The sequence below is a fragment of the Strongylocentrotus purpuratus genome, unplaced genomic scaffold, assembly GCF_000002235.5.
Source record: "Strongylocentrotus purpuratus isolate Spur 01 unplaced genomic scaffold, Spur_5.0 spur5_scaffold_16, whole genome shotgun sequence".
Classification (NCBI taxonomy): domain Eukaryota; kingdom Metazoa; phylum Echinodermata; class Echinoidea; order Camarodonta; family Strongylocentrotidae; genus Strongylocentrotus; species Strongylocentrotus purpuratus.
The window spans coordinates 15,611,076-15,683,164 of record NW_022145601.1 but is presented as its reverse complement, the minus strand read 5'-3'; the positions used below and the strand labels follow the sequence as shown (position 1 = coordinate 15,683,164).

General features: G+C 38.4%; 6 protein-coding genes across 6 annotated transcripts in view; 2 read left to right on the top strand and 4 right to left on the bottom strand.

Annotated features, from left to right (window-relative positions):
- Window positions 1-47, bottom strand: part of LOC764372 (cholecystokinin receptor type A-like) — a 1,257-nt gene extending 1,210 nt beyond the window's left edge. Inside the window, exon 1 of the mRNA XM_030987422.1 lies at window positions 1-47. This exon is cut by the window's left edge and continues 1,210 nt beyond it. Within this exon, the coding sequence (XP_030843282.1) occupies window positions 1-47 (47 nt within the window).
- A 4,832-nt stretch (window positions 48-4,879) lies between these two features.
- On the bottom strand, window positions 4,880-7,893 carry LOC105438827. Its single transcript, XM_030987421.1, has 4 exons — window positions 7,716-7,893; window positions 7,201-7,264; window positions 6,343-6,632; window positions 4,880-5,855 (listed from the first exon to the last, which is right to left on the bottom strand). Exons 1-4 carry the CDS (start codon window positions 7,891-7,893, stop codon window positions 5,254-5,256), a joined length of 1,134 nt encoding a protein of 377 aa, XP_030843281.1. The 3' UTR covers window positions 4,880-5,253.
- Window positions 7,894-14,870: 6,977 nt separating this feature from the next.
- Window positions 14,871-21,878, bottom strand: LOC100888791 (G-protein coupled receptor 1-like). Its single transcript, XM_003725317.2, has 2 exons — window positions 21,575-21,878; window positions 14,871-15,052 (listed from the first exon to the last, which is right to left on the bottom strand). The coding sequence occupies exons 1-2, from the start codon at window positions 21,876-21,878 to the stop codon at window positions 14,871-14,873; spliced, it is 486 nt and encodes a 161-aa protein (XP_003725365.2).
- Window positions 21,879-24,862: 2,984 nt separating this feature from the next.
- LOC589758 (S-methylmethionine--homocysteine S-methyltransferase BHMT2) lies at window positions 24,863-41,661 on the top strand. The gene is made up of 8 exons (XM_030986891.1): window positions 24,863-25,299; window positions 30,399-30,526; window positions 30,970-31,176; window positions 33,194-33,341; window positions 33,811-33,999; window positions 38,281-38,414; window positions 39,440-39,534; window positions 41,320-41,661. Exons 1-8 carry the CDS (start codon window positions 25,137-25,139, stop codon window positions 41,399-41,401), a joined length of 1,146 nt encoding a protein of 381 aa, XP_030842751.1. The 5' UTR covers window positions 24,863-25,136; the 3' UTR covers window positions 41,402-41,661.
- A 3,670-nt stretch (window positions 41,662-45,331) lies between these two features.
- Window positions 45,332-59,819, top strand: LOC578904 (splicing factor 3B subunit 4). The gene is made up of 9 exons (XM_011670077.2): window positions 45,332-45,469; window positions 49,456-49,539; window positions 49,953-50,098; window positions 51,812-51,940; window positions 53,158-53,338; window positions 54,487-54,621; window positions 56,098-56,514; window positions 57,835-57,918; window positions 58,621-59,819. The coding sequence occupies exons 1-9, from the start codon at window positions 45,436-45,438 to the stop codon at window positions 58,686-58,688; spliced, it is 1,278 nt and encodes a 425-aa protein (XP_011668379.1). The 5' UTR covers window positions 45,332-45,435; the 3' UTR covers window positions 58,689-59,819.
- An 8,798-nt stretch (window positions 59,820-68,617) lies between these two features.
- LOC592889 (ski oncogene) overlaps window positions 68,618-72,089 on the bottom strand; it is a 6,176-nt gene continuing 2,704 nt past the window's right edge. Inside the window, exons 3-5 of the mRNA XM_030986890.1 lie at window positions 71,741-71,853; window positions 70,844-71,034; window positions 68,618-70,186 (exon numbers count right to left, since the gene is read on the bottom strand). Coding sequence (XP_030842750.1) covers window positions 69,623-70,186; window positions 70,844-71,034; window positions 71,741-71,853 — 868 coding nt within the window. The 3' untranslated portion in view covers window positions 68,618-69,622. The remainder of the gene's footprint in view (window positions 70,187-70,843; window positions 71,035-71,740; window positions 71,854-72,089) is intronic.

The following is a 72,089-nucleotide window of genomic DNA, read 5'->3' as shown; positions in this document are numbered from 1 at the left end:
GCTTTGATGATGACAGCATTCCCCGGTAGTCCTAAGACCAACACCATCGTATAATAGGTTAAGTTAACAACAGTAACAACATTTTGGTCCGTCATCTCATAGATATTTTTTTTAGATGTAATCAAATCATTAGCTGAGTCGTTCATTGTTGTGAACAAAGTGTTCATTTCCGAAGACGAATTCATGTAGTATGCCATGTTTTATTTCTATCTTACGTTATTCTTTCTTGAACTCTGTCTGGATTTGAATAACGTCCTACAAAGGACCTAACTTTGGCAAATAAATGTTGCTGTTAAAGCAAACTTCTTGACATCTTGAATCTATAAAATCAACGCTTAGCACTCTGTCAGCTTGTCCATCGCCGTCAGCAGATCAACCGATGATCTCAGCCGAAATAGGGCCGTGTTGCCTAAGTAATTATCTTGGCACAAATGATCTTGTCCATGGATATTTTGCTACGTGCGTCAAAAGTTGGGAGAGCTTGCCATGGCAGCAGTGATGAAGTGAAAAAGCAAACATTATTACGGAGAAAGTGAGTGAAATGAGGAAAAGAGATGAGAAGGATTTAGAGAGAAAGGGAGAGAGCGTGACAAAGAGTTAGAAGATATTTGATGGATACCATTATGTGATCAACGTCAATTTAATGTGTCCTTAAAACCATTTAAGCCGTCACTCTATTTGCAATTATGTAATTTATCAGACGGCATGCATGTCTGTTTTTAGAGGTTCTTCATGAGCATATATGCGTTTAAAATCGAAAGCTAAGGTTAAAAATACTCGAAATTTATTCCATTAAAACATTAAGCAACAAAATTTAATGAGCTTAAGGGAGAGTGAGTGACATTCGTGATAGACACGATTTCATATCTTTTTACATTTCTTTTCAAATCATGATGTAATTGCACTTTGATCCTTTAAAGAGGCAATATTAAGAGCTCTTTTCATCACAGTTCCATTCAGCGATGTTATTTTCATACTCTCTCAATAGCATGAAGGTTATTGCTTACACTGCATTCACACTGCCGAGACCGAGACAAGAAAAGTACTTTATTAACTTGATCTAGCGGTTGTGGGTGCGAATCCCAGCCCGGAACTTTTTTTCAGGGCATTAATCCACATTTGCCAGTCTTCACCCGGATGTTAATGGGTACCTTGCGATTGCTAGGGTAATAAAATGTGTACGGCCATCAGGGAGAACAGCATTGGTGCTGATTAGCTTTCCTAGGTACAAGTAATCATTAATTTAAAAAAATATATATATAGAAATTATTTTAATGATAATATAATTAGTATTACTTTCGTTTTAATTATTATATTTATTATTTTTATAACAAGAGACCAAACACAATATACATTTCGCCGAATGGCCGAACATTCGTTGATTTTGAATCGGTGTGACTGAGGTATTATGGATCGTGTGGCAAATTAGCACCAATGTAAAAAGTGAGAAGTGACTGAAAGTGACATCTTGTACAAGGCAGGAGAGTGCTTTATATCATCATCGTATAATGTCTTTCGATCAAATTAAAAGGGTTATTTGATATGAAGTTCATAATGATCAAGAGAGAGCGTAAAGCGGAGGCGTAGGGTTTTCTTGACACGCTATTTATCGAGATACGGGATTAGGGGGATACACAAGACGGTGTATACATGCGGCCATTGTTGGTGACTCTGCCAGATGTAATTTTACTCTGAAACCATCTAAGTTTCACCTTCCTTTAAAAATGTAGGATATTTAATTCAAGTTCACCTAGCCATGTGCTCTTAGTATAAAATGTATTGCAACTCTTAACTAGGCGTTGTACGTGGCGTGCGCCTGTAATCCAGCTAACAGTGGAAGTTACAAACTGATTCAGCCGAAAACGCAGGTTCGAAACTGAGTCACGGATGGTGACGTTTAAAGGTCGGTCCCCAGACTTTAATAATCATATCTGGTTGATGCACGTCTGTAAAACCACAATACACACACACACACACCCACACACTCTTATAAGTAAAATATGGAAAGCTTTAGTAGCATTTTGTTCGAAGCTATATGTATGAATGTAATGCAGATGGGTTTGTTGCTTAGTTGGTTTGACATGAATTAAGGGGGTGGTTGTGATACCAACCGAGCAATCATTTCTAGGACCTTGTTTGATCCTGGTCGAACATTTGGTGCTCTTACGTAAGCCCCTGCGACTGTTAAGTCAAAGATGGAGGGTAAGAGTTAGGATTATAATTGGGTTTTATGTAATTAAGTTCAGGGTTAGGATTAGCATAGTTAGGATTAGGTTTGGTGTTTGCTCTACGGTTGAAGAATTCGGTTAATGTAGGATATTACAGCATGTGGATTCAACATGACTTTCATTTGTATTGTCAAGTAAGCTGGTAGGGATTTAATTAAATTGCTGAACAAAATATGATGCGATTTTCTTAACATTTAGATCCATCACTTGTTTGCATTATTCCAAGCTTGGACCAGTTTCAGTTCTTTAGTCATGTGCTGTACTACCAAAAATCTTTGCGGCACATCACACTAGATTCATAGTATATCTGAGTTTTCATTATGAAAGATTTTAAATTGTAAAAACAATGTCCAATCTAAGTTTTCTTTTAAAGTTTTCATATATTCATGTATAACAAAATTATTTTGATATACATATTTTAGGTACTGAACGATTGTTCATTTGAAATGTGTATAAGGTAGGACTATCAATTACAGTACTACAGAAAACGAAATAAGATTAAATACAAATAATACGACGAGATAAGATAGATATAATCAGATGTATTAGCTTTTACTCAAAATGTATCATAGAACACGTAACGTATACAAATATAAACTGTCTTGAGAAGTTCTGGTTAAAACTATGCAAGAGGTGACTCCAACAACAGAACATGTCAGAAAACTCAAGATCTAAAGCTTTGAAAATCTGAAGTTGACGACCTAAAAAAATGCTATCGACTTGATGACATCATCCTAATATGGAGTACGCATATTCACAATGACTTTGTATTAATTAAGCACAGCTCATTGCCTCAGCTATATAGGTGAACCAGTCGGGTCCACATGTTATGTCGTCACTGGACCTTCGGCAAATTTGACCCCCGTTGAAAATGGGTGCGAAAATGAGGTTGTAATTTGCTTTTGTGCAAGATTGCAAGGGTAAATACTTTGTGTCCTTTATATTTGTATTCTACATTAATTCAGTTTTCCATTTATACCAAGTTGTTTTATCATCGGATAGAGTTTTTAAATATACATTTTTTTCTTTTGTGATATGCTTCTAAATTTTTCGCTCTATACCATCTGGTCTTCGCATCGCATCACGTTGTCAGGATAACGAAGTTTCGGAAAAGATAACGAATGATCCGAATGATAACTGACCAGCCTTGATATGCATAGGCGCCGGAAGTGGGGGGGCAGGGGGGGCAGTTGCCCCCCCAGTCAAAAAAGTGGGGGGGCAAAACGCATTTTTGCCCCCCCAAAACGCCCCCCCCCCCCTCCAAAAAAAAAAAAAAAAAAAAGCAGTAAAGGAATAAACATGGTTTGTATTTTTAACCCAAAAGAACATAACAATAATAAAAACCTGAATTAAAGCACATATACCATTCCATTCAAAGAAAAGGAAAGTTCACAGGAATTAAATTTTTATAAACATTGCGCATGCTACCTATACGGTTTATAATAGCGATACGCGCATATCGTGGACATATTGTGCGAGAATGGGAAAACGTGTCTGTTTTTTTGGTTTTGTTATAGGGGTGAGAAGACATGAGCCCCTGAACGCTGGCGTACTGATGGGGGGGGTATATCTATACGATACCAGTGATTTACACATGTTGCTGTTATGACATGATTTTCCGGTATTTTTTCTCCATTTTTTTTTAAGTCATACCTTTTTATGCGTTTGTTGGAAAATAAGAAATTCCCAAATTACAGTCGGGCGAAAAATACGCTTATTTAGAAGCCTTTATGACATGGTCTGCAAAGTGGCTGGGCTCGAGCCCCTCCCCCCCTCACTTTTTGAAAAAGTATGTTAAAGAGAAAAAGAAAGAAAGACGGAGAGAAAAAATAAGTGACCTGCCAATGTCACAAATAAGGCATAAAAAATGCTCATCTGACCGTAATTAAATGCCTAAAACCCCAGAGCTTACGGGTGCTCCGCCCCCGGACCCCACCAAGGGCCCTAAGGCGGGCCCCTGGATGCTCATCTGACCGTAATTAAATACCTAAAACCCCTGAGCTTCCGGGGGCTCTGCCCCCTGGACCCCACCAAGGGCCCTATAAGGCGGGCCCCTGGATGCTCATCTGACCATTATTAAATACCTAAAACCCCTGAGCTTCCGGGGGCTCTGCCCCCTGGACCCCACCAAGGGCCCTATAAGGCGGGCCCCTGGATGCTCATCTGACCATTATTCAATACCTAAAACCCCTGAGCTTCCGGGGGCCCTGCCCCCTGGACCCCACCAAGTGCCCTAGGGCGGCCCCTGGTTGCTCATCTGACCGTAGTTAAATATTAAAACCTCTGAGCTTCTGGGGGCTCCCCCCCCCCCCCTCTGGAACACGTCAATGGCCTTAAAGAGGCCCCTGGATGCTCATCTAACCGTAATTAAATACCTAAAATCCCTGAGCTTCCGGGGGCTCAGCCCCTTGACACCCTGCCGAGGCTGGACCCCACGCCAATTTACGCTCTACCTGATCGTTAATACTTCACTTTGAAAAACGTTCCGCGGGACCTGCATGTAACGTGTAAGACTGGTGGTGATGCAGATTTTTCGTCTGCCCCCCCCCCTTCCGAACGTTTTTTCTCATTACGTCACTGCCCTCGGAAGGTGAGCCCCCTGGAATGTTTGCCCCCCCAATCCCAAACTGCTTCCGGCGCGCCTGTTGATATGCATTATACGCCCAGTACGTCAAGATATACGAGTACGTGGAAACATATATGAAAACAGGGACAAACGAAATATTAAAGAAGCTTTGATATAAGTATACTCGTGTACAGTTTGTTGGGTATTAAAAAATTAATCGCATAGGACGTCACACGTCCACTGCGAGAAGCGTCATCAAGCCGATTTTACTAAGGGCTCTTTGAAGGTTAACAGAGAAGGGCAGTTCGTTTCCCGACGTTCCTTGACCACAACACCACGTTTACGGGTCAACAATCATTTGGTGTCAAAGATCAGTCGGCGTCCCGGAGTAGACCTGAAACGTCGAAAGCTAAACGAATGTAAATAAACTTAGGTTGATGAAGGTTTTCTGGTGATTTCTTATAAATTGAGCGCCTTCTGGGGAACATCCATTATTATTTTTACGAGGAAAAGGAGCAATATTTTCTCCGGGGATGTATCAATAAGAAGGAACTGTGAAATCAGATCTTCTTCGTTACTTATGATTCCACCTACATGACTTTCATCCAAGATGGTGGAGCGCTCGTTGGGTTTCTCACCAGAGGATACCAGAGGGGCTATATCAGACATATCTTCAGGTAGGACTTGCATTTCATAAATGGACGACGGTTCAGAAGGTTGAATGCTCCTTAAGTTGGTCATATCATCCCCCGCATGAGCTACTTCAGAGGGCACGTCTTCAGAAGTCACTTCAGGTGCATTAAAGCTCTCTGTATTGCACTTCGGTGACTTGTCAGGATGTTGACTCCTACTTCCATCCGTCAAGTCCTCCTGGATTTTGGAAGCCGTATCTCCTCTATGCCCATCTCGAGGAGTGTGGTCATTGCTTACTGTAGCCCCCCGGCGTACCTGTATGTCATCGTGTCCTTTGGTTTGGTACTGTTCTAAAGAGGTCTCATCTCCAGTAGAGAGCTGCTGATCGTTGGCGTCTTCGTTGACATATTCAGTATCCAACTGTGTATCTGTTGTATATGGCAGATAGTAGGGGAAATGGTTTCTAAAAACGTATCGAATTGCGGTTATCATGATTATGTAGAATTTATCACAGTGAATTTCCATTTTCTAACACGGTTAATTTAAGTTCACGATACAGTAATGAAGACCGGATTGTTCTCTGCAGAGAACGTTTTAATTTACCAATATGCAAATTTTGGGTTTTTCGTGTACACAACTATTATAGAGAAATAAGCTAACGGAAAAGTGTACATAACCCATTTTCTCCTCATTACGTCAACTTATCATCAGTAAAAAAAGAATGTCAACAGATTAATAGCACATTTGGGTAATTTTCTCAGCATTATATCAAAAGCAAGTATCGGTAGTTTGAATGTATGAAATAGATTTAAAATGGAACTAAACCCATGGGGTGTATCGCCGAGCAAACATGCCAGTAAATCACGTGTTGCCAAAGTGTATTGTGACCTTTCTTCTGAGAATATCATACATTACCTTCCCTGAGATACAGGTCTGCAATATTGACCAACTTAGCAGCTTGGAGTGCCCTCTTGAGCTCCATCCGTTCTTCTTCCCTGGACACACCTTTTCTCCATTGTTTCAGCAATTCCCGAGTTCCATCACTGGTCACACGGTTGAACCTCATATTGGTCATGAGCGCTCTCTGTATATCACCATGTAAGATTCCTAGTTGACCACCAAGGCTGTCAATCTTGGCTTCATCGTAAAGATCGTCAGCTATCTGCTTTAAGATGTCTGCAAACTCATCATCTGGGGGCTCCTCTCTAGAAGGGTACATGGTAATAACGAATACAGATACAAACAAGGGGGCGGTTAGAGAACGTAAGTATAAAAATGTATCAGGTTAAATATTAATCAAAGACCTAATCTTTTAAACGATGCAAAAAAGGTCTTCCGATGATGAGACCATGGACCTAAAAGATCATACTCAACATGCTCAAATTAGTAATGGAAATTCATTAAAGGAATCCACGTTTAACTTAAATCACCATAGAGATTGCAGCTACGATCTTCTTCTCTTTTTTTTCTTTTTTTTTGTTGCTGTTATTGAGTTTTAATCTTTTCTTCATTTCCACCTTTACATAAATCATTATGAATAAATAAACAAATAAATTATTGAATAAAAATGAAATATTAAAATATGATTTTGAATTTGAGGAACATAAGTTCCTGCCATATATTTAGAACCGTTATTGAAAACCTAGCATCACTTATTTTACACACCCCGAAAGGTGAAAGCAGCAGTATATTTCGTAGTAATTTTTGTCACTACAAGAGAAAAGAGAGTGCTTTCATTTTAATGTTTAGAGTATTAAAGTTATGCCATCTCACCCTGCTCGTAATATATTCTTTCCCAGTCCTCCGGTTGAATTATGCTCAGATGATGGTGATGTGCCTGTTATGAGGGAATGAAGTCAGGTTAATGGGGGGAAATGTAATATTAGAGAAAAATAATTTAAAGGATCTTTATTGTTCACTGTATATCTATGTTTGTTTTAAAACATTCTCAAGTTTAGATAATGCACAAGTATTACATTATCCGGGTTGCCATGGATTATGCAATCGAATGGCGTTGTATTTGGTTAAAATCACCTCCTCAGTTGAAACAACAAGAAAAAACTGACACATCAATTCCGTTTTCACACTATTTTTGGCTGTGATAAGCTTAATATTCTAAGTATTTCCAAAGTAGCGGGGAAATGGGATAGGGAGCTACGACGATGGTATTTGAATTGATAAGCTTCACATTTTATGTACTTCAAAAAATAGCTAAAAATGGGATAGAAATAATGTGAAAAGAAAAAAGGGTTTGAAAAAGAATATGATATTAGAAAATATAGTCTTACCACCCTGAGCGTGTTTTCCAGAATTCACCCAAGGAATGAAATTCCATTGATGTTTCTCTGCTTTCTTCTTCTGCTCTGCTGATCGTATCTCACTTTCTAGTTGAATTTTGGTTCTCAGCTTCCAGGTCTCACGCTCAAGCTGCTCCATAAGCTGTTCCTTGTAATCAATCTCCTTCATCCAGCTTAATTCCATTGACTGTTTTTCCTTCTCAAATCGTGAACTGTCTCTCTCTCTTCCTTTCTTCGACTCTTCAAATTGCTGTTTTAGAGTCGTCTCATTTCGTTCTTTCTCCACTACGATTTCCTCCAACTCTAGCACTCTTTGTTTATACATCCCCATAGCGTGCTTTGCTACTTTCTCATTATCACTCATAGTAATTTCAACCTGCTCTCGTTGTTCTTGTTCATGTATAATCTTGCTTTTAAGTATCACGTTTTTATTGACGAGGTCTCTACGACGTACTAAGGATTCTTCACATCTCCGTTCAATCTCCTTAATTTCATGTTTTCGCTGTTCGACCTCTTCAGACATCTTCTGATTTACTTCTTTCGCCTCTTTCTTGGTTTTCTCATTGAGCAGCTTACATCGTGGATTCGTGCATATCTTCTTGAGATCATCAAGTGCTAACGCTCTGTCACCTTCTTGGATGCATCCATGTAGAAGGCGAAGCCACTGGTACTGCAAGTATTCGTCATCTGCTAACATATAATCATTAGGCCAATCTACTTCGTAGATATCAGTGATCCCGACTTGCTCTAATTGATATCTCGCTTTGGGGACGTCTCCGCGAAGAATCAAAGCACACAAAGGGACGCGTCCTATCAAATCGAAACATATTCAATGAGTTTACTCGAAATCACGTCCAATGTCATTATAATTTTATGATATCTTCATACCATACATACGACAAATTTTTCCGGGTGGGGTGGGGGGGGGGGTTCACACAAAAGCATGGATAAATTCCGAAATCCTTTGTCGTCTATGTATTTTAATCAGTATTCTCAGTGGCATAGAATATGATGCCATATTTAAGTGGAAAATAGAATGGGCAAAATCGAGTGAGAAAGGAAGGGAGGTAGAGAGAGAAGGAAAGAGATAGGAGAAAAGGGTGATAAAGGAAGGAGACTGAAGAGGAGTCGGAATAAATGTTATGAATAATGAAATAGTTATACATTTACAACTATGAAAATGGAAATGAAAAGTTACAGACATGGTAGAAAAGTTAGTCGGGACAATCATGATAAAATAGACTGATTGATATTGTTTATGTTATTGTTTAACCACAACAACTTCGACGGAAAAATGAAACAGGGTTGCGAAATCTAAAGATCGGTATATAGTTAGTGTAAAGCTCAGTGAAAATTATTTAATCAATAAATGAATGAGATCAAGACCACGTTGGGTTCGAATGATATAATACCCAATTACCATAATTATATTTAACTTTAATCAACCCCATACCTCGGCTCTAAATCAGAAAGCTGTATCCCGTACAAGAAAATGGCTATTTGATTTTGCTTTATTAATGGTTCATCCAAATATAAGGTCATACGCGTTTCAGTATTTGTATGTTCAAATTGCTTGCAGTAAACTGTCAGATAGTGGCTGTATGTCTCACACATATGACTATGTTCAGATGATTAAGGTCGACGATGTCAACACGGGGGGCGAGTTAGTTGTTTTGAGGGAATTTTACACTGTTGGTCATAAAGGTAGAATAATTTATGTAACCCCAAATTACGGAATGATTGTGACAATGATTTATTCTTAATATATCTAGATAATGGTATATGATTCCATACATTCTCAGATTTTATTGAATAATAATTTGCGAGCGTTGGTTTTTGCGTGACTGCTAAAGCATGTATATGCTACTATGCTCATCAACTAGGGGACCTACGCCCATAAGTCATAACTGACAGAAATGAGGATTTAATGCCTCACAAAAGGGCACTTATATAGCACATTGACACGTTTTTGATCCTGGGGCCTCACAGTAACGAGGACATCGATTTGCCATTAAATCATGACCGTACTCAGCGGGGGCTAGGGTAGGGGGCACCCCCACATATTAAATCAAACAAAGAAAATGCAATAAATTAACAAGAATTCATTGCATTTTTCCCCGATCCCCCAAAAGAAAAAAATCCTCTGTTTGGCCAAGCCTTGAACCATAATGCATGGCCTCACAGAGGATTTTTTTTTCTGATGCGCCTCCCTATATGTCTTCGGTTTATTCTCCCACCTACCACTAAGGATTGAGAGCAAACTCACCAGTAATCGTCTTTGTTGTCCCGATCCATGCTGTGTAATATGAAACAGTAGCCGGGCTGACGATAAAAATAAGAAAATGCATCGATTCAAAATCATTATTATTCACGTGGTGGTGATTAAAAGTTTAATAATAGCAAAATGCAATTTGAATTTGAACCCCCCCCCCCTACCAACCAACTAAAAACAACAGAAACTGTATGTTTGTATACTTCATTGAAACGATTAGAATAAGCGTTCTTAGTGCTCTAAAAGGCAAGCTTTCTGCAAATAAAATTAAAATTGTCTCGCCAAGTCTGTTGAATACTATAATCATAATTCAGTGTTTCAGTCCGAATTAATTAATCGATTAAAGGGATAGTTGAGGTTTGGTATAGAGAGAGCTACACAGAATATTGTTTGGTTAGATAATAACAAACTGAGTGTCAACTTTGAAAGAGCAAACAATTAAATTACAAAATTATCTTTGTCTGATTAAAATTGGTTCAGAGACGGCGAGTATTCGATAATTTTGAACCAGCCGCTGAAAAAAAGTTTATTCCAGCCAATGCCAAAGTTGGCTTTTTTGTTGGTTATAATGCGCACAAATAAGTCATATATAAGAATAAGAGCAATAGTCATGAACTTTGAAGGCATTTGTGGTCTTAAACAAGAAATCAACTGTCCCTTTAATAAATAACCATCGCTTTTATTAACAGCGTTTACGGAATACTGGCTAAGCGCAGACTTATTTCCCCTATTGTTTTAAGTTCCTAGTCTAATTTCTAATATATCGCTATATATATATATACAGGCGCGTACGCAGGATTTTTTCAAGGGGGGGGTTTTAACATTTATAAATCGGGCCGAAAATTTCGCAACGACTCAGCCAGCCGCTGAATAAGCGGGGGGGGGGGGGGTAAGAGGTCACTTTTTTGGGGGGGGGTCCCAAAAAAATCGCAACGACTCAGCCGACCGCTGAATAAGCGGGGGGGGGGGGGGGGGGGGGGGGGGGGTAAGAGGACACATTTTTTTTTTTTTTTTGGTCTCGAAATTTGAAAATTTGACATTTTGCTCCGTTGGGGGGGGGTAAGGTCTGCTTTTTTAGGTCAACCATGGGATTTTTTTTTTTTTTTTTTTTTTTTTTTTTTTTTTTTTTTTAAATCCAAAAGGGGGGGGGGGTTTCAGAGAAATTTAGGGGGGGGTTTACACACAAAAAATTACCAAAGGGGGGGGGTTTAACCCCCTAAACACCCCCCCTGTGTACGCGCCTGTATATATATATATATATATATATATTCATATGGCCCATGTGAATATGACAACGAAAAAGATAATACTCACCTAACTATCATCACCATACATCCAACCTTCCCAGCAATGTCTTTTCCGTATTCTTCCAATTCATACAGTGTGCCTGTTAAAGAAAAACGTATTTCATACATCGTTCATGATGTGATGGACTTTTGAGATATAATGAACATGACATTTACCCTACATGAACAGGAATAAAGTCGACAAGCTTTTTTAGTTCATTAAAATACATTCATTATTCCAAAATAACACAAATGTGTTTTGTGTAAAACCAAAACAATGAACATAATGCGTTTAATGAAGAAAAATTATTAATTGATTTTTGATAGAAAGTAGGTTGCCAAAATATGATAAATATTTGCAGTTCTACAATCGAAAATTATACGCGGTACAAATTGAATTTTGAATGATTGTAAGTAGTTTTATAGGTCTAATGTCATTTCAAAATATTTTAAGAATTGGATTGGGTAGTAAAAGAACAATGTCAAAACCAGAAATAGAAATACCAAGAACAAAAACTTACAAACAAATATTACAAAAAACACCGAACCTAGTAATGTCTAAAAACGAGGCGGTTTAAAAATACCAATTCACCCCTCCCTTTAATCAAAATTGGGCATCTATATATATCAAAACTTTTTGAGCTTAGTGATACTAAAAATGAATTTGAGAAACCCATGTTTGGGCCCCTTATGTTTATCCTGACTCCTTATATGCTTTTGAGAGAGAAAAAGATCAATCATATGATTATTCGCAGTTCCTTTTTTAACAATCCCAATGAGGTATTCTGACGTCAAGCCATTTCGAAAACACGTTTCTACAATTTACATTCACATGTGTATGCTTATGCATAATACTTTCCTGGTAGTCTCCAAACTAATTACATAAGGCAGATCAGGTATACATGGTCACGGTGAAACATAAACACTATCTAACTAATAATTGTTTCATAGATGACATGTTAAATCAATCAACGGCTTACACATATTCGTTGTTTATATTTCGTCAATTTTTAATGATATATTGCGCTCCGTGTGTTTGATGTGTGCCACGCAATAAGAATTATAAGCGCTTCACGTTTTAATGCTAAATCAATGACTTAAAAAGAGAACGCAAGTATTCGCATAATTTTCCCTTTTACACGATGTCAGAAGTCAATGGGTTACTTATAGGTGTATGTCATGGTTCATACCCTCAATATGCAAACAATTAAAGTTTCAAGGACGACGGATATTAAGCAAATATAATTGAACAATTCAAGCGACTGAGTATAGCTATGACATTGTTGAATAACGTATGGTTGCAATGCAGTGTAGTATCCTGCCAACTTGTCAAGCGAGCTCAATTAGGATGATCGCGCGGTTTATAGTGAAACCCCAATTATTGTTTACTTCAAATTTACAAACACGCAGTTCGGTATAAATTCTCACATGTTGGGCACGTGTGCAATAAGTGTTTTCTAGAGACAATGAAGAACCAAACAGGAAATCAAAATAAACTATTTGTTGTACCCAACTTATTTTGAGTGTCTAGACATTCTTCATAATGCTAGTTTATTAGGGCAAAAGGGCATTCCGTTGGTTCAGTAATACTAAAAAACATAATTTTCCCATACAATTTATTATTTTACCACAAACATACCTTATGGTTAAGAAACATGCTTTCATCCCCAATATATAGGTTTATAGTAGAGGATGTAGTTTTATTTTGTAAATACATCAAACACATACAAAACAACATTGCAATTTTGTTCAATATACAAACCATCGGAATATTTCATGATGACAGATATAGAATCGGTCATATACTCCTCCTGGTCCTCAGTAGATGTTTGACAATTATCAGCCAGATCCTTCGGCTCTACGTCTCCATGAAGAGCACATCTGAGGGCATGGGCCATGCCGACACCATACCCGCACAAATCAACCATACCAATGGCAAGCTTATCAGGAAACATCACTCGTTCATCGTCACATGGCACAACTTTGCCTGGTGTGTACGTCAAGATTTCATGTCGTATTTCATCCTCCCCTTTCAAGTCCCACGAGCTGGAAGTAGCCATCTTTGTACAAATTTCGGCTTGAATACACGAACAAACATGTTAGACGCTCAATAGCATACAGATTTGTCGTATTCTTTCTATGTAATCGTGTAACACAATAGTTATTACAGGGTGTATGAAAATGATTATCTAAAGGCGCGTATCGTGCACAAAAGGGGAAACGAATGAGGAAATCCTACCAATGGTAAAACAAACTTTGTGGTTGTGGTATGAACCGCAAATTTAATATTGGAATAACATAATTTCCAAAACCGCCCACATGCACACGCACACAATTTACAATAATTATCTCCATGTTAATGATGGGCGGAATCACAATGTGCAATATACACCTTTAAATCAAGTTTGGTCAAGGTTACATAATGATTAAATTTAAGTTAACGAATAACCATCTCACGTTTTTTTTTTCTTTTCTTACCCAACCTAATAAGATTTACCTAATCGGCAGCATTGTGCTGTCAAAAAAAAAAAATCAATTTTCGGTATCTATGTAGCAAAGTTTGAATTTCTTGTCAATGTATAATCTTAAACATTTCGATTTTATAGATGTATACATTTCTCGTTAAATCTTGCTTTTATAACAAGCATATGATTTGGCGTTGTCAAATGAATTCATTACCCCTTTTGAACAACAAGAACAACAAGATATGTAGTACTTCACGTACATAGCCCCTCCAAAGAAGTTCTAATTTTACAGCCATGTCGTATCTTGTTGCAGAAGTATATACCGACCAAAGTTTAGAATAAATGTCAGCCAATGTTCGCAATCAATTGCCTTTAAGGTGGAGGCGGACATGATTACATGCACTAGAAGACAAAGACAAACCATCAACAAACAGTAGATTGGTCATGTTATATGAAATTGGAAAAACCAAGAGCAAAAGCGGGGGTATAAAAATAAAAGAGGTTGAATCTACAGGGTGAGTCAGAAAAAATGTCCCACTTTTTAAAGGTTGTATTGTTTGAAGTTTGACTATTTAATCAGGGGTTTCATGATATGTCTGAATAGAGTTATCCTCCCAGTACATTTTGGTACCATTTTCATTTGAATCCCTTCACGCATGACTGAACATCAGACAATCTTTACAAGACTGCCATATTTCACTTGCGCTAAAACTTACTAGGTGAGGAATAAAACAGTGCATTGGACAAAGACAGTCAGACAGACACACACACACACACGGACACACACACGCACACACACGCTCACATAAACGCATACACACACGCACACACTCACCCACACACATACACACACACTCACATACGCACAAACACAGACAACACACGGTTACAATTGTCTGATAATTTTCCCTTTTCTGATTAAGCATTGATTTTTATCGAGATCCCTGAATGTTTATGCATTTCCCTGACAATCTTTCCCTTTAGTACACATTCACTACCACCATCATATCATCATCATTGTCATCATCTTAATCTTAATTATCATCATCATCATCATCATCATGAATTAGTGCACATGAATCCTCTCGACTTCTTCATGTTGGGGCACTTGAAGTCAAGGATCTTAAGCAGCCCACATGTGAACATCGAGAAGCTTCGGAGGAGAATCGTGGACGAGACAGACGTGGTACGCCAAGATGGGGACATGATCCGGCGAGCTTTTCAAGGAATGCTTCACTGTGCACAACTGTGCATCAGGAGGAATGGCGGCCATGTCAAGAATTGAGTACGGAGGAGGATGGAGAACTTTGGGGAAACAGATTCATTGTTGTACCACAATAAAATACCTCAACAAATACCCAAAAAATTGTTTTTTTAATTCACCGACGTTTGCGTTATTTGTATGTGAGTGTGTGCCTATGTGCGTGTTCGTGTGTGTGCAAGTGCGTGTGTGTGTGCGTGTGCGTGTGTCTGTCTGTCTGTCTGAATGTCTTTGTCCAATGCACTGTTTTATTCCTCACCCAGTAAGTTGGCGCAAGTGAAATCTGACAGTCTTGTAAAGATTGTCTGATATTCAGTCATGCATGAAGGGATTCAAATGAAAATGGTACCTAAATGTACTCAGAGGATAACTCTATCAAGACATATCATGAAACCCATAATTAAATATTCATACTTCAAACAATACAACTTTTGAAAAGTGGGACATTTTTTTCTGACTCACCCTGTATAGTGGCACCAACTCGCGCGTGCAGAAGGTAGGCCGTTCAAAGTGCCGTAACGTGTGGATTTCCGTCAGGCATAAGTGCAGCGATCGCTACCAAAATGTAACTCATGTTTGTTTTTGTTTGTGTTTTTTTTTTGGCGGGGGGGGGGGGGCTAACACAGAGTGTTATGATGTTTGTAATTCTGCAAGCTTTTTCTATGACCTTGGTATTTAACAAAGAATCGTGTTCAGCAGATCTTTTGAATTGCTTCATTTTTTCTCCTTCAAACAAACAACAACAACATTAGAAAGACAAATAATCGAATAACCATGTATGATAATTCTTCACGAGGTCATGGGAACTTGTCACACGTCACCATAAGGCCTAAAATAAAACCTTGTTATATTGCCCTTTGCGATCGACCCCAAAATCTGAAATTCTACGGTCGGCATTTAAAAAAAAAAAAAAAATGTGTAAACCGTTTTTTAGATTTTTGTATTATTAATGAATAAACAAAATATGTATATAGTTTGTTGGGATAAATGGGATATAAATGCATACGATCAAATCATTCCCAAATTCTCACTCGTCTTCTGTCCTACTTTCAAAACCCTACTAGCGTAAACATCTCGATCAACACAACATTGCAAACCATGGATTATTATGAGGTGAAAAAGATATGACTGGAATGATGACGCTGAAACACATGTATTACAGCATTAAAAACTGAGAAATATCAGCCAAAAGAGGGCGGGAAAAGAAAAAGTTTTAAAATAAAAACTTTTCGACCGACCGACCTATGTTTTGGCACCCAAAGGGAAATACAACAAGTTTTTTTTTTAGGCCTTGTAGTCCGGGAGCCGGAAAACGTACCTTACTAGCAATTAGCTTTTATCATTTTTACTCACCAACCTGTTTCGTTGACGATCAGCCATGCCTAAAGTCTTTTGTCAACTCTGTTTATAGCTACGACAGGCAGCCAGTGAAAACGAATTTTTTAAACAAAATTATGGAGATGCAATCATTATTTTGAACAAACAGAACTTTGTTATTCACAGGTCATTTTATCTAATTGAGGTGTATATGAAAATGCAAAATAAACTTTCTAGACATATGATGTTCTCTTTGAAATTCACATACTGTTCGCCAATTGACTTTTTGGTACCCTTTCTTCAATTTGTTTATAATCACCTATCCGTAAAATACGCGTAATATGAGTTGCATAAAAATAATAGTAGGATCTAAGCTTTACAAATATGTGTCATTTATTGATTATAATTGTGATAAAGTTAAGATAAAACATCGATAATTCTTGGTTTTGTTTTTTTCTGGGACGCACTGTATAGAGTGAGACGAGCAAGAGTGACAGAGTGAAAAAGAGAGAAGAGAGAGAGAGAGAGGAGGAAGAGGAAGAGAGAGCAAAATAAATGAATATGAGATCGCCTAATACAGCAAATGTCATTGAATGAAATTAAATACTAGCCAGGGGTAGGGGCCTATATTAATCATGTAGAAATTTAGTCTATCATTTAAAAGGGACTTGAAACGACAAAAAGTAATGTAAACCTGATTATAAGTGTATATATTTATAGTATATAGGATTTATTGAAATCAAATCACATCAAAATCCAAGAACAAACAGTCCGAAGACTGACACCTGTCTTGGATACAATATAAAATTTAAATCAATGATTCGTAATAAAATAGCAGTAACGAAAAACATAAATAAGTTACATAAGTTAAAATATCGAATAATTATCATCACGAAGAACATACAAACAGTAACAACAATAAGTCTACATTATTAGAATGACAGCAGTAGAGGACTCTCGAGGTGCGCAATAACTAAATCAGGCACAGACCGAGAGTCCAAAAAAGGAGAAAATGAAGAAGCATGAGACTATTTAAAGGGGTTTAAAAAGATTAACGGTGAAAGAGAGGGGAATACAACGTCAGCTAAACAAAATTAAAGTGACGCGCACAACCCAACCGGGAATCCTGCACGAACACGATTTAGCCGTCCCCACACCCAAAACACCCGCCATCCGATCCGGAATCCTCCCACTAGGTGAAGACCACGAACCTGACGGACGAATAATAGGGACTTTTAGATTCTGCACGACGAGAACGCGGACTGCCTTTTAAGGCAATGTGACGTCACTGCCAGTGCCTTAAAAGGACGTCGCATTGCCTTAAAAGGGCAGTCCACGTTCTCGTCGTGCAGAATCTAAAAGTCTCTAATGTGGGTACAGGGACGACCAACAAAAAAGACAGCAGTTTTCTCGGGCAGGTAGCTAGAGAGTAAAACGTAAAAGACAGGAGAGAGGGAAACTGAGCCCCAGAGGGATTCTATAACAATATATATCATTAAATACATTACAAAATATTAATATAAATATACATGTAAATATTAACATATTGCTCCGGTTGTCTCATTTTTGCTCGCTGGACGTATATAGCAGACGACAATCGGCGGATTAGACGACACTTGGTAGTGAATTTGTATGTGAGATTGCTCTGCTAAATATAAAATACAAGAACATTTTCCATATCTTTAAACTATCATTCATATCTGATAATTAAACAGTTATTAAAATAAACCTGCCAAACTACATAATACAATGAAATACTTGACTTAAAGTTGGGGAGTTCGATGTGGTGCACAACTGCACCCCTCTGTAAATAATCGAATAGTCCATGGCGATCATGAATATTCATGTTTTTGCTTACCTCGGCAAAATGTTTGCCCTACCTTCAATGGAAAAATTACGGTGGGGGTTGGCTGAATGGACATAAGGAACCGATCAGAATTGATTTATTATTATTCATGCTTCTTAATATCCTTCGTGTGCTTGACCTAAAACCTTACAATCGCTTGGCAAACTGAGTCCAAAGTTCGACATGTTTCACATGTGTAATATAGGCAATGGCGAGCTTGCAACCTATTTTGATCAAATTACGGTGGGTTAACTTTCAAAAGTCAATGGGACATGAGGGTTCCAATGAAAGAGCTAGTGATAACGTACATCGGGGTGGATCTGTTTTCGTTTAAACAAAAGAATTTTAAACTATTTTGGGGGTAAAATTCCATAGGCTAACATGTTAGGCTGCTAACTCCCGACGATAGGGGGCGTTGTCAAATGAGACTAGACGGAGCTATATGCACCAAAAAAATATAACATTTCAGTAAAATGTATTAAGGACACAGCCATTAGCCTATTAATAAAAGTGATGCTGGTAGTAGGATCTGAGTACGCCAATATACAAACTGTAAATTTTATGTATTAAAAGTTGAGATGAGCAAGTGTACTGTTGAATAATGGGAATATAATGCAGAAGGTATTATACAGTGAATGAAATTCCCATGAATGTATAGAAAGAGGAGAAAGGACAAAGATAGAGAGGAGGATGAGAAAGAGGGAGTAAAAGATGGAAGAGGAAGGAGAGAACAAGAAAGGGAGGAAGAGAAAGGAAGAGAAGGAAGAGAAACAGGGAAATAACAGTACAAACTGTAAAAATTTACACAAAAATAGTGCCTAAATACTGTAGATTTCATTTCAGAGTAGTAAGAGTACAAGTATTGCGATGATACATATAACATACAATAAAGAATGCCTCAAGAGAGCATATAAAGAGAAGAGAGTAAGATAAAGGGAGAGAGGGAGAAAATGAGAAAGTCTGAGAGAGATAGAGAGAGAGAGAGAGAGAGGGGGAATTAGATATGAAAAGAGTTAGGGAAATATCAATACGATCTGCAGAATCTGTAAAATCAGCACAAGTTTCCAAACATTGTGGACATCACTGCAATTATTATGAAATACATGTACATAAATTAAAATAAACATAAGCAATCTACCAAAGAAGAATAGAAATATAACAAGGAGGAAAAGAGAGGAGAATTCGACAAAAAGAGGTGAAAACACAAAATAGGAAAATGAGAAGGTGAGAGATTTACAGAAGCTTCATAATGTTGATCACCTTCACTGCCTGTGGTATGAATGAATGTTGGTATCTGGAAGTACGACAAGCTGGTTGGCAAAGAGGGTCACTGTTTCTCAACTGGCGACAAATTGGTAAGGAATCTCTACGTGGGGGGAGCATAGAAGCATGTCTGGATTGCAAGAGTGATTTAACAAAATTTATGAACAATTGTTGTCGTCTATCTCCAAGAGATGGGATCTCTAAAACTTCAAGGGCATGAAGATAATCAACATAATTATATCCCCAAATGATACGACAAGACCTTTTGGGGACTCGTTCGATCGTGTTCGACTGATTGGCAGTAATAGATCTTGACCACACTGGAGAGGCATATTCCACTAACTAATGTACATACTATAAATAGCAACCAAATCATCTCGTGGAGGTTTGTGTTTGTTATAAGTGTAAGTACACTCCTAATGACTTAACAAACTCAGTAGGTTGAAGGACAGAATTAATGATGCTAACTTCGGGCATAACAATCTGGTTCCGAAAAAGAGATATGCAATACCTTACACTTCTCAGGTTTAGGGGTCATCTGATTATCAACAGAACTCAACAGAACAGTAATCATATATAGATAAATAATCTTGCAATTTGGAAGGTTGAGATTTGTGTCTGAGTTCAGAGATACTCGAATCATCAACATATTTCCATCTCAGAGGGGTAGAGGTTGCAACATCATTTGTCATGATTAAGAAAAGGATGGGACCGAGCCTCGTACCTTGCGGTACTCCACAGGTAACATGTAGGGGCCCACTAAAGGTAGATCCTAAACGGATACAGTGAGATCTTTTCTCCAAGTAGTTATACAAGAGAAGGATAGCATTTTGATTATTACCTAACCCTATCAACTTCTCAATCAGCACACTGAGATTGATGCGATTAAACGCCTTAGCATAATCAATAGTGCAAACTGAGGCAACATAACCAGGATTGTCAATAACTTTCAAGATCGAATCGATTATACTTATCAAGTAATGAGAGTTTGATGATCCTTTCATATTACCAAACTCTTGATTATCAATTTTACTCATAATATCCTGATATAACCATTTGGTAAAATGGGTAGGTAGGGATGAATGATATGGTCTTAGCTGGTCAACAGTATTACATGGTGTACTTTTAGGGTTTGGAACAATGTCTGAAACCTTCCAACAATCCGGGAAGACCCCTGTTTCTAGGCATCTATTAAAGATCATAGTCAAATGACCTGCTATTTATCAGCACCGTCTACATATTCTTTATCTCTCACACGCCTTTTACATTATCAACTTCTGGCTGCATCTGCACTGTTTACACGACTCTTTGACGTTTCTTCTGAAACTGTTGTTGACCAAATAGTAGACAAAGAAGTTCACGATGTGGTTCAGGAGTCTGAGGGCGTTGAAGATCTGGATAACCGCCAAATATCCCGAAAATTGACTAGCTCTTAACACACCCGACCGTCGAATGAATGGAATTACAGCCCTGGGAGTCCACGTGACGAAAAAGAATACCGTTATGATAAGGAGCATACGGGTCGTTTTCCTTCCGTAGTCGCATTCCTTTTTGCGTTTTAATTGTTTTTGTGATGACGCCCGGGATTGACATGTGTGTGACGGTAGGGGGTTTAGATGTTCCCGTGACGTTTTAGTCACTGCACATGTGACATGCGAGCCGGAGGACCTAGGCCTACGTCTAGGCGACGATGGGAAGATAATGTTACTAGAACATCCCGCTGTCTCTGTATGCAACGAAACGTCATTTGTTTGCAATTTCTTCGCGATACTCGTAACATCGAAGGCAGAAGTGATGTCATCCGTTTTCATAAGGTTTTCCCTCGATCTGGAAATAAAGTCACGAGTGTTACTTGAACTAATAGTAGCGACAACGGGATGCTTCCCCGTCATGTCGGCGTTAATCTTTGCTCTCTTGCGAAGGGAAACGTAGATCAAAGCGTAAAGGACAGTATTCGTCATCAGCGACACCGAGAATAACACCAAAGACGACATTGTTGTACCCAAGATGTAAGAGCTATAAACGAAGCACATGCTTCTTCCAAAACGTCTGAAGTGACGAGATTCAGTAAACACTGCAGCTGGAATGTTACTCACGGTGGAAACGACCGTACACAGTATTGCAATGAAAATGGACATACGTACCGTTATTCGTCGTCGTAATGGACGACACACAGCCATGTAGCGATCGATGCTGATTGCAGTGGTCAGATAAAGTGAGGCGAATGCCGTTGCATTATTGACGAGAGCTGCCGCTTGACACAAACTTGTGGTCGTCAGCCCTGGGAATGCACTGCGGATGATGAAGACAGGACAGAATACACAAGCGACGAAGTCGACTATCGCTTGAGCAATGATAAGGATATCGGTGCTCGTCTTCCGTTTTTTCCACGCGTAGGCTTTGATGATGACAGCGTTCCCCGGTAGTCCTAAGACCAACACCATCGTATAATAGGTTAGATTAACAACAGTAACAATATCTTGGTCCGTCATCTCATAGTTTTTTTCAGATGTAATCAAATCATTAGCTGAGTCGTTCATAGTTGTGAACAAAGTGTTCAGTTCCGAAGTCGAATTCATGTAGTATGCCATGTTTTTATTCTCTCTTAAGTTATTCTTTCTTGAACTATGTCTGAATTTAAATAATTTTCTACAAAGGGCCTACCTTTGGCAAATAAATGTTGCCGTTATAGCAAAGTTATTGAAATGTTGATCCGGAAAAATTCTTGTCTATCGCCGTCAGCAGATCAACCGATAATCTCACCGAACAAATAGGGTCGTGTTGCCTGAGTAATTATCTGGGCACAAATGATCTTGTCCATGGATATTTTGCTACGTGCGTCAAGAGTTGGGAGAACTTGCCATGGCAGCAGTGATGAAGTGAAAAAAGCAAACATTATTACGGAGAAAGTGAGTGAAATGAGGAAAAAGAGATAAGGATTTAGAGAGAAAGGGAGAGAGCGTGCCAAAGAGTTCGAAGATATTTGATGGATACCATTATGTGATCAACATCAATTTTGTGTGTCCGTAAAACCATTTAAGTTCTCGCTCTATTTGCAATTATGTAATTTATCAGACGGCATGCATGTCTGTTTTTAAAGGTTCTACATGTTAGACCTTGACAATAAAATTCAACTGTGCTCCCAGTTGTGTTTTAGGCTCTCCGAATGTTACTTAATATCTCGTCTTCTATCTTAGTTTTGGACAAAATTTTCAAGCAATTGCATATTGATATAGGAGGGCAGTTGTTGGACACGGAACAGTTATCATATTTCAGCGCAGAACGTAAGAATGTTCAGAATTTGATTTTAATTTGTTGGTTTGAAGTCTTCCATATTGAACATGCTACATGCTTATACTCTCTTTCAAAATCCACTCTCCAGATCATTCTTTACATGTTTTTTAAGTTAAACTTCATTCTTGATTGTTCTGAACAATAAGTTGATGTCAGTTGATATATATGTTTATTGTTCTGTGAAGTCCCATGTACTTTATAATTATGTGTAAATGTGGTTGTCCTTGTTATTTTCTTGTATTTATGTATCTAAAGTGCCAATTTATAGAGTTTTATTATACAAAGTATATATATATATATATCCATATATTGTAAATCATTTTTATGCCTGTCTTTTTATTGTGTGAAATCCAACTCATGGTTGTAATAAATAAAGGAATTATATATTATATCATGATGATCCCAATTCAGGCTGGTACTCATTTCCTGACGGGCATACAGTGCATTTAAAACCGAAAGGTAAGGTTGAAAATACTCGAAATTATTTTATTCCATTGAAACATTTAGCAACGACATTTAATGAGCTTAAGTGAGAGTGAGTGACATTCGTGACAGACACGATTTCATATCATTTTACATTTCTTTTCAAATCGTGGTGTAATTGCACGTTGATCCTTTAAAGAGGCTTTATGAAGAGCTCTTTTCATCACGGTTCCATTCAGCGATGTTATTTTCATACTCTATCAATAACATGAAGGTCATGGCTTACACTGCAGTCACACTGCCGAGACAGAGACGAAGTTACATAGTACTTTATTCACTTGATCTAGCGGTTGAGGGTGCGAATCCCAGCCCGGAACTTTTTTTTAGGGCATTAATCCACATTTGTCAGTCTTCACCCGGATGTTAATGGGTACCTTGCTATTGCTAGGGTAATTCAATGTGTACGGCCATCAGGGAGAACAGCATTGGTGCTGATAAGCTTTCCTAGGTACAAGTAATCATTAATTTAAAAAAAAAATATATATATATATATATATATATATATATATATAGAAATTATTTTAATGATAATATAATTAGTATTACTTTCGTTTTAATTATTATATTTATTATTTTTATAACAAGAGACCAAACAAAAAATACATTTCGCCGAATGGCCAAACATTCGTTGATTTTGAATCGGTGTGACTGAGGTATTATGGATCGTGTGGCAAATTAGCACCAATGTAAAAAGTGAGTAGTGACTGAAAGTGACATCCTGTACAAGGCAGGAGAGTGCTTTGTCTCATCATCGTATAATGTCGTTCGAGCAAAGTAAAAGGGTTATTTAATATGAAGTTCAAAATGGTTAAAAGAGAGCGTAAAGCGGAGGCGTAATACCTTTTTTTCTTGGTTTTCTTGACACGCTATTTATCGAAAACTTCAGGAATTAAGGGGGGGGGAGTGATACAAAAGACGGTGTATGATCTACATGCGGCCATTGTTGGTGACTCTACCATATGTAATTTTACTCTGAAACCATCTAAGTTTCACCGTCCTTTGAAAACAATGGGTTTTTATTAAATAGTCTTTAAAAAATAACGCCTCTGCATTTTATTCAGAAAACATAAATCCTGTCTGATTTTAAATTATATAAAACTTTCAATATAATATAATGCAGCGCAACATCCTCTTCCTTTTCGTATGAATAAATAATTAATTCGTAAACTTCATCAGGAAAGAGGAATATTTATACAGCTATGTTTCTGTGATACTTATGGCGGAGATTGAATGACATAAGGAAATGAGTAAGCTTTCTAGTAAATCCATATTTTCTGTTGAGCTTCGTATTTTCACATGCAGGAAACTGCACGATTCATCATTGAATCAAAATTGATCATTAAACCCTTTCGGTAAGTTATAGCGGCATTCATCATCTTTGGAATTCGATTCATGTTAGATATCACCCATAGTTCACGCGGGGAGTCAGTTTGAAAGGGGATTGGACTTTAACCTGTATTGATATTATACAGAATGCATTTTATATTGTTAGCATGCATCGAGGTTTGGAGCTGTAAATTCGATCTGGTTTCCCGGGGAGGCCCATCTACCTTGGTCCATACAAAACCACTGTTTAAGGTTTGTCGCGCACTAGTAGGTAATAATAATAATGATATAAACGTTACTTATAAAGCGCTTACCACCGAAGTCTCTAAACGCTAGGTCTATATATGTTACCTGCAAAAGCAAGACGCTTTTACAGGCGTGTATCTATCAAATTTGACTAATTGTCTCTGGTGACCAACCTTCAAGTAACGTCACCATCCGAAAAGGGTGACTAAGTGGGGCACGTCCGAGTCTGTTTGTAGCCAAAGACAGCCAACTGTACGGTCTGTACCGCTAAACCAATCCAACTCAACCTGGCATCCTTGCATGGTTTAGATTTCTGAACATTTTCCTATTGAACTGACGTGTTTCGATCAGCTATGTCGTCGTCATTGTCGTCCTCTTCAACAAAAGGACTCTTGGAGCGACTCGCCGACGGTCCTGTGGTTGGCGATGGGAGTATGTTGATTACTCTCGAGAAGAGGGGTTACGTAATGGCTGGCAGCTGGACCCCAGAAGCGACTTTACAATATCCAGACGCAGGTCAGAAATTGTGTGTTTGTTAGTTTGTCTATTTGGTTGGTTGATGGATGGTTGGTTAGGGTTTTTTCCTTTAGTATTCTAAAACCATGTACTTAAATCTTTGTCTAAAATATAGGACCATATATTACGAATAATAAATGATGTAAGTTTAGATAGATGCAAATGTGTTAGATAGTCCATTTTAGCTGTGTTGTCAAAATATTTTTTTGAGTACTGAATGATAGATATTATTTACATAATAAAACCCCATTCATTCTAACAAAGTTATAAAAGCTACTTCTACTACTACTACTACTACTACTACTACTTCTACTACTTCTACCACTACTAATGCTTCTACTCCTACTACTACTACTACTACTACTACTACTACTACTACTTCTTCTTCTTCTTCTACTAATACTACTTCTAATAGCACTAAAAGTATACTGGTTTTTGAGAAATTGCTGTGAACATACGCAATTCAGCATAAGGCTGCACAGTATTATCAACATAAATCCATTAATGAATTGGATTGACTTAAAAATAAGTAGTTCTACTACTGTATGGCCTTAGCACAACGTAAAATTTGCTCAAAAACACCGATCTGCCGGTGTCAAATACAAAAATCGACAACTACTTGAAACTAGATACATGTAGGACTAATAGCAAACGATTTGTGCTACGTACAGGGTTATGTTCCTAATTGCTTATGCATGATAATCCATTCATTCTATTCTTCCATTCAGATGTAATTTCTTTGGGGATCATTCTTTAGTGTATGTCAATCTGAAGTCTAAATTAGGTCCAATAATATTTCTAGCAATGGTAAATGACGTTAACCCATCTTTTCAGAACTCAACTACATTCAAGTATGTGGATGATCTGTCAATTGTTGAATGTAGGAACTTTGACCAACCATCTGAATTACAAAAGTCTATGGACTATCTTCTAACCTGGTGTGATCATAATCACATGAAGATGAACCCCCCAAAATGTGCTCAAATGAATGTTTGTTTCCTACGGGTTCCCCAAATCGATCCTGCAGTTTCTACCGGAAATCATGAACTGGCTACTGTGAAAGCCACCAAAATATTAGGAGTCATTATTCAGAATGACTTAAAATGGGATCAAAACATAAATAATATCATCAAGAGAGCAAACAGTAAAATTCATATGCTTACATGTGCTACATAAGGCCTGTCATTGAATATGCAGCCCCTGTATGGAATGGAGGTCTCACCAAAAACCAAATCACCAGGTTAGAAAGAGTCCAAAAGCGAGTTTTGAGAGTGATTATCGGTGCACGTTACTCAACTTATGACACTGTCCTAGATGAATTGAAAATCGAATCTCTCTCTGATAGAAGACAGAGTTTGTGCTTGTCGTTCTTCCAAAAGACCCTACTCTACACTGATCAATTCAAACAGTATTTCCCTCTGGAAAATAATACTAGAACACTAAGACGTAAACCCCAAATTCCTGAACTCAGATGTAAAACTAAACGAATGCAAAATAGTCCAATTCCGTACCTCATCCGTGCACTTAACCAAAGTAAACGATGAATGATGCTCCTTTTCTTGTACCATTCAGGCTCGGCAATTTCATCACTTTTTTGTTTTGTTTTGCTTTGTTGTTCTTTGACACCCTTCCATTTCAACCTAGTTTTACCATATTGTATGAACTTAATTGAATTTAACTGAATCTGTCATGTGACAATAGCTTATCTCTTGTCTACTTTAGGCATGGTTGTATATTTCCACTTTGTGTTGTAATTTAAATCTTTTATCTCTTTTATCTTTATCTTCTCTTTCTTCTACTTCTTTTTCCTCTTTTTTCCCCTCCTTCCATTTCTTCTTCTTTTTCTTCCTCTTCTTCTTCCTTTCCCTTCTTTTCCCTTCTTTTCCGTATCCTCTTATATGAATTTTCCATTGTCGCTTTCGACTACTACTTCCTATACCTTTTCCCCTCTCAGCCTTTTAACACTCTTCCTCTGTAAATTTATCCCACTCTTAATTTCAATAAGTTACATTGTATTTGCAAACGTTACTCCTCACCTGTCAGTTTTACTCTCGATTTTTTCCACCACATACACTTGCTCCGTTTACCGCTTATTGCTTACTTTAGTCCTTCTTTCACATGATTTCAGTGCTATTTAAAGCTATTTAATTCAGATTTCTTTCTAATGTATGGTTCCATATGTTGCAATAAGCTATATTTCTCGTATTTATACTGATTTATTTTACAAATTCAATATATCATGTTATGCTATATTATATATTACATTATGTGTTATTAATTTGGTTTGTAAACTTTTGTAATTCGGCTAAACGCCGCGATGAAAGTTTTATTTGAAATAAACCATTTTGAATTGAATTGAATTGAATGAAGAAGGGGTGTATTTCGAAAAAGCCAGCTATTAGTAGGTTTAGATCTCTTCGTAAATTGACTAAGCTAAGTTTGTGAGTGACGGGGAAAAACTTCCATGGTCTAATTTTCACTGAAGCAATGGTGTTGAATTGTATGGGCATATTTCAAATCGAGTTTAATATCGTGATTCACCGAATCGAACGGACGTTTCAGGTCCAAAAAAAAAATTGCTCCGGATGTAAGACCCCTATCTATCCCCTTTAATAGTAAGAAATCGTTTACATCAACTAGCGCCGTTCCTGTTGAGTGAAGCGGTCGGAAGCCCGATTACCTATCACTAAGAAGACCATTATCATTGTGATAATCATACAATTGGGAGTGTATACTGCCTTTTCTAAAATCTTAACAATATGTGAAAGAACCGAAATCGGGCGATAGTGTTGGATGGTCTTTTCTTGTCTCCGCCCTTAAAAATAGGCGTTACCCTTGCGCTCTTCCATTCAACAGGAACAAAACCAGTGGAGAGTGAACAATTTAACAAATGTGTAAGTGGTTTTGTAATGAATGGTGAAGCAAGCTTGAAAAGACGTGGATGTAGATTGTCAATACCACTAGATTTGAAAATAGATAATTTGGAAAGCTCTTTGAGAACAAAATCCTCTGCTATAGAAACACACGAGAAGATTCTATCAATAAATCCATGTAATTCATTAAAGGTATGTTCAGTATCATGTCGACTAGCAGTTTGAGTGAAATGTTCATTGATGCAATACACTCAGAATCATCAATTACATATCCATCCTTTATCAGCTCGATTCTATCTCCCGATTTCTTCTTTAACGACACTTTCTTTAATGTTTTCCAAGTTTTGCGGGAATCACCAAGGTGCTCATTAAACTCAGAAAAATAGTAATAATTCTCTTTTAAGTTTTTGTTAAGATTATTTACAGCATTTCTCTTCTTTTTGTATTTATTCCACTCATCATCATTTCGGGATTTATCAAATTTCGCCTTTAAAAAAATCACGCTCATGAGCTAATTTCAAATAATCACCCGTTATCCACGGTGATCCATTGATTTGTCTGCGTACACTAACAATGGGAGCATGTTTATTACACAATTGATTTTACTCTACAAATTAGAAAAGAATTGGCCTAGTTTAAAAGTTACTTAAGTGATCCGAGTCGAATACAATGCGTCGTGGTTAAAGGTGCTCAATCTGGATTTAGTGGTGTAATACTGGAATCCCACAAGGATCAATATTGGCCCCCTTCTTTTCACTCTTTTTATTAATGACCTCTGTAATTTGCCCTATTGTGAAAATACTACAATATGTTTATACGCCGATGATGCGGCAATATTTTGCCAAAGCAAAGACATTACCCTTGTTAAGAAAACACTTAAATGTGAGTTTCAAAAAATAGTTCACCACATTGGAAAAGATTGTTGAATATTAAGAAGTGTAAGACCATGTTATTTGGGACAAGAAAACGAATCAAAAGTCAAACTGTACGCCTGATTTACACAGATAATGTTATAGAAGTTGTAAATGAATTCAAATATCTTGGTGTAATATTTGATAATTGTTTAAATTGGGTTATACATATATCGAAAACTGTCTCCAAAATATCTAGAACCATATCATGTATAAAACTAATTAAATATTATTTGCCGAAAAGAATTTAAAAATTGTTATATGAATGAATAGTTTGATACGATCACATATTGACTACGGTATTTTTATAGCGCCGTCTATCTAGAAATTCTATTCCGAGGCGCATTTATTATTACACCGGCTTTAGCCTAGCTGCCATTACAGCGCTCCAGCATTTCAAGCAATTAATTCCTGCCAGGTACCCATTTATATCACCTGGGTTGAGTGTGTTAAATGTAGATCAATGTCTTGCCAAAGGATATTAGTGCCGCGGCGGGACTCGAACCGCGGACATTGAGATCGACAGTCCGGCGACGTATCCACTCGACCACGACACCTCTACGTTGGCTAGGCCCCTCCATAAAATCAATTATAATGTGTTATCCTGTTAGTAGCGATATATTTAAACTTGCTTTTAAATCGCCAATGTCTATATGATTCGCTGACGACTTTTTAAAAATATTGATGTGGGGTTTTTTTTATTTCTCGCTGTTGGTTGCCTTGTATACATTTTAGTCATGTGTACACTTTTGTAATTATTGTGAAAAAAACATATGAAATTACGGAGACTCGAAGGTCGTAGGGTCGATCCCCGACACGGCACTTATTTCGTTAAGCAAGGCGTTAAGTGATGAACTTTATTTCTCCCCACTCGTTGTAAAATGGGCTACCCGATATGACGCAAAACTGTATGCAGTTTGCTCAACATTGTGAGCCTCTGTAAAAGGGCATGCCTGATTCGAATTCTCCACAGAGAGTGGAGAATGTGCATACATTGTGTGCGAGCAAGCCTGAATCCTATATGACCATGATGACCAGGGTACTAGTATATCTGCAAAGAGACTTCAAAGATGCATTAACGCTTAAAATTAATAATCAAACCCCGAATGATATTATTAGTATTATTATTACTCTGTCCTGGTAAATGACAGAAACGCGTTTGATAATTATTTCTTCACTACAACCAAAACTTGAGGTTGGATTTCAAATGAAAATACAAATACAAACAGATAGATAACCAGCTTCGTTAATATTATTATCATTCATTTCATGGTTGCTGGATGTCTTACACACGTATATCAACTTTAACTTTCAGTCAAACAACTTCATCGAGAGTTCCTCCGAGCAGGCGCAGATGTAATTCAGACGTTCACTTACTGCGCTACGGAAGATAATCTGAAAATGAAAAATGAGCACGAAAAGAACTCCAATGACATGAAAAGTGTGAGTGTCCTACTTCAACACATCTCATCCTCCTCCTTCTGCTCCTCCTCTTCCTCCTCTCTTCTTTTTCTTCTTCTTTTCCTTTTCCTTCTCCTGTTTGTCCTTCTTCTCCTCCTCCTCATATTAATACCTGATTTATCATCTTTTCTCCTTTTCTCTATTTTGTTCGTGTAGGTTTTAGCCCTCATTACATATTACAGTTATCTCTCTCTCTCAATCTCTCTCCCCTATCCCTTCTCACTGTTTTTTCTCCTGATAAATTTATCATACATTAGCCTATACCATTATCTTGAAAGATCTGACAATTGCTTTACAAATTAAGTTCATTTAGGATTTTGTGTTTTTAATTAAAGAATAAATATAATAAATTCCTAATGTTAGATTGTCAAAGAAAGATAACAATTTTGTGATTGATTTTTCATTATTTATATTCTGCACATTAGGTCTCTGAGATCAATCATAGAGCATGTGATCTCGCCCGGGAGGTAGCAAACGAGGGCGGGGCTCTGGTAGCGGGAAGCGTTTCAAACGTCAACGCCTATCGGAAAGATGGCGCCTGCCATGGCGCCGGGAAGGAGTTTGTCCAAAATGAGTTCAAGAAACAGTGCGACATCTTCGTCAAGAAGGGAGTTGACTTCTTACTAGGAGAGGTTTGTGTGTACCATGACGTAGCTTAGGTCTAGCCCTCGGGGTGGGAAGGGGGCGGCACATGGTGGTGTCGGGGGGGGGCACGGGAAATGCGAGAGGACATTGATTAGGCGAAAAAGGTTATTGGGACGGCTGAAACGGTTGTGTTTACCATATTATCATTCTCGTTGCCTTTGCTTGTACTATTTTATCTCTTCCTCCTTTCTTGTTCCCCATTCATAATAGCACGGCCACATACCCAAAGGCGCCGGAAGTTGGGGAGGGGGGGGGGCAAAACGTATTTCGCATCTCCTCCTCCCCCCCCCCCTCCGAAAAAAAATAAGCAGTAAAGGAGTAAAAATTGTTTGTATTTACCACAACAACAAAAAAAACTGAATTGAATCACATACAAATTATATACCATTCAAAGAGGAAAGTAAACAGGAATTCAATTTCCTAAAAACATTCTACATGCCCCTATATTTATCAATTGAGAATTTTGTAATAGCGATACGGGCATATCGTGGAAATATTGTGAAAGGATGGGAAAGCGTGTGTGTGTTTATTTTTATTATAGGGGTGAGAAGAATGAGCAATAGCGTACTGATTGGGGGGGGGGGCTTGGGAGGCAGTTGCCCTCCAAAATAAAATTCTAACGTGGTTTAATTAAAGTTCGATACCAGTGATTTACAAATGTTGCTGAAATAACATAATTTTCCGGGATTCTTCTCAACTTTTTAAGATTATACCTTTTTATGCTTTTGTTGGAAAATTACAAATTCCCAAATTTACAGTCAGGCAAAAAAATATTCTTATGTATAAGAGTTCATGTCAGGCCCTGCAGAATGGTGAGCCTCGGGGGTCGAGCCCCATCCCCCTCACTTTTTGAAAAAGTATGTAAAAGGGGAAAATAAAAAACAAAGAAAGAAAAAGAGAGTGAGTGACCTGCAAGTGTCACAAATTAAGGTATCAAAATATTATGCTCATCTGACCGTAATTAAATACCCAAAACCTCTGAGCTTCCCGGGGATCTGCCCCCTGGACCCCACCAAGGGCCCCTAAAGGCGGCCCCTGGATGCTCATCAGACCGTATTTAAATGCCTAATGCCCCTGACCCCCGCCAATCATTGCTGTGCCAGTGTCACAAATAAGGTATCTAAATATGCTTATCTGACCGTAATTTAATTCCTAAAAAACCCTGAGCTTCCGGGGGCCCCATGCCAAATTACGTTCCACTCGCTTCATCGCTACGCTCTACCTGATTGTTAATACTCCACTTTGAAATACGTTCCCCGGGGCCTACATGTAACATGTATTATAGTGGTGGTGATGTAGATTTTTTCTTCTACCCCTCAAATGCTTTTGCTCATTACGCCACTGCCCCTGGAAGGTGAGCCCCCTGGGATGTTCCCCCCCCCCCCTCTAATCCCTAACTGCTTCCTGTGCGCCTGCACATACCCCCGAACGGCTGTGACTACCTCTGAATAAGTTTGGTGAGAGTTGCTCTTTGGGACTGTGAAGAAAATGGAGAGAGAAACTGGGGTAGGATTGAGGGGAAAGAGAGGATTGGAGAGAAAGAGATAAATAGAGAGAGAGAGCGAGGAAGAGGACAGGGAGAGGAGAGGAAGCTTGAGAGAAGAGAGAGGGGGAGAGAGAGAGAGAGAGAGAGAGAGAGAGAGAGAGAGGGTGAAGGGAGAGAGGGGAGAGAGAGAGAGAGGGGGAAGGGAGAAGAGGGGGAGAGAAGGAGATAGTCAGAGAACTAGGTAGACATGTTTAATGAAATAAGTAAATCTAACTACTGACCCCCTCCCCACTTTCTCTCTCTCTCTCTCTCTCTCTCGCTCTCTCTCTCTTTTTCTCTCTCTCTCTCTATTTCTCCCACAATAATATTTCAATTATCCGTATAACGCAACGTACGAGATTCAATGTAACTTTGAATATTCTGATGACACATAGTTACATGCACGAATGAATGAATGAATGAATTAATTAATTGATTAATTAATTATTGAATCCATCTCCTCTATCGTCATTGTTCAGTTCTTTGCGTTCGTGGAGGAGGCTGAGTGGGCGGTCGAGGTGATGGCCGAGACCGGTCTACCAGTCGCCTGTACCATGAGAATATCCGTTATAGGGGACCAGGTGGGCGTGGCACCCGGAGATGTGGCAGTGAGGATGGCTAAAGCTGGTAGGTAGGCGTGACCAGGGGGTGTGATCTTTAATATCGAAACATTTGTCAGTATCAACTTGTTGGAACAATCAAAGAAGAAAAAGAGAATTCAGAAGAATTTTTTTTTAATGTTTTTGTCTAGATTTCACGAAAGATGTGGTAACTGAGATAACGTTAGTACGCATGCTTATTAAAAAGATACAAAACTTACAAAAGCTTTTTAAGGATATTGTTATAAATAATAATTGTTTTGTGTTTGCATGAGAAAGAATGGTCGAAATAGTGGCGTTAATTAGGGTGACGATGATACTGATCATGATAATCATCGCGATAATCATGTCAATGGCTAGTGAAACATAAACTTAAATCCTTAAAGCCCAAGTGTTCAGTGACATAGAAACCACTTTTGGCCAAAATGGCCAAAATGTAGTTACGTCTTTGTGTCACTGAACCCTCGATGTGAACCATTTTGCTTGTTATTCTACAGGGGCTGATGTGATCGGTGTGAACTGTTGCTACGACCCGGACACCGCCCTCAAGACGCTGGCGATGATGAAGGAAGGATTGGAGAAGGCTGGTCTTCAAAGATACCTGATGGCACAACCCTTGGGTTACCACGCACAAGAGATAACGGATGATCCAAGGGGTTATTCCGTGCTGCCCGAGTTCCCATTCGGTAGGTGGTGGCGGTGGTGGTGCAATGTGGTATAGTTGGTGGGTTGTGGTGATGATGGTGATGGTAGGTGATGCTGGGGGGGGGGGGACACTCAAATATAGGCCTAATCTTTGTTTTATTATTTTTTAACTCAACACACCCCCCCCCCCCTCCCCCCTTGCACAATAAAATTGTGGTTACCCTTTTTGGGGGTTACTTTTTGTTTGCCAGGGGTGGGGTCCGCCCCCCCCCGGGCTCCCCTTCCCCTGGATCCGCCACTATGTGGTAGTGGCGTGATGTGGTGGTAGTGGTAGTAGTGGTGTGATGTGGTGGCAGTGGTGTGATGTGGTGGTAATGGTAGTGGTGGTAGTGATGGTGGTGGTAGTGATGTGATGTGGTGGTAGTGGTAGTAGTGGTGTGATGTGGTGGCAGTGGTGTGATGTGGTGGTAATGGTAGTGGTGGTAGTGATGGTGGTGGTAGTGATGTGATGTGGTGGTAGTGGTGTGATGTGGTGGCAGTGGTGTGATGTGGTGGTAACGGAAGTGGTGGTAGTGATGGTGGTGGTAGTGAGGTGATGTGGTGGTAGTGGTAGTAGTGGTGTGATGTGGTGGTAATGGTAGTGGTGGTAGTGATGTGATGTGGTGATGGTGGTGGTAGTGATGTGATGTGGTGGTAGTGGTTGCAGTGGTAGTGGTGGTAGTGCTGTGATGTGTTGGTAATGGTAGTGTTGGTAGTGATGGTGGTGGTAGTGATGTGATGTGGAGGTAGTGGTGGCAGTGGTAGTGGTGGTAGTGGTGTGATGTGGTGGTAATGGTAGTGGTGGTAGTGATTGTGGTGGTAGTGATGTGATTTGTTTGAGGGGTGGTAGTGGTAGTGGTGGTAATATTTTTTGTTTACGTGGGGATAGCAAAAGTTATCATCATAGTTAATATCATCATTATAACCATCGTCATCACGATCACCATCACCGTCATCCCTATCATCATCGTTATATTCACCGTCGTCGTCATCATCATCATCATCTACATTTAGATATTTTAATTTTGTAGTGCCTCCGCCACTGAAAATGGTGCTGGAGGCAGGGGCGTCGCCAAAGGGGGGGTTTGGGGGGTGCGACACCCCCCCCCCCCCCCACCTGTCAGGATATTGTCGGTAAAATTGCGCTGCCGTCGGGAAAAAGAGAAAAGGGGGAGGGAAAAAAAGAGAGGGAAAAAAGGAGAGGGAAAAAAAGAGAGGGAAAAAAGAGAGGGAAAGGGAAAGAAAAGAAAAAAAGAAAAGGAAAAAAAAGGAAAGAAAGGAAAAGAAAGAAAGGAAAAGAAAGGAAAGAAAAGAGAAGAAAGAAAGAGAAAAAAAGGGAGGAGAGGAAAGAAAGGAAAAGAAAGAACAGAAAGAAAAGGAAAAAAAGAAGAAAAAAGAGTGAAGGGAAACAAAAGAAATGGGGATGAGAGAGAGGAGAGAGAGGGGAGGTAAGAGTCTGAGAGAGGAGGAGTGGGAGTAAAAGAGAGAAGGGGGTTGTTGGGTGGAGTCGTCTCGTCGAGGGAGCAAGAAAGACACGGGTAAATATGTTGCTGTGTCGGGTCTGCTGTGTCGGTATTCTTGCTCGATCCTCATGTACTATATTAATGCATAAGTTTGAAGTCGGTGAGATGTATATTGTCGGTCGGCCGACAAGTTTTTTTCCCTACGAACTGTGACTTTTTATCCGCTGTGACGACTTCGAGAGTGACTACAACTACAATACTTGTATTTTCTCGAAGTTTCACTTTCCTATAATATCAGCTAAAGAAATCAGAGGTTTAAAATTTCGGGGAAACTAAATTCAAACAAGGTTTAAGAGTCAACAACGGTACGACTAATCGTTTTCCTTTCTTTATATTGTGATGAAACGCCAAATATTCCGCGCTTCGCGCGGAAGGGGAAAACTTCATTTAAACGAGTCGAGAACAGTACGACGAATCGTCTTCTTTCTCTAATAATTTAAGGAAACGTCAAAGCTTCCGCGCTTCGCGCAAGAGGGGGAAACTGAATTCAGACAAAATCAATAGGGCTTATTTAGAGTCGAAAACGGTACAACGAATCGTGTTCTTTCTCTAATGATATGAGGAAACGTCAAAGCTTTCGCGCTTCGCGTGAGAGGGGGAACCTGAATTCAGATGAATAGGGGTTATTAAGAGTCGAAAACGGTACGACGAATCGTCTTCTTTCTCTAATAATTTAATGAAACGTCAAAACTTCCGCGCTTCGCGCGGGAGGGGGGAAGCTTCATTCAGATTAGGATTAAGAGTCGAGAAAAGTACACCGAATCGCCTGCTTTTTCTCATAATTTAATGAAAAGTCAAAGCTTCCGTGCTTTGCGCGGGAGGGGGGGATACTGAATTTAGAAAAGGATAAACAGTCGAGAATGGTACAGCAAATCGTCTTCTTTTTTATAATAATTTAATGAAACGTCAAAGCTTTCGCGCTACGCGCGGGAGGGGGGAAAACTTAATTCAGCCTAGGATTACCAGTCGAAAACGGTACAATTAATCGTCTTCTTTTCCTAATAATTTAAGGAAACGTCTAAGCTTCCGCGCTTCGCGCGGGAGGCCCATCACCCACACACCCCTAATGAGCGCGCTTTTAAGTGATTCTCTTGCTCACTACCGCCCCTCCGTAAAATAAGATCCTAGCTCCGCGCCTGCATTAAAATATATAGCTATGATGCTGAAATAATTCGTATATTTATGTCGTCGAGGAAAATGACCATAATTATGCAAGTACTATAGATAGTCCATAGGAAAAACAATTTAGCCTTCGGCCCCAGGTTCACAGGGTTGACTTTGTAGATAGTGGACATTTAATTTTGTCGGTAATTGGTGGCTACTTTTGTCGGTAATCGTTGGCCTCTACACCCCCCCCCCCCCCCCCCACTGAAAAAGGTCTAGCGACGCCCCTGGCTGGAGGCATCATGTTTTCGGACTGTCCGTTTTTTGACAGACTCATGAGCCTCAATCGTAAGGATCGATTGAAGAAGAACGAGTCGTCTTCACCTATACACTGTAAAAAAATAATAGTCGAAATAACTCAATAAAATTGAGGAAAAGAATTGCCTTATTTTATTAAGTAAATATTACCTAAGGCATCTTAAGTAGAATTTACTTATTTTGCTGAATAAATTTTTACTCAGTTAAATCGAGTTACATTAACGTAAATAATTTAAGTATTGTAATCATTTTAGATAATTAAAAAAAAGCTATGATAGGATTACATATTGCACGATTTGGTACCCATCTAATCTAACAAGTAACATCCACTAATCACTAACACTACTTCTATTTAAGATTTAACCGTAAATATATATCTACCACCATCACAAACTATTACATACGCTTCAATTATTATTGCATATTGAAAGGCTCCAAATTTTATATACACTTGATCGTAGCATCTTAAAAGGAAAATTGGTTGACAATTTCCTGAAATATCAAGTTTTGATTTGTTTTGAACTGGGTAACAATTAAAAATTGTCTTGTCTTTGCTTAGCCATGTTAAATGAATTAGTAAATGTTTTAAAGTCCTTACATTTTCATTCAACCACACAAAAGAATTGTTTTATTTAAAAAAAAGAGTTTAATTTGGTCTTAATGAATATTCATAAATTATGTAAATATTTCTATTACGCACTGCATCGGTCCTTACTTTAAAAAGATAAGACTAATCAACATAAATTGTTTGAGTAATACGTATAATTTCTGATTTTGAGTTAAAATTACTAAATTAATACAAGCTGAAATTACTTAAAGTTCTTATGTATTTGATTTTACTTAAATATTCCACGTATGTTCTACTAAATTGAAAGTTTGAGTTAGCAAGACTTAAATTTTGTGCGTAAGTGGCAAAACTAATGTTTTCAAGTAAATTCTACATGGAAAAAATACGTAAAAATTACCAATGAACAAATTCTTTTTTACAGTGTAGCTGAAAGCCGTTTAAAGGCACACTGTCCTACTTGTAGCTATACTTGCTCCCTCTATATAGAAAACTTCCACAATCGGTGCCTGTTGGTCCCCCATGATCCTTTTGTTCGTATGTTAAATGAGAGCTGAGTTAATGAGATAGCCACCTGTCACAGTGACCTCACTGTCTCGCTGGGTGGTCTAATCCCTTCTAGCTGAAGTAGCAAAGCCTGCATTTAAGCAATAAAGGGACTGACGCTGGTGTAAAGCTTGATATCATATTCTTAGTTTTTTTAGCAGTGAGTAGGTAAGATGAAAAACATTGAGATAATAAGTGACCATGAACATATATTTTCTCCTACGTAGCAATGGAATCCAGAGCACTTACGCGGACAGACGTCAGAGAGTTTGCTCGCAGGGCGTATGATGAAGTGGGGGTGAGGTACATCGGCGGGTGCTGTGGATTCGAACCCTACCACATCAGAGCTATCGCAGAAGAGGTGAGAATCCATTACAGTCAAACCTGTCTATAGCGACCGCCCAAGGAAAACACAAAAGAGGTCTTTGAAGACAGGTGGTCTTTGTAGACAGGTTCCTTTAGTACATGATTCAATGAGAAACCATTTTCAAGGGAAACAACGAATGTGGCCTTTGAAGACAGGAGGTCACTAAAGCAGGTTTGACTATATGGATCACAGACCACGTCTTTATTACAAGAGATCCAGCACGGGCTAGATAAATTAGACCTCTCCGAAAATATAAGAATGGATGGAGGTGGGAGGACCTGTGGGTAGGGGGCAGGATGATAGAATCCGCCCTGAATACGTAATGCATGTCCGATGTCTAGCTGTAAATACATTGCACGGTTCATTGATTTAATATTAACGGGTATGGACAGGCGCGGATCCAGGGGCGGCCGAGCGGTTACAAATTTCAAATTTTAAATTTTAAATTTCAAATTGATTTCAAATTTGGGCCTCCCCCCCCCCCTAAGAAATCCTTGATCCGCGCCTGGGTATGGAAACGTGGTTTTAAAAAGGCCGTTTGTACTGTGCCCTCTTAAATCTGCCGCTGATTATCATTCGATATGTAAGGTAATCTTTAAATTGCAAGGGATTTTGTTTTTATTACAACAAATCCGAGTGGAAATATTTAAAAAAGAACATATAAACCCTGGGGGTGTTTCACAAAGATCCTAAGTTGAACTTAACGATTATGGAAAGCTGTTGGCATCTATGAACATGTTTTGTAAAAGTTATTTTAAAAGGCATAAAATATTGTTTCGAATCATTCATGATTTCTATTATCAAGGAGATTTCAGGGACTTGGTGTGGAATTTATAAAAAGTCACAAATATTTGATTTTCACTGTTGAATATATAAGGCTAAAAATGGCTCTCCATAATTTATAAGTCCAACTTAGAGTTAAGTTCGACTTCAGATCTTTGTGAAACACCCCCTGGCCTTCTCAAAACTAATATCAATCTCTTGATAGCTTTCTCTCTTTTGACCAACGAAATGTTTAGCTGACGGAAGAGAGAGGCCGTTCATTTCCTGGACGAGATAAATCTGATGGATATAGCAGTCTTAAGCGTGCGTTTCGAGTAAGACAGCATAAGAGGTAGGTACAGTGACGGAGATCTGTGGTTAGCCTAAGGGGGATGATTACGTGAAGAGGCGGCCCTCCGGGGGGGGGGGGCAAGGGGGCACAGTGCCGCCATGTTTTTAAGTGGGGAGCCTACCCCAAAAGTGTTCCTTTTTACGTAGGAAAAGTAGCCCTTTTACTCTGTTATGAGTGCCCCTCCCCATTTTCACCTCTGATAAGTGCCCCCTTTTATTTTGACACGAGCCCTTTTTTCTTCGACAATTACCTATTTTCCTTTGCAATAAGTGTCAATTTTCCATCCTCATAAGTATACTTTTTAATCTCTAATTAGTGCCCCTTTTCAACTACGAGAAGTGCCCCTTTTCAACTACGAGAAGTGTCCCTTTTCATTTTTGATAAGTGCCCTATCTAATAATTAACTTATTCAAATCTGAGAGGTGCCCTTTTTACATTGTAAGAAGTGCCCCTTCCCATTTTAAGAGAGATACCCCTTTTTAGCTCAGATAAGCCCAACCTTTATTTACACATTTTACCCTTTCCTTTCTAATAAGGGCCCCTTATGATAATTAAATGCCCATTTTCACATACGAAAAGTGTCCCTTTTCATTCTCATAAGTGCCCCTTTTTATATCTGGCAAATTACCCTTTTCAGGTACAAGAGGTTAATCCTTTTCACTTCAGATAAGTGCGCTCTTTACCTCCGATAATTGCCCCTATTCAAATCTGATAACTGCCCCCTTTATTTTGATACGTGCTCCTTTTCCTTTCTAGAAAGTGCTCTTTTTCGTTCTTATAAGTGCCCCTTCACCTTCTCATAATAACTCCTTTTCATTTCTGATAAGTGCCCCGCTTAATTAATCATGTGCCTCTTTTTCTTTTTGATAAGAGTCACTTCCCCCTTTCTCATAAAGCCCCTTTCACCTCTGATAAATACCCCTATTAAAGTCTGATCAGTACCCCTTTTATTTCAACAAATGCACATTTTCCTTTATTATAAGTGCCCCTTTTTAATTCTCTAAAGTGTCCCTGCGACCTCACAAATCTGTTTTTTTTCACTCGCTTCGCTCGCTCGCAAATGAATATTCAGACCATCACACCCAGCTGCAAAGTATAATGTATAAAGAGAAACTGAAAATATAATCATAATGTACGGGTTTAAACCAACGTCTAAAAAAATATATATTTTCGCTTTTTCGATTTCCCTTTGGAGGTGCCCTAATTTTTCCCCAGAAAGTGCCCTTTTTTGACCCCCCCCCTCCACTTTGGAAGTTGCTCCGCCGCCCCTGATGACGTGTTGGCGTCGCCAGTGTCAATTGTGCACACAGGGGGTAGGGGATCTGATGGGGGATGTGCCCCCTCTGAAGCTGAATATTTTCAGATTTTTAAAACTGGATTCGTGTGATTTGGTTGATCATGACATTTAGGCAAAATTTAAATGAAAACCTTTACGGTGAGCATTTTATCATAAACATTGGTTGTCCCCTGGTCAAATATTCTCTTAAAGTACCTTCATAGCAATTTTAGGTTCGAAAAGGGCACTATAAATGTCAAAGATAAGAATAAGAGCAATAACAGTGCACTTTGAAGGCATTTGAGGTCTGAAAACAGAACTCAACTATCCCTTTAACATTGATATATGGTCAATCTTTTTTTACATAGGTTGATTTGTTCATCTCATCGCACAGAATGATTCATATGTAAATTCTAACGTAGTGCTCATGTTGTCTCTCATATGTTTCCTTAAGACAAATTTGTTGTTTGATTTCGTATTGTCTTGTATTTTTTTTAATCCCTCTGCAGGGCGAATCCAGAATATTGGAAAAACTTGGTTCCAGCAGCTGGTCGCGAAAAGGTCCGAAAACTGGCGGAAATTGTCGATTAGCAAGAAAGGAATGTTTCATTTCAGAAGAAAATTTCTTTCCAAATTGAAATTACTCTCAGGAAGCCTGATTCAAGATACTTTACCAGTGGGCACTTATTCAATAAAGATGCTGGGTTTTTTTTTTCTCTTGCCTAAAAGGGCATCTTATTTTGGGTAACGGGGATGATATAATAGCCCTCTACCCAATACCCGGTTATCCAACAGATTAACGATAAGCAATATTACTAACCGATAGCTATCTTCGTCTCAACATTTGGTACTCCCCCCCCCCCCCCCTCTCCTCTCCCCCACCCTCTGCTCCCTGTCCATCTTTTATAACAAAGTGGATGAGTGCAGTGACTCTGTGACTGTGTAAATAAACCTACTCGAAAAATCGAGTTACTTACATAAAATGCATGCCGAGTCCGTATTTCCTTGTTTTCAAAATGAAAGAAAAAATAAAAATTGTACTGTCTTGACTGACGGTTTTAGACTATCAAAATAAATAATCAATCTATTATGACGTGAACATTTCGCAGCCAGCATTACCTGTTCATTCGCTTTTTTTTCCATTATTATTTCTTGTTTTCAAAAAGAAAGAAAAATAATACTGTTGTATGGTATTGGCGGACGGCTTTAGACTCTCAAAATAAATAATTAGTCTACTATGACGTGAACACTATTTTTACTATGTTATTTTATTTATAGGACTTCCATTCAAGTTTCTTATTTATATACGTTATGCATTCAATATAATTATAAACCTTGTCATTGCACTGTGATATTGTTAGTGCATAATATTTTGTTGGTAATATAAGAAAGATGAGATACACGAAGGAGAAGGCAGCATAAAGAAAGAGAAAGAAAGATAGAGTGACTCTAAGACTAAAGAGAGGAGAGAGAGAGAGAGAGAGAGAGAGAGAAAGAGAGAGAGACTGAGAGAGAGAGAGAGAAAGAGAGAGAGAGAGAGAGAGAGAGAGAGAAAGAGAGAGAAAGAGAGAGAGACTGAGAGAGAGAGAAAGAGAGAGAGAGAGAGAGAGAGAGAAAGAGAAGAAAGATATTTACCTATAATTAGTTTCCCGATCATTTCCCTTCTTTTCTATATGTTCTCATATATAAGTTCTCTCTCTCTCGATTTCTCTCTATAATAGCAGCATAATTGATAATGTGTGCTCCCGATCCCTTCATGCAGCGCTCACTTGAATTTTAAGAAGTTAAGATATTATTTGACTCTATCGACCCCTTCTAGGAGTATGAGAGTACAACATAATTATTTAGAATACAATACAGAAAGATATATTAAAAAAAAAGTAAAATATAATAATAAAATACATAGACATGATATATACCTATTTACATGGGTGTCGATCCCGGGGGGGGGGGGGGGGGGGGAATGGGGGGATATACCCCCCCCCCCCCAATAATTCACCATTAAAAAAATTTAAAAAATGAAGAGAAAAAATAAGGATGAGAGCCCGATGAGAGTAGTTAATGGTTATTACTCGCAAGATAACCATCAATATACACATTTTGCTATCTCATTTTCAAAATACATACGAAGTAAATAAGACAACCGTATATGAGACAAGAATAAATTGAATTCTCGCTCATACGGCTTCATTAGGAATTAATGAATTTATTCAATTTGTTAAATCAACAGCATCATAGAAATGCAGTGCGCGAAATTCAAAGACACAGCGTCAAAAAGCAACGAGCTAAATGTTAAGCGCGAAGCGCAAAAATAGCAATCTGCAATGGACATCAAACAATCCTGGACAGTGTAAACATAGATGAACTCTGTGACGATTTCGTGATGAGATCGGAGACAAGGAGAACGATTTTCGGACATTAGTATGACTTATAAAATAGTTCTCTAATTGTTATGTTGTTTCCGTTCACCCTTTTTAAAATTCACGTCATTGTATCTTTATTTTTGTTTTTTTCACTCATTTTATTTCCTGATATTTCCTAAAAGATTTTTCTTTTTTGGAGAAAGATTATTATGTCACAACTTATTTGTAACACAAATTATTTTCAGTGGGGAAACTGAATTCAGACAAGGATTAATATAGAGAACAGTACAACGAATCGTCTTTTTTCTCTAATAATTCAGTGAAAAGGGCAAAGCTGTTAGGGGGCAACTGAATTCAGACGTGGATTAAGCGTAATAATCAAACGAAACGTCAGAATACACGATACAACGAAGCGTCTTCTTTTACGAATAATTTAATGAAACGTTAAAGCTTCCACGCTAAGCGCGGAATGGGCGAAAATGAATACAGACAAGGATTAAGAGTAATAATTTATTGAAAAGTTCATGAAGGACACGATACAACAAATCGTCTTCTTTCACTAATTTGAAAGCTTCCGCGCTTCGCGCAGGAATGGGCGAAAATGAATTCAGACAAGGATTAAGAGACGAGAATGGTACATAGGATCGTCTTCTTTTTTTAATCATCTAATGAAACATCAGAGCTTCCGCGCTACGCGCGTGGAAGGGGGAATTTGATTCAAACATTAAGGATTAATAGTCGAGAATGGTACATCGAATCGTCTTCTTTCTTTAATAATCTGATGAAACGTCAGAGCTTCCGCGCTACGCCCGGAGGAAGGGGAACTTGATTCAAACAAGGATTAAGAGTCGAGAACGGTCCAACGAATCGTCTTCTTTCTCTTATAATTTAGTGAAACGTCAAAGCTTCCGCGCTTTGCGCGGTAGGGGAGAAACTGAATTCATGAAGGACACGATACAACAAATCGTCTTCTTTCTCTAATGTGAAAGCTTCCCCGCTTCGCGCAGGAATGGGCGAAAATGAATTCAGACAAGGATTAAGAGTTGAGAATGGTACATCGAATCGTCTTCTGTCTTTAATAATCTAATGAAACGTCAGAGCTTCCGCGCTAGGGAACTTGATTCAAACAAGGATTAAGAGTCGAGAACGGTCCAACGAATCGTCTTCTTTCTCTAATAATTTAGTGAAACGTCAAAGCTTCCGCGCTTCGCGGGGGGGGGGGGGCTCCCTGCACGCAACTCCCTAGGGACCGCGCTTCGCGTGCTCACTACCGCCCCCTAAAATGAAATCCTGGCTACGCGCTTGGGAGGGGTGCAACTTGCCACACGCTTCTACCTCTTGATTGCTTTGATCTGGCCATTGCCGAAAATATTGGCACCTATCATCCCCCCCCCCCCCCCCAACCACGGATACAAATCGACACCCTTGCCTATTTATATCTCTAAAACACAATAAACATGAGCCAAATACTAGTATATACTAAACAATTTATATCTATAAATTAAAAATATCTCGTGGTTTGGTTTGTCTACCACTTCGAGTAACTTTTATTGACAAAAATAGGACTTTGCCTTTCAGCCTTAGGATTTAGGAACAAACGAAAAGAATTGTTTTATTACCGTTATGAATCTTACGAGTTTTCTTAAATTTTTCTTGAACACTAGATCTATTAAACAATTTGTCCATGTGAAATTTGCTGGGGTAACTCACAAGTCACAACAAACTGTCGATCTAAGTAAATATAAATACCTTTCTATCTTTAAAAAAAGGGCAGACAAAAATATAGTGAAATTCATCACCAAAAACCACAATAATATTAACGAGGACATTCACTTTTACTTTTTTTTTCGGGATTACTTTCAAACCTTCCATTATTAATTGTTAAGCGGTGTGACCTGCATCAGAATCGACACAAAATGTTTGCATCTGTGATCTCTTCTATTTAACTTTACCAAATAATTTTCAATAAAATTTCGTTCTTGAAAGTTTGGCAGATAAAAGACACTTTTTCGCAATGGCGGATACCATAATAAAATCTTCTTTTTTAGTCGTCAATTTCAACGACGGTGTTGCGTTTTCAGATTGGTAATCATTTTTCCCCATTTGTACAGTGATAGTAGTAGATGCACTCGTGCGAAAGAAAATACTTGTATGGTACCAGTCTGCCATATTCGTTGGCGGCGTGCTTTCAGTGATCAATGGACGAAAGTAGGAAAAAATGAAGGTTCTTTGAGAAAGAATATTTAAATTAACCACAATACGATGGCAGCCGGACCGCCACAAGAAAGGAATCAAGGTAGGTGTTGTCTTCGATTGATAAAAATGCTGATATATTATGAAAGATATATTTTAAAGACATCTTTTGATTCATAGAGAGTCGATGACGATGTTTCAATTCCAGTCGGTTCTGGCAATCGGTACTGGTACGCCTGCAGTTCCGGGGCGAGAAGGGCGAGACCTGTGCTAGACGGTCCTAGATCTATTTGCGCTGCAGCGATATCGCGTCGTCTGGCCTGGATCTGAGCGGTATGAAGTGAAGATAAACGGTAATAACCCTGTGGTTTGTGGAATCCTTGATAAAAATGTGATCTCTCCACATCTCCCATACACAGGTGGAGCGTGAAGACAATTTCGCACTGGCGCTTGCCGTGCTAAGTTCTAGATCTAGTTCTAGTTAGGCACATAGACTAGAGTAAAGGAGCCCGTAATCGGCCAGCTCCCGTTTTCGGCCGATTGGTTGGATGCAAGGTAAAATCACTCTAAAATACATCGCATAATAGCATAACACATATCCCACTCATACCATACCATGCCAGTGTCACTGAAGAACCACATTTGCAATGAAAAATATATCCTAAAATATCACATTTTAGCGATGTAATCGGCGGTCCCGCTACCCGAATCTGAAAAATCGAGTATCTTACGCGTGTATGTAAGAAATATGGGTACCATAAAATCAGCTTTATTTCAAGTATTTTTCAGATTTAGAGCCCGATTTTGTGTTAGTCGCAAGCTCAAAAGTATCTCATCGCATGTATTAAATCAATGCAGCCGGACCCTGCCACGCACACACGATATGTCTGTCTAATTCAGATTCAAACTTCCGATCACCGCTGTGCCTGTCTTCGGCCAGGCGAGCACCAGGGAGCTCCGGCGTGGGATACCTGCTCCGCCCGCATGTGCTGTACATCAGCGCGGAAACGCACGGCGCGCGCGAGCGCTTCCTATTGACTTTGTACATGCGGCCGTAAACTGAAACGCTCGGCCGATAACTGGCTCCAAAACAGTGAAAATTGAAATATTGTCATGGCAATTCGTGATTTTTTTCTGGGATTCTTTTTTTGTTTAAATAATAATAATATTTGCTTCATGATTTGAACAAAAAATGATAATAAATAGGAAGTAAAGGGTCCTAAAAAAAGGATTTTGTCTTAAGTGGCCGAAAACGGGCTCCTTTACTCTACATGGGGCACTAGAGGGCGCTTCGGTCGCGTACGAAAATCTGAATGGCCTTGCTGCGGTGGGTCGGCAATAATCAGCCCAAAACTTGGATATGGGAGGTTGGAAGGATATATCTTTTTTATAATGTTATCCGGTCTTACCCTTAACCATCCTATGTTTAATCTATGTAGGAATAACATGCGAGTATGATAAGAGAAACATCGGGACCATTACTGAAGTAACTTTTAAAATATTAGCCTAGAAATGACCACCAAACGGAAAAAATTGACATTTTTTCCCGACAAATCTTCATAAAATCTGAGTTATAAACAATTCACATCTAGGTAGGCCTACACTAATAGTAATACAAATACGATTTTCTGAAAATTCAGGTATGATTTTTTAAGTTTCTTTCAAGTATATTTCTGCGCATTGCAGCGCCAATATTCTTCACTGCTTCAAAATCACCCTTGATTTTTTTTTTTGCAACAAATTTGATACGAGATCCGCGAGTGTTCCCCGTTCCTTGCGTGTTGAAAGTTTGGTAATACATAGTTTGCATTGACTCGCGCACGAAAAAATGATAAAAACAAAATGTCAAATGAAGAAATAAACAAGCTTTTGTATAGTTATAAGAGTTCTACCGAGGTTTCTTTGTCGATTTAATTTAGTATATAGTCTCAATTAGAATTCAGAATTATCTCACTGAAAAGTTAAGAAACCAACAATGTTCTCGATCGTAGTTATTTTCATTTTGCCAGCAGCCGATCTAGCGTTGTTTGGGCAAAAAGCTAGGCCGCTGCCTTCCCACCGCTAAAATGGCGCGCTGCGGAGCTCCGAAGCTGCGTTGGTATCGCTGCAAACTCTCAGCCGGCTAGCTCCCCACGACGGACCATTCGCGGTATGGTGAGAGTGTGTGTGTGAGGTATGATTTTGGATTCGAGAACGCACGTAACGCAACCGTGCGCGTCATTTAGAGCTGTCGAATGTGTACGACCAATTTTACATGTACGATTTTTAGTACAGATACTTGGTCAGTTTTCTTCTTATATCTTTGGTTTTACAACATTTAAAAATATAATTTCTTCAAATCTGCTCCTGACTCGGTTCAGACTAATTGTCTGATGTGTGTTCAAGTCAATTTTTTGAATATATTTTTTTGCATGAATTTGCCTATTCTAGTAATATTTTCATTCGTCACATTGTAAGTTTTGATGGATTCTTGCTTAGGAAATCAATGAATGCATGCGACAGTAAGCAGTAGGGGCGGTGGTCCGAGAATAAGGATCGTCCGCATAAACGAGGATTGTCCGCATTTTCGCAGAAGTTTCATATTTCTGATCCGAGCGTTAGCGATGCCAAAAACAGATTTCGCTATGATTTTCTTGATGCATTTTAAATTGATTATGTAGTTGTACAGCAGAGACTTTTACATTATGAGCGATAAATCCTTGGGAAGACGGACAACCCATAAAAGTAGACGGTGAACTGGGGTTATTTTCAGACGCGGAATCAGTTTTTCGCATCGCCTGCGCGCAATTCGGGAACCTGCAGAGCAGCGGACGATCCTTATTTTTTAGGACATAATTTGTTTGTGTTTATGCGGACAATCCTCATCTCGTTCCCAGACAATCACCCCTACTGGTAAGTATGAAGCGGTGGTGGTGCAAAAGTGCACTAACATCCACAGGTTTACCCACACAATGTGTGTCTGATACCGTGGGGATCGTTTTACACTTTTACTTTCACGAAGCAGACTCCATTATCCATGACAGACAGTACATGTAGTGACTTGAATCTTTGTCAGGAAGTTGACAAACCATTTTACAAAGCTTTGACAGACACCAACCTCATGACACACATTGGCTAAAACACAGTCTTTGTCACAATCTATCTGAATTAATCCTGAACTACCCAAAGAGATTAAGATAAATTTTGCACAAACAGTTCATAAGTGTAAAAATGGAGGAGCTCTTTTTTAACAATACATGTAGACCTAGGTGCATGCAAAGATTATCGTGATTGGTCGATTACCATTTTGTCATTGATTGCAAACCTGTTTTTATGGGGTCCAGGACAGGTTGTGTATTCTTATTTTAAAGCCAACTGCAATAGAGATGTTTCTAGACACTCAGCCCCCATAGACTAGTTCTGAATGCTAAGGAAGCATCAAGGTGAAACTTCCTGAAATCCAGGCTAGCCAACGGGCAGGAGTTTGTACATTGTAAACTTACAACAATAGATATAGTTATTGCAGATCTGTTGTTAGATCGTGATAAATTCATTGAACAGTCAAATATTGTCAAATGAGCAATTCATTATAAATCATTGTAACATTAAATTTTGCTATTTGTAACTTTGGGTTTTATTTCAAAATCATGACAATGCAATGTTTTCTATCGATTGTATATTTTCAGCAGGACTTTTTTTTTTAATGAATTGATCATTCGAAACATAATTACATGATTATTTTATTTACTCTAAGGTAGATTATTTGTAATGATTTAATGCATAGGTCTTTCTTTGTGAAGTGCCTAGTAACAAATCATTTCTTTCACCTGTTACAAATAATTGTTTTTCAATAGTCAGCATGCATGCATGCATTACCTCCATGCTTTTACGTAGGGCGAGCAATACTGTTTGTCCAGCCTAGCAACAAATTAAATGCAATTTGCCTTCTGACTATTGAAATACAATGATAACAGGTCAGGGAATGTACATGTTTGCTACATGTTTACACCGTTGCTAGTTTAGCATACATAATTCTCCATACATTTTGAAAATCATCTATTGCATGACCAGTACTCAAGTATCATCTTTACATGTTCTTTCATCATTCAGATGCTACCGTCTACGTTGGAGGCTTGGATGAGAAGGTGACCGAGGCGTTACTATGGGAACTCTTCCTGCAGGCTGGACCTGTTGGTAAGTTCTAGATATGTTCCTATTTTTCTTATTCTTGATGAGTGACAGCAATCAATAAGCTGATTATTTTGTCACTTTTAAAGGAGGTCAACATTGCACATGTGTTTTCTTGTTGAATTAACGGACTTATCTTGTTAGGATACAACATTTTTGTAAATATTTTTTTTGAAAAGATTAATAGCTCCTAGGTGCTGTTGAAAAGGATTATCATTTCATTTGCACATTGCAGTAATTTGTTTTCTTGTTGTGTTAACTGACTTTAAATCTTGATGAGGATAATTAAAACAAATAAACACAGATATAAATGAATAGGAAGATAATTTCTAGGAACTGCTGAAGGGATTCTCATTTTAATGTTCCGGGAGAAAGCACAGTATATACAACCTCATCTCCACATTTTCTATCCAATCCAGTGAACACCCACATGCCGAAGGACAGGGTGACCCAGTCACATCAGGGTTATGGCTTTGTGGAATTCATGGGGGAGGAGGATGCCGACTATGCCATCAAGGTACTGAACATGATCAAGCTCTACGGCAAACCTGTCAGAGTTAACAAGGTAAGATTACATGAAGTAGTTATGAGAACAAAGTTAGATGATCTCACATCAAGGCAAACCTGTCCTGGGGGTGTAAAGATTCTAAGTTGGACTTAACTATTATGGAAAGCCGTTAGCATCTATGAAAATATTTTGTAAAATTTATTTCATAAGGCATAAAATGTTGATTCAAATCATTCATATTTTCTATTATCAAGGAGATTTCATGTTCTTAATGTGGAATTTATGAAAAGTCTAAAATACTTCAATTTATGCTTTTGAATATATTTCATTTTAAGGCTACAAATGGCTTTCAATAATGTTTAAGTCCAACTTCGAGTTAAGTTCAACTTTTGTTGTCTTTGTGAAACACCCCCCTGGTCGACAAGGTGAGGTGACGTTCCTATACCTCCTTCACTCCAACTAAAACGCCACCAGAACAACTACAGATGGAAGAAAATATTTCATTGCTCCTGCAGACCTGCCAACCAGTACGATTTAGTTGTATTTCGTACGATTTTTAGAAGCAAATACGACAGTACGATTTCCTCAATAAAATACGATTTTTTTTTTTTTTTTACTATTATTTTTTGTGTGTGTGTGCCATTTTCAATGGTAAAATGCCAATTCTGTCCTGTGAAGTATCCTATAAGCATCTCACATAGGCAATTTGGGGATATTCACTGGTTCATCGAACACACCAGTCGTGACAAAATCATGCATATTCAACCAATGATCCTTAATAAATTTCTTCCTGTATTTAGGAACTGTACAAGGCATTGATCCGCGTAACAGTCCGTGTTTATTTTTAAGAATACAACTTTTGTCAGTAAAATACAACTTTTGGGATTAAAGAATACAGTTTTTGAACTCCAGAGGTTGGCAGGTCTGCAAACTGGTTGGTTAAGAGTCAGTTTTGCGATGTGACCAGTGTATCAGAAGTTATGAAAGGACATAAAAACAGCTGATCTCTGAAAAAAAAGAAAAGGGAAAAAAGCATGGAGAATGCATGTCATCAAAATTCTGAAAACCATCAGGCTTTATGGCAAACCTGTTGGAGTCAAGAAGGTAAGATTACATGTTCAACAGTTATAAGAACAACACAGGTAAACACAAAAGGGATTGGGGTACATGGGTGGGGGTGGCGGGGGGGGGGGGGGGGGGAGGGTTGAGGGGGTAATGCCATCAAGGTGCTAATGATAAAGCTCTATGGTGAACCCGTCAAGGGGAACAAGTAAGATTACACTCCAAGAATTTATAAGGACAGCTGAGAGGGCAATTCAATCATTACAACGTTTTGCTTTGAAGAAGAAGAAAAGCTGAAATAACAGAGACTTTATAGCCTTGTTAAAGTTTGAACAAATGATGATCAACATTGCAACAAGAAAAATATAGACATCTGAAACTATGAAAAATTTCAAATACACTGTACATGTAGGTAAGTCAATAATGTCACTGAGATTAAGTGTCGGACAACCATGTTTTATTCCAACACCCTAATGGTTAAAATAATGAAAGGGACAATTACGAATGAGCAGGAGCTTGTTTCTTTTGAGGGGTTTACAACAACATATCCTTGATGTGTATAGAGTTTAGTACAACCCTGAGGGAAACTATGCTTAGGAGAAAATGGGCGTCATTGATTTTTGATAACGCCATGTTTTATCCATTCGTCAGACTTCTCAAGTTGATGCTTGAATTTTGAATACATATCTTCATCTTTCAATCCCTCAGGCATCGGCCCATCAGAAGAACCTTGACGTTGGAGCAAACATCTTCATCGGTAACCTCGACCCAGAGATTGACGAGAAGCTCCTCTATGACACCTTCAGTGCCTTTGGCGTCATCTTACAAACACCAAAGGTAAATCTTGAACTTGATTTTCAGGAGGGCAAGATATGGACTTGCATGAGATCACCCTGTTGTTTGGCATACAAATGTTAGGGGTTCAAGTACAACGCGTCCAAGTTAATGCCTCGACATTCAGGGGGTCATGAGTGATTTTTTTTTTTTTGGTGGGGGGGGGGGGCATGTATATTGAACCTCTGTATGAATCAAGTCATGTTGTCCCTTTGAGTTGTGGGTATTGCTCGGTTTTCCATGTTATTCATGAAATGCCCAATAACAGATATTTTAACAGGTTTCATTAAGAATGAAGCTACTGTGAATATGTTGACGTTTGGGGTCTTGACTGATTTTTTCGGGGCCCGCATGTACTGAACCCCTGGATGTGCCAAGTGTTGAGCCCTGTTGTGCCAGGAAGTTTCGGGAGCTAATTGATCATCAACATTATTCATAAAATACTAAATATCACATAATTGTAACAGTCAACAAACAAAGAAAAAAATATTTAAAAGTTTTTCTCTTTCCCTTTTTAGATAATGAGGGATGTGGAGTCAGGGAACTCCAAGGGGTACGCTTTCATCAACTTTGCCAGCATTAATAAATAATGGATCATCGTAACGGAATGCTAACAAACAAACGGATAATCATAACATTTTCTCTTTCCCTTTTTAGATTATGAGGGATGTGGAGTCTGGGAACTCCAAGGGGTACGCGTTTTTCAACTTTGCCAGCTTTTATAAATAATGGATCATCGTAACAGAATGCTAACAAACAAACAGAAAATAATTTATTTTCTCTTTTCCTTTCTTTAGATAATGAGGGATGTAGAGTCAGGGAACTCCTAGGGGTACGCTTTCATCAACTTTGCCAGCTTTTATAAATAGTGGATCATCCTATCAGAAAACAAACAAACGAACAGATAATCATAAAGTTTTTTTCCTTTGCTTTCTTTAGATGATGAGGGATGTAGAGTTTGGGAACTCAAAGGGGTACGCGTTCATCAACTTTGCCAGCTTTAATAAATAATGGATCATCGTAACAGAAAACAAAAAAACAAACAGATAATAAAAAAGTTTTTCTCTTTCCCTTTTTAGATAATGAGGGATGTGGAGTCAGGGAACTCCAAGGGGTACGCTTTCATCAACTTAGCCAGCTTTAATAAATAATGGATCATCGTAAAAGAAAATTTTAAAAAAACCAGATAAATAAAATGTTTTCTCTTTCCCTTTCTTTAGATAATGAGGGATGTGGAGTCTGGGAACTCCAAGGGGTACGCTTTCATCAACTTTGCCAGCTTTGAGGCAGCAGATGCAGCCATTGAAGCGATGAACGGACAGTACTTGTGCAACAGGGCCATCACCATCTCGTTTGCTTTCAAGAAAGATTCAAGAGGAGAGAGGCACGGATCAGCAGCAGGTACGGCGATAACATGTTGTTTTAAAGCCCCACTGCACTACTTGTAGCTACTTGCGCCCTCTATATAGCAAAGGATGGCTAATCGGTGCCCGTTGGTCCCCCATGGTCCCCTTTTTCTTATGTTAATTGAGAGCTGAGTTGATGAGATAACCACCTATCCAGTGACCTTTCAAGGTGGTCTAAGTCCTCCTGGCCAAATTAGTACAGAGGGGCTTTAACCCTTTTGCAACAATTTTTATGCCTCCGTTACGAAGTTCCACTTTTTGTGGTTTGGCTCAATAACGTATGATTCAGAGTGCTACAATATACACCAGATACATGAGAAGAAAAGGCATAGATTTCTGGAGAGACTGCATCCATTTTTGTTCAATGACTGCGTTTTACTTGATGCTAGGAGTTTTAAAAAGGAAACAAAATAATTGACATCCTGAAATTGGCAGCATATTGAGAAATTCAAAATCATTGCTTTCAATAAAAAATGTCCATCTAAAAAATGTTTGTCAACATTCTTGCCCGTGTATATTGTTTTCAGAGACATTGCATTTTATTTTATCATATTAGCGATAAATAAAAATATTATTGTTGCAAATTTGAAGAACAATATGTGATCCAATTTAGCCCTCAAGATAAATCCTGTTGTGAAAGGGTTAAGAAGAAACAGATCCTGTTGATGTTGGCTCACCGTGCAGTTTGTTTTAAAAGCTGTTTAGAGGGTATTTAGTTTGTTTTAAATGTTAAGAGTGAATGACCCACTGTCCTGCTGGTGGTAATGTCACTGGAAGCGTAGCTGTAGCTTAAAAGTAAAGATGGAGCTGGTTTCAACTTACAACATTTTCTTTGTTTAATTATTTATTATTATTATTTGTTTGTTTCAGAATGTTATTCAGTATGTTTGATGATATTCATAGAAATGGCGATAAAACTTACCATTGACGGTTACTTTACCATCAATGGCAACTACCATGGTAACAAAACTCAACAGCCAATCAAAATCAAGGTTTCCATGGTAGTTACAATTGATGGCAAAGTTATAATCAATAGTAAGTTTTGATCTCCAGGAAGAAAATCTAAACCATAATTTGATAAAGAAATAAATACCGCTTGTTTCCCACAAAATCTCTCACTCAAAATGTACTTTCTCCCTACAGAACGCCTGCTTGCTGCTCAGAACCCACTCTCTCAGGCAGACCGGCCTCATCAATTGTTTGCCGACGCCCCGCCCACAGCTCAGGCCAATGGTGTAGTCTCGTCCCTGGGACAAGCCCCGCCTCCTCCACCCTCTGGTAAGGGCTGTTCAGATAGTATAGAAGAAATATTTGTATGTGTATGTGTAATAGTAAAATCTTGTAAGGGCTGTTTAGATAGTACAGAAGAAATTGATGTGTGTGTATGTGTAACAGTAAAAAAATTTGATATATTTACAGTTTACAACTAAATTATTCATACCCCTTGTAAATTGTATTTTGTTTTTTGTGTGTTTTGTAACTCAAGAATGAAAGGTGGCCTGGTTGAATTAGGACCTTTGTTGAGCATTTATATAGATGTAGGCTTTAATGCTTCACATTTTCAAGAAACATAAATTGGGACAAATCAATTTTTCACATACTTTAAGTCCCACTGCACTACTTATAGCTACTTGCATCCTCTATATAGCAAACAATGCCTAAGCGGTGACCAATGGTCCCCCACGATCCTCTTTTTCTTATGTTAATTGAGAGCTGATTTGATGAGATAACCACCTGTCAGTGACCTTGCAGGGATGTCTAATCTCTCCTGGCCAATCTAGTGCAGTGGGGCTTTGATGCTTCATATTCTCAAGAAACATAAATCGGGACAAATTAATTTTTCACATACTTTAACAATTACAAATCTTGCAAAGGGTAAGAGTTATTCAGGTGTTAACTGTATATAGTGCAATTACTTGAAAGACTCAGTGCTCTTGTAGGGGTGTGTTGGAATCTCTCATGCAAGTGCTCACAAGCTCCACTGTCCAGGAATTTTTTTTCATCGTGATTTCAATTCATTTTGTCACTGAAACTAAGAAAAAGTGGGTACCCCATTTTATAATCAAGTAAATCGACCTATGTTGAAAAGGTAGTCAAACTGATTATGGAAATCAAAGGACAAAAACGAGCTGTTCTTTTGGCATTAGAACATTTTAGTTCTCTTGGATATGGCATTAATCTTCAATTGCTTATCCCTCTGAGTTGGACTTGAAGTTCTTGGTCAGCAGCTGCTTATCTACGAAGGTGTTCATTGAGGCTTGCTTTCTTTATATTCTAGAGAAAATGAAGTCTGGTTAAAGGGAACGCATCGTTGATTTTTAAAACGAAATATCAGCACAATCTGTTTGACATAAAACATACTTGTAAGTCTATTGGTAGACTTGGGGTTTTCATTGTAAAAGGACAAGTATTTGGTGGTTCTCTTGGTTGTAATGATTCTTATTTTGATAGTAACTTTTATTTGCTCATATCTGCATCATATTTCATGTGCCCAGAGCAAACAGTAAAGCTGGTGATAATGCTTCTAAGGCCTCTGCACCAAGACTGTTGGAATGACCTGCCATGATCTGTCTGCCTGTCTCTTTCATTAGATGTTTTTAAGAAGGCTCTCAAAACTCTCCTATTCAATTATTATCATTAAATTTTGCTCCTTGTAAGTTAATTTGTTTGAACTGTGTGAAGCGCTGTGAAACTATTTAATATGTGTAAGAGTTCTATATAAATGACTTATTTTATTATTATCTTCAATTTCAGGAGGAACGGCAACCAGCAATGTACCAACCAGCAATCCCCTTCCTATGCCCCCTCCCTTCCCCATGCCCCCAGGCATGCCACCCCCAGGTATGCCCCCTCCCGGTATGCCTCCCATGGGTATGCCCCCACCCATCCCCCCACCGGGGATGCCGCCCCCACCCATGCCTCCTCCACCGGTTCCACCACCCGGGGGCATGCCCCACATGGGGCCTGGTGGTATGCCACCCCCTCCGCCCAACATGATGGGCGGGTTACCCCCACCCCCTGTGCCCCCGCCCGATATGAGGGGACCGCCACACAGAGGAATGCATCATGGCCCCCATGGACCATTCCCGCCCCCTCCTCACATGAGACCTCCCCCGATGGGTGGGCCACACCCCCATGGACCGCCGGATAGATTCAGGATGGGACCACCGGGTAAGTTTTTTCATTTCATTTCATTTCAATTTCATTTCATTTATTTTCCATTAAAATTCAAAGTAAAATACATAACAAATGAACAGCAAAATCGATGATCCATCATTTGCTCTAGCGAAAATTGCTCCATTTATCTATTTATTCGGCACTTTCAAGAAATATAACGAGGAAACAATATAAACAAGGTGATTATAAATTTTGAATGACAAAATAATTATACAAATTAAAATTATTGTAGCAATATTCTAAGTGCAAAAGATAGCGGCCAGGGAAAAGGAGAGGAAACTTAAACACTGTATCCCTGATGGTCCCTCCAGACTTAAGTTTGCCAAAGGAATAGAGTTAAGGTTCGGGTTTTATTTGAGTTTACCTTAGGGAATAGGGTCAGGTATAGTTTCTGGTCCTGGGTCAAAGTTTGGAATTTGGTTAATGAAGGAAATTAATGCCTTGCCAAAGGACATAAGTGCCGTGTCGGGGATCGAACCACGACCTTCGAATTTCAAGTCAAGTGCTTAGACCACTCGACTACGACACACATATATATATATCCCTTATTTTTCTGAGGAAGGATGGTCGATATGCTTTTGCATGGCATGGATTACTATTACGTTCCACTTGTTGATATATAAAACAAATAAAATATTTTTATGTTTAGGTTGCTTTTGTGCTATCACGTTAAAAGCTCTGAAGTTAAAATTGTATGCGCATGTAAGACGCATATATCAAACAGAATGTCAGGAACTGAATGATTTTAGAGGATGTTGCGTCATCCTGTGTTTCAACTCTCTCAAAGTAAAGTTTTTCTTCTGAACTGCTATCATATCTCGCCATGAATATATTAACATTACTTGCCGTCTTGCTATAAATTTAGCTGTAGAGTATAGCACAGTGAATAAGCCGGTGTATTTCATGGCATAGTATTTGCCGACGAGAACCATAATAAATTGAAATATAACTTTTTGATAAATTCATTTTTTTTTTTTCATTAACAAAAATCAGTATATCAAATTGTAAGAAAGAAAAAACCTTATGTGAAATTTTCAAATGGTCACGACTCATCAATTATAACACAAATTTTTGGGAAACTCAAGAAGATTCCTTTTCACAAAATGGCTGTCTTCGCCTATTCACAAGAGTTTTATTCGAACCTATCCGGTTTTACTGTACATTTCTACTTTCCGGTCAGTGATATATATATATATATATTTCATATCCTCTTTTACTTTACCTTTTGTACATCTTACGTGAAAGCATGTACAGATCGTAAGATAAATTCAAATTTTTAAACAATATGTTTTTGTTTTGTTTTTTAAATCACAGGACCACATCAAGACAGATATAATATGGGCCCAAGGGGACCACCCCCTCCTTTCAGAGGCCCTCCGAGAGGCCCTCCATTCGGTGGTGAGTATAACATTCCATCTGCAGCCCTTGGTATTTTATGAACAGTCCAGATAATCAATGTAACGCTGCAATTAGGAGGTCACATATATTTCATTGTTCATTGTCGTGGAGCTGTAATTATTTGTCAATGTTGGTATTTAAAACCGTGACTTGATTTTTAAAAAAATGTTTAATTTAAAAAGATCACTCTACCTTGTCTTTCCTGTTCATATACATGTATGTTATGATATAATTTTAATCTGTACTGATAGGAAATTGGTGATTGGAGAATAGTTTAAAAATTAATTTAATGAAATCATTTTGGTGGACCAGCAGAGTTGTTTTTTGTCAAATCAAAATGTTTATACATTTATCAAATTCATAAAATGATTTTCCTTTCCTGGGTTCTCAATCTGTAGCAAATAAAGGGCTCCTACATTATTACTATCATTCCCAGTGTTCTGACAAATATTGCTGGATGCCTCTTTTCAACAAAAATATAGCGTTATGGCTAGTACTGAAATTGGCAGTTAGGAATCGTAATTGGTCCAGTGTTTTTGAAATTTATTTATAGTGTTGCAAAATGACGATGGAGTGATTGTTCTAGGGCATGTGTGCCCCAATTTTACACCCCAAGCACAACTATATTTATCATCATAGTCGTATGATTGCGTGTTGCTGATAACAATTTGTCTTTTCAATTTTTGTTAATTCCCTACCCAGGCCCTCCACACGGCGGACCACACAGGGGACCGCCGCCCCGCATGCCTCCTAGGCCACCCAGATATTAGGACCACTAGCAAGCTATCGTCAAAAGGTCCTGCATTTGGACCGAACCGACTTGAGGACCAGCTACCACTTATCATCATGATTCCTGCATCTAGACATCATGATCTTGTGAATGTTTACCAACCACGCGTTAGGACCAGTTAGAAGCTATTTTTGTGGTTTCTACATCCGGACCTTGTTTCCGATGGACGCAAGTCTGCCAGGTCACCTGCATAATTATAGATACCAGCCATAATTGCAGTTCCTGCATCCAGACTTTGTTACCCGTTTGGCTAAAGTCTCCTATACCTCAAAGATATTAGAACCCGCCTCAACTACCATCATCATCCCTGCATCCCGACCTCAATGTCCAAGTCTTAGAAGAAGAAATCCTTGAACAGGAAGTAAAATAAGATGTGACATACTAACAGGACAGTCATCACCTTGTCCTGTCTTTCATATTCTTATCTTCCAATTACCCATATTGGCCTGAAGGGGACCGTGTCTTGTTATTCTATCAAGCCTCTGAATACACTCAAGAGAACTTCTTGTCACCACGTAAAAGAAGTGCTAATGTTCGACATCTGTGTTCAAAGCTCAAAGGGTCATACATGTATATGAAAAATAGCTTGTAATCACAATATTCTGAGAACGTGTTAAAGGATTACAATCAAACTTGAATTTTAAAATTGCTTCTGTTTTGGTTTGTAAGATCGCTCTATGGCGGAGGCATCATAACATCCATCTAGTTTCTTTCTAATATCTGTAAGACCTTGTCTTACCTTGTCTTCTGATGTTTCCTCAATCGTTTATATTTCTTGCTTGGTTGCAAGATTGAAAGTAATTGATTACACTGGAAAAAATTATGACGAAGGCAGTTCTTACTCGGTTATTCTCATCGGTAATGATAACAACCTTACTGGTCCAAATGCGAAATATGGTTCCATTATACCACAGATGGAAAACCTCCCGAAGTATTCGAGCATATCACTTTACAGGAGCTATGGTATGATCTACATGTATGTAAATAGAATATTGTCACTTTTCTCTCTTTAGAAGATTTTTTTTTTGTTTACTTTTTTCATTCTTAAACTATTTGTTACTGTATCAAAGGATGTAAAGTTTGAATAAATAAATTTGTAAATATACTCCTAGTATGCAGAAAATGTGAATGTGTTGTTTGTTGTGTATCATTTGTAAATACATGTATATTAGTGTTATAAAAGTCAGAAGGATCAACATTTGGATAATAAAGGCAACTGGCTCAGGGCGAAAAGAAATGCTCATGATTGAGCAAATCACCTAGCTTAGGGCCAGATTCATATTAAAAAAGGAAAAAAATATATTTCCACAACAAAATTGGGCTTCCTAGAGGTATATTTTTAAAGGTTGAGCTACCTATAAAGTATAGTGTAAGACAAAAAATATAAAGGAAGGGTTTTTTTTCTTGTTTTTTTTTCTTAATTGTTCGTTTGTTTTTGTGCTTGTTGTGTATTTTTGCTTTACTGCTTTGACTATGAGAATTCAGTTCTTATTCCCAATTGCTCTCACTTTCTATCAATTTGCTATCGCGGTTATCTGTGGTTAAATCTTCCACAAATGTCTAATTATGGTCCTTCTTTTCATGTGGAACTGCAGCACGAAATAAGAGCTTTTTCTCTTTTCATTTCCTTTTCTCATTCAAACAAGACTTTCTAATTTCAACATGTGCATGGAAGATAAATATCCAAATTGATGAGGACACACATTAAAAACCACCTGCCCACTTTCAGCAGAGGGTTATTCACATTAATAGATCAACTTTGGAAGCCACTACTGATGTGAGATGGCAAAAAGCCAATTAATTTGTGATGGTTACTTCATGGAAAACACCCGAGGAAAGGTCGTTTGTTGATCGGAATATAGACTCTTTGATATGCATTCGTGCCCATACATGCATGCCCAATGATCTATTAGAGAGGATAAAATTGACAACAAGTTGCCCTTTGTCGGCTAATATGTGCTGCACATGACAATTGGGAAAGAAATAGTGAACACAAAAATTAACCCAATATTTGATAATTGTTCACTTTCTTGTCCTCTTCCTTTCATCCGAATGTATTTACCTGTAAGTATTCCGATCAGTTTTGTTTTGTCTTCCTTAGTTTGACAAGTTTTCCTGTTATTACCCCCCCCCCCCCCCCAACATGCCTCTCTCTCTCTCTCTCTTTCTTCTTTTTCTTCTTCTTTTCTTCTCTCTCTCCCTTATTTCACTTCTGATCTTGCTCTCTCTCTCTTTCTCTTTCTTTCTCTCTCTATCTCTCTCTCTCTCTCTCTCTCTCTCCCTTTCCCCTCTCTTCTTCCCTTGCCTTTCTTCCTCCCTCCCCCTCTTTCTTTCTCTTCCTTCTCACATTCTTGTACAAACACCCTTTCAGTCTCTCTCTCTCTCTCTCTCTCTCTCTCTTTCCTTCTTTCCCTTTAACTTTATCCTCTTACATGTTTTATCCTACACAAATTATAACATCAATTCTAGTACTCACAATAAAAACAAGTCCTCTCTTTTAACAATGTTTTCAGCCGACGTCATTTATGGCAAAATGCCAATGCACGTTTATTTTTCATTTAAGTAGAATCGTGAGCAAACGGAACTTCAGTTCTATTGATGATATTGTTGTCAACATTTGTGACGAATTTATTACTCTTGGTAAAAAGAACCTTAACAATGAGAACAAAACGCACAAATCTCATTAATTTGGCATCATGCTTGTTAAACCGACGATTATATATTATCATTTCTCATGAGACTGTTGTGGAATTCTTCTTCTTTGTCTTCTCTTTCTTCTTCTACTTGTTCTTCTTCTACTTCTTCTACTACTTCTCCTCCTTATCCTTCTCCTTCCCCACCTAATTTTTCCTTCCTCTTCTCCTTCTTCTCCTCCTCCTCCCTCTCTCCCTCTCCCTCCCTCTCTCTCTCTCCCTCTCCACGTTTCATAGGAAGACTCATGTAATACTGTTGATTATGTAATCAACCAGTATATGTCATTCCCTGTTGCTTCACTCTTCCAAGAAACGAAGCTCATTAAGAATAATAATCAGTACTTGTTATGAATGTTTTTTGGAATGATCAGTAGTTCACAGCTCCCTTTTGTGAATACATATCTAATGAGGGGGATACGATAAGAAGAAATTCGTACGGCTTCATAAGAAGGCCTACTGGTCAAAATGTAAACATCAATACAATTTGAAAGGGCAATTTGTAAAGAGTGACAATAGCCTCTGAAATATTAAAGCGGTGCTTAGGTTGTTGAAATTATCACTTTTTAATATATATAACTCTATTCTGCATAAGAAGAATGATTTAAAGATCAATCCGGCGCAAATGCTCTCTCCAATTTGTCTAACTTTTGATGTATTTTACGGTTGTACTTATCTTTCTTTCTCCATCCCTCCTTCCATTTCTCTCTCTCTCTCCCTTCCACTCCTCTCTCTCTCTCTCTCTCTCTCTCCCTCCCTCTCTCTCTCTCCCTTTCTCTCTCTCCCTCCCCTCTCTCTCTCTCTCTCCCTCTCTCTCCACACTCTCCCTCCCTCTTTCCACCATATTTATTTCATCTCTCCAAGTAATATCGCACTTCATTTTCTCCCTCTCTCTCTCTCTCTCTCTCTCTCTCTCCCTCCCCTCTCTCTCTCTCTCTCCCTCTCTCTCCACACTCTCCCTCCCTCTTTCCACCATATTTCTTTCATCTCTCCAACTAATATCGCACTTCAGTTTTCCCCCTTCTCTCTCTCTCTCTCTCTCTCTCTCTCTCTCTCTCTCATTCCGTCCATCTCTCTTTCGACAATGACATTAATCAATAAATCAGTTCAAGAGTCTGTGGTATGAGGTAGTCAAGACAGTTTTCTTGGTGTTTATTTAATGCAGCTTCATTATATATATATTTTTTTCAAATTATGTGTAACAATATAAACCTCTTGAAACATCAGGTCACTCCAACCCACGAGGCAAAAAAAAAATAACAATAATAATGGATGCATTTCAATTCCTTTGCTCTCCCTCCTCCTCCTCTCCGTCCCAGAAAACAAACAAAAAATCCATATGTAAATTTGCTTGAATAATTATCAGCAGTAGGCAAAAAACACACATGTATTATTACAGAAAGCTATTCATGAATATTCAAATAGGTTACACACATGGCTTATGAATTATTCATGACACGATGAATGAAAACATTTGTACATAAATGTTTGCTTTTGACATAAAGCTACATCACACATTTTTAAAAAAGATGCAATTATTTTAAATTCTCTTTGTTCCAAGCATTTTAAAAGAAAATGCTGAAGAAACAATCTCATCCGAACAAATGGCGTCGCAATATCATCTCCTAAAATCGGTTTCATGGGAAGAGGGCGATGGAAAATCTGAATCCGAGATGGATCTATTGCCTATCACAGCCAGAAAGGCATTAGCTCTGTGTTAAAGTATATACAAGTCAATGCCGTTCTGGCTACAAAAAGACAATACCATCACTACATATCTGCAGTCATAATCCTCATCATTCAGATTCTCCGCTTTAACGACCTTTTGGCACAAACCCGACCCATCATACGTTGGCCTTTCGGTCTTTTCTATACTACTTCAAACCACTCCGAGAGAAATGTCTCTCGGCTACGGTCTATTCTATTTGCAACAATCGGTTCCCAAATGCCTTTTGATTCTCACATTCAGTGCACACACATAGAGAAATCAGTTTCTAACCACTGTACAAAATATCACATTTCGTCTATTTGGAGCCGGAAGGGCGTTAACTCATATACTTCAACACAGAGTTAATGCCCTCCTGGCTCTGAACATACGATTGACTCTTTTATTTTTCTGATTTAAAAGCAAGATTTCTAAAGGCTTTCCATCATGATGTGAGAAATGCTTCAAATTCTTAATCCTAGCTTCCAGCCCCCTTCCCAAACCCCCAATAGCATGTACAACCCCCTTTCCTGTTAGGATCGTCTGCCAAGAGCCAGAAGGGTGTTAAGATGCATCCTTCGACCCTCCTGGCTCTCAGTAGATAGTGTATCCTTACAATATTACTTAGCAATGTCAAATGAATGTCATCCTTTTTAAAGCTCCCCATGAAGCCATTATTTTCCTCTTTTTTTGAGGGGGGAGGGGGTAGGGGTAGGGAGAGCAGTAGTTCATCTCATCCTCCTCTCGAGATATAGCTTCAAGCTCAACAACTTGCGTCAAATCTTTGAATTACACCAAGGAACCTACCCAGAAGCGGCATTTGGCATTGGAAACGAATATGTTGCAAAAACGTACAAGACATTCCGACCTAGTGGATATCTACTGCATAGTCAACACTACAATAACACTTTTCTCCATTTTTCGTTATCAATTTTTAGACATTACATCAGCAGTACATTTTCAGCAATGTACACACACAAAATTCTTTCTGCCCATCGGGTGTTTTCACCTCCACTGCGAGAAATAAACAATAACACTTTGACTATTGTTTGTATCATCATTAAAATTCTGAAAATGATATAATATATATATATATTTTTAAACATATACATATATTTCTGAGACCCTTGTACAGTATCTACATGTACACTTGCATCAGCTTTTAAAACGAGACATGAGAAACACACACACTGTACAAATGGAGAGAATCATGCGCTAGTTACAATAAAAGCATTGATTTTTTAGCATTTCTCAATCTCCTAATCCACATAATTATTCTGTACAAAGCAATACTATTATATATTTACGAAATGTACATACCCATACATGCGTGATTTAGTAGTGCTTTTGGCCGTTTTGACGCACGTGATCACATTTGAACAGTGAGGTTAGTTCCACATATTTTCCATCCTCTGATTAAAAAAAAAATTAAAAATCAGAAATGGGGCCCCTCGTAGGGCACACGCACGCAGACACCCACAAACACACACACACACACTGACCGAGTGGATCTCAAGATGCCTTGCCTTAGCTTTAGCCCAACATGACAACAAACCATGGATTCAAAATAATAGTAGCACCAGTTTTAAATTTGATTCTTTCTTAGATCTCTGTCATGTTTCATGATGCTCAAAGCACTGTAGACAAAGCAAAAAGACTTCGGTATTTTTGTTATGTTTGGCCAGAAAAAATTCAGATAAGTAAATTCCAACTTCAGGTCTTTCCTTTTTCTTTAAAAAAAAAAAGCAACTGAAAAATTGCTACACATGTACAGTTTATTAATGCCCTTGTGAATCTTCATTTAATCATTTCTTTTTGAAATGATTAACTGTTTCTTTCAGCTGGTCCCCTATTTCTGGCAACGACAAAAATACAAATGCATTTCAATTTTCAAGCAGGTCAATATATTTCAAACATAAGACACGTATTCCACACACTAAAATTTATGTTATAATGATGATATAACCAAGCTAAAAGCTAAAGATGCGGGAAGGGGAACTAACGGTCACAAAGCAATTTTAATAAATAAATTCTGATTAAAAATATTTAAAAAATCAATGCTTCCTAGTCTTTCATTCCGAGAAACTGCATAGCCACACACCTGGACTTAATCGATATCTTTTGTTATTGATGGGAGATGGTTTAAATGTAGTTTAATTATTATAAGAGTGTTGGTGTTTTTGTTGAGGCTATAATATTTTAACCAATGTTTAAGAGAGGAAGAATAGTGGCAGAGCAATAAGAAAAGTGTCAAAACTGCCAATTTGAAAGAAACAAAAAAGAGAGGGAATAAATCAATGTTTTTTTTTAATTTTTTGTATCCAAGTCTGGGTGGGCCAAACTCTGTGTAGAGATGGCTCTGGTTTATACCCATGTGCACATTAATCATGATGGTTTCTAACTTTTCTTTGATGGTGGAAACCCATTCTCATATGGCAGAGAAAAATAGAGTCGAGGCAGCCATTCATACCTATAATCACCCATTCCATAAAACTTGAATTCTTAAAATCAAATCCGGGTGAAATTCAAATAGAATCAAATACAAATACAATCCGCCGTAATGCCCATTCAACCCTAAACTGAATACATCTTCTCATGTTCTGATTATCCTACGACCTTTCCACCCCTTTGAATTTGCTGTGGATTTTTGAAGAACAATTCTGTCATTGGCATACCAGTAAACTGTGTGGCTATCTAGTCATAACAGCCTTATCTCGCAACTTTGTTACTCCTTTTATTCGCATTGTTTGGCACTATGCTCTCTACAAGACATGACTTTACAAAAAATGGGGGTATATACCTATACATCAATGTGACCTAAAAAGTATTATATTTTTTTAATAAAATGCAGCATTTTGTAATTTTCACCATGAAAATAAACATACTGACCGAAACAATTTAACTGCACAGTGAATCACGAGCTCCTACTAATTAAACAGCGAAAATGAAAATAAAACAAAATTACAATACATTATATACAAAAGAAAGGACAAGAAATGGTTTTGCCTTTAACATCAAAGCTTTTGTACATTAATTGACATAAATGAGGTATTTTTTTTTTATGAAGATGACTTGTTTACAAGAAAATTAAAAATTGATTGATCAAAATCAAGAATTCATTTATTAGAATAAAAATGCTTTACGTAAAAATTTCAATAAAAGTACCTAGAATGGCCTATTCTAAAAGGTGAACCTACAGAGCATGCATAAAAGTTAAGCCTTATCCACTGCCACATGTCAGCTCTGATCAGAGCCAAACAGTTGTCAACTCTGTGTATGAGGATACAAGTCCTTCTCGCTCTTAAGAGGTGAAATGCTCTACGAGCTTCAACATGAGCTTTGTCGGGCTACTCTTAGCAAAATAACAAAGGTGGCAAAATCTGGAATTGCCCCAAACATTATCACTATTGGTGTGCCTCAGGGGTGTGTATTATCCCCAGTGCTATTTCAACTGTACACAAGTGACTGTGTTAGCACGGAGGCCAATGTGAATACAGTATGAATTTAATTTCAATATTCCAATAGCAAAACAGAAATTATTAGGATCACACCCGACATGGAATCCATACTTGAAATACAGACGAAGAAAGAAAAAAAATCAAACTACCAAAAAGAAGGGGAATGAGAGATAATGGTTCACAAATCACAAGTCAAAATACCTAGCCATAATACTGCTTCACTCTTACGTATATATAGTATATTTCTGTTATCATATATGTTCTATATATATATTTACATGCATGTTGATATATTTATATGTATTTATCCCTGTATCTACATAAAATTCTTTACAAGCAAAATCAGCTTTGCAGACCGTTTCATTATTAGCTCCTTTTCAGACTATGCCAAACATGATAAAATCATAGTCCACTGTAGTACAATATAGGCATAGGAAACATTAGGACACAACAAATATTTGAAAACAATTTCCTCCCTACTCAACAAATTAAAATGCTGATATTTCATTCAAAACATACACACACAAATTCTTCCACAAAAATTGTTTAAACAAACAAACAAACAAAAGAATAAAAATCACAATACCTACTGATTTACTCGTCAAAAAGCTGTTTTGAAAACGACCATCAAATTCCAAATTACAACAAGACTAATAACAAACAACAGCATGGAACAACGATGCTAGTAAACAATAAAAATGAGAATAAAATAATCAAAAATTACCCGTTTTTTATTTCTTTCAATCTATTTCAAAGCAAGGAACCAACACAAATGGTTTCCCTAGCCGTACAAAAACAACAAAAAAGACAGAAAATAAAGAACATTCAGTCTCACCAAAACCATAGTTATTCTTTATCTTCTTCCTGAAAAAGTACTAATTATGTTTCTCTCTTCCTGATATCATATTAGAGCATCTTTCTCTTTTTTTTCTCCACTATTTTGCTTCGATTATGATTATCATTCCTGCCATTCACCTCCAAAGTACATGCCGCACAAATAAAACCTTCTTTATCTCTTTTCAGTACTTAAGAATTTAAAAAAATGCACAAATATAAACAAAAAGGCTTGTCACGATATCATCTTCTCATCTTAGAAATGTCATAGAAATGTGTATCTTTGTCAAGAGAAAATTGATGCAATCTTTGTTGCTTTTTGCCACCATCAATCTATGATTTTGTGATCAATTTGATTGTATACTTAATAAATTTATATATTTATCAGATATTTAAAAGATTTAAGAGATGTTGGTGATTTTTTTTGCAGTTCACATTTCAGACGAATTACCTTCTCTGCAATGAACTTCTATCAATTCACAAAAAACCCAAACAAATTCATGGCATTTAAAAGTTAAAAGCTTGAGCTAAAGATAACAGATGGTTTAAGGCAATAACATCAAACATACAAGAAGCCGTATGAGGTTTCATTCCTTGAAAGAAAGCTACTTCTCTGTCCCCATTTCACTCCCTTCACGAGCAACGTGCGTGAATTCCCGACATTTTTGCGACCCTCTTCTTTTTTTGAAATAAAAGAAGTCTTTTCGTTATTTTGCAACAAAAAGCCACAAAAACACAACAACATAGAGGGAGAGAGGAGTACGACATGGGTTACGAACAAGTTTTTAACAGCAACATATCTTATGGCCCCATTCACACCGGCTACAAAACAGACCCCAAACCGACTATAGACCAAACAAAAGGTTATATCACCACACTAATAGCCAAGAGTCAGTGCGGAGCCAGTTTGGCGGTGTGAAGGGGTATCACCAAACTCGGACACGGAAGAGAAAATAGATTTTTTTTGATTGTCGTGCACTGTTAAGAGGTGATTTTGAGGTTAGCATCAATCAATCTATCAATACTTTTAATAGTTTTTATTCACCTAGTGGAACACAACGTTAATGAGGTATTTTATTGACATTTCAATAGACGTTGAAGCGAAACAAGATTTTTTTTTTCTCCTTAAAATTGTTTTGTAAGGCAAGATAAAAAATATCGCACCAATTTGCCCAAAAACATGAGGTAAAAGTTTTTTGAAGGAAGTTAGGCAATTTCTTTCTTTTTTTTTCAGATTCAAAATGAGAACATATTCCAGCTGCAAATATGAGATTATAATAACAATGAACAAACAATAAAATTCATGCAAAAACGTATCCATAACTCCAACCATCACTATAGAAATATCTGAGTCATTCAACAAACATAAACCAGATAAAATAATATAGAATAGCTGCTTGTCAAATACTCGAAAACTAGCGGACATAAAAAAAATTGTAATTAAAACAAAAAAAATCCTCATTATTGTCTGAATCAAATCATACAATGCTCTGTCATGAATAAAAGTCTGTCAAAGTATTGACAAAGAATTCAAATGTACATCCATGAAAACATATCTAGGAAACAAATATATAATATTCATTGGCAGTGATCTTAGTCTTATACACAAGAATTTTGAAATGCTGGCAACAAAAATCTAAAAAAATTGAATATACATCACATTATGTATATCATATATCTACATATATATATATCTATATATGCTTGTAAATTTGTTATGCATACTTTATTTGCAAAGTAACGGAAACATCTCTGAAACACGTACATGGCTGCGAAGAGAAACGAAAGGGTTGCGATGGCTATAGTGTAACGCAGGGATGAGAAATGGAGTCATCGATATGCAAAATTACAGCGGTCGACTCGAAACGAGTAACGTTTGGCATCTAATTCACACATAGACAGCGTTGACTGTATGTACACGAAGCAGTGGACGTCAATATAAGTGACAAGGGTTTACTACTTCAGACGAGCTAAGAGCGAGGACAGAAATAACTCAGGCACTACGTCTCCTTCACGATGCGGGTTTGTTGGCGCGATATGGACGTAAGCGTTGCCGTGGCGTTACCAGCTTCCTCCGGCGCACAGCTACATTACATCATCCTCTGGATTCACAGACAGACTCTTGGTTTGCGACGACCTGAAACTCTTTCATTGATGCAAACACCGGAGTCCACCACCTTCCCCTGTTCCGATTCAAACCTGCCCGTCAGAGTCCCTCAGGTATAACCTACACCTCACTTTGCGGACACCTAACAACGTCCTCCTTTTTTGATGTCTCTGAAGATTCTTCAATGTCCTCTATTTCTTGCTTCACCACCACTTTCTTCTTTTCCGCCACCTTCTGTGCATCTTTCACATCACCAGAGTCTAAACTACTGTCCCTGTTTGGTGGTGATTGGTCTAATCTCTCTTCCTTCTCCTTCTCTTTCTCCTCCTCCTCTTTCCCCTTCTCTCCATCCTTGGTGGCCTCATCGCCTTTTCCTTTCTGGGACCTCTGCAGATCTCTCCGGAGCTGGTCTCTCTCTTCCTCCAGATCCCTCACTCGATCCTTGAGGTATTCGTTCTGAGATCCCAGGCGTTCATTGTCCCTGCCGATCTCGTTGGACTTCTCGCTTCGTCGGCTCCGGGCCAGCTCCAGGTCTCGCTTGAGGCGCTGGCGTGACTCGTTGGACTCCCGGAGCTTCCTCTCGTACTCGATCCTGACCCGGTCAAGCTCCTTGCGCAGCGAGCGCTTGGATTCCATGGCCTCCCTGATCTTGTCTTTCTTGGTCAGTCTCAAGAACTCCATCTCCTGCAAAGAACGATCAAGCACACAACATGATAAGTTTACGGAACAGTTAGTTATCGCAATGTTCAACAAATCCCTTCTGTTCTTATGAGCTCCTTCTGCATTTTATGAATACTAAAGTAAGATTTCCTTTAGGTGGGGCTCAGCAATAACAGACACAAGAGACACGTGCCCAAAATTCAAGCCCGGACCACTAAAATTTTGAAATTTTTACAAAGGGCTTGTTCATAAAGACCGTAAAAAGTTCAATCCTGACCCCCTTGCACAAAATTTAGTGTGAAGCCCTGCTTAAGATTCTTTTTTACAACTTCTTCACTGATCTTTCAAGAGGTTAAATCACATTTCCATCATTCACTGAAATGGTTATTACTTCCACTCTGGTCTTCATATCTAACCTAACTGTAACCTTAAACCTAAATCTAAACCTAACCAACCCATAAAACTTTGCCAGAGCCAAAGTCAGGTCACCCAAACATCATTATCATAGACACAAAAAACACTGTCTTGGGGTGTCAGAAATTGAAACCAACCGGTAAAACTTTGCCAGAGGCCACAGTCAGGTCACCCAATACACCAACATCATGGACACCAACAAGACTGTCTTGGGCTGCCAGAAGGGTCAAAGGGTCGAAGGGTGAAAGGTCATTGAGAGATTCTTACCTGTTGGAAATTCCTCTTGGCCGCGAGTGCGCCCTGTAACCTCTCCTCCTGCCTGATTCGTATCCTGGCCAGCTCGTGGAGGAGCTTCTCCCGCCCCGCCCTGGTGTCCAGGGCGTCGCTCTCCAGGAGCATCTTCTTGACCATCTCAATCTCCTGCTCCATCGTGCTCTCAGGATGGACTTCAAGGTCTTCTGTAAGGGGTTCAAAGGTCAGAGGTCGGGTTAGGACTAGGCAATTGCATCACGTAATGGTGGGAATACATGTAGTATCTCTATCTCTTTCTGTTTTTTTTTTTATCTTGATCTACTTGTTTCTTTTCTCTTATCATTTCTCTTTCTATCTCTACTTTTATCCCTCCTTCTTTCTTTCTCTCTCTCCCTCCCTCTCTTTCTACCTCTATCTCTCTGTCCTGTTGCTATAATATACTTCTTTCTCTTTCTCCTATGTCCTATATTCCTATCCTTATCTCCATTTTTCTTTTGTACCTCTCTCTTCCAAAAATCTCCCCTCATCTTGTCCACTCCTCCTTTCCTCCAATCTATCTCCCCTTTCTATTTTTCTCCTTCCAATCCTCTCCATCCTATTTCATCTTTCGTATTTTCTTCCTCTCTTCCCTTCCCTCTCCCCGTGTCTATCCTTTCCCTCACTTTCTGTCTCTCTTGCAGCCCCCCCCCCCCCCATCCCCCTCCCCACCTCCTCTGAATCTCCCCTTCCAAGATCCCTCATACCCTTCCTCCTGTACCCTTAACCATTTCCTCTCTGCTTTCCCTTTTCCCCCCTTTCTCTTCCTCTTATTACTCACCGCGCATTCTTCAAGTCATTGCTGCAGTATCTTTCAAAGAATGTTACCCCTTTTCATGTAAATGTTGTCCCATCTAAGCTACCTTTAATACTCACCGCATTTAATGTCTCTTTCTTTCTCTCCATCTGGCGACATCGATTCTTTGGATGATGGTGATAGTTTCAAGGGTGGCGCCAAGGCAACATTGGGTGCAAACTGGCTGTCAAACCTGGGGGGAAAAAGTTTATATTTTAGGGTGTTGTAAAACTATGCCTCACAAACTGTTGCAGTCCTCTTTCTGATGTTCACAATGTCTACAAGATTGAACCAATGTCTGAAACAATGAATAAGTCTAGTTAGATCTCACTTCCAAGAACTATAATAATACTGACCATTTCTTGATACTTTTCTTTCTGTTTGATTGGGGGATGAGCATTGATGTGTTGTAGGTTTGGAACAATATCA

Coding starts and splice junctions, on each gene's coding strand:
- LOC105438827 (XM_030987421.1), bottom strand. CDS start 7,893: ATGAAGGAGATTGATTACAAGGAACAGCTTATGGAGCAGCTTGAGCGT. Junction 7,265..7,715: donor TGGAAAACACGCTCAGGGTG/GTAAGACTATAT, acceptor CCCTCATAACAG/GCACATCACCATCATCTGAG. Junction 6,633..7,200: donor AAGAATATATTACGAGCAGG/GTGAGATGGCAT, acceptor GTACCCTTCTAG/AGAGGAGCCCCCAGATGATG.
- LOC589758 (XM_030986891.1), top strand. CDS start 25,137: ATGTCGTCGTCATTGTCGTCCTCTTCAACAAAAGGACTCTTGGAGCGA. Junction 25,300..30,398: donor TTTACAATATCCAGACGCAG/GTCAGAAATTGT, acceptor TTTAACTTTCAG/TCAAACAACTTCATCGAGAG. Junction 33,342..33,810: donor AGTGAGGATGGCTAAAGCTG/GTAGGTAGGCGT, acceptor GTTATTCTACAG/GGGCTGATGTGATCGGTGTG.
- LOC100888791 (XM_003725317.2), bottom strand. CDS start 21,878: ATGGTGTTGGTCTTAGGACTACCGGGGAACGCTGTCATCATCAAAGCC. Junction 15,053..21,574: donor ACGACGACGAATAACGGTAC/GTATGTCCATTT, acceptor GTTTCCCCAAAG/TTCTCCATCCTCCTCCGTAC.
- LOC578904 (XM_011670077.2), top strand. CDS start 45,436: ATGGCAGCCGGACCGCCACAAGAAAGGAATCAAG. Junction 53,339..54,486: donor GAGGCACGGATCAGCAGCAG/GTACGGCGATAA, acceptor TTCTCCCTACAG/AACGCCTGCTTGCTGCTCAG. Junction 57,919..58,620: donor GAGAGGCCCTCCATTCGGTG/GTGAGTATAACA, acceptor TTCCCTACCCAG/GCCCTCCACACGGCGGACCA.